The sequence below is a fragment of the Durio zibethinus genome, chromosome 12, assembly GCF_047325235.1.
Source record: "Durio zibethinus cultivar Kanyao isolate XHJ-2024 chromosome 12, ASM4732523v1, whole genome shotgun sequence".
NCBI classification, from domain to species: Eukaryota; Viridiplantae; Streptophyta; class Magnoliopsida; order Malvales; family Malvaceae; genus Durio; species Durio zibethinus.
Genome location: NC_143173.1, coordinates 10,755,270 through 10,827,358, shown reverse-complemented (window position 1 = coordinate 10,827,358; position 72,089 = coordinate 10,755,270). Strand labels below are relative to the sequence as shown.

At 31.8% G+C, this 72,089-nt stretch overlaps 1 protein-coding gene across 3 annotated transcripts; it reads right to left on the bottom strand.

Moving 5' to 3' along the window:
* Positions 1-31,078: 31,078 nt before the first annotated feature.
* On the bottom strand, positions 31,079-58,312 carry LCAT3 (lecithin:cholesterol acyltransferase 3). 3 transcript variants are annotated; one of them, XM_022891089.2, is made up of 11 exons: positions 57,885-58,312; positions 56,389-56,480; positions 54,395-54,522; positions 54,081-54,216; positions 53,860-53,911; positions 48,077-48,177; positions 46,375-46,554; positions 34,457-34,614; positions 32,753-32,807; positions 32,418-32,471; positions 31,079-31,467 (listed from the first exon to the last, which is right to left on the bottom strand). In XM_022891089.2, the coding sequence occupies exons 1-11, from the start codon at positions 58,102-58,104 to the stop codon at positions 31,309-31,311; spliced, it is 1,335 nt and encodes a 444-aa protein (XP_022746824.1). In that variant the 5' UTR covers positions 58,105-58,312; the 3' UTR covers positions 31,079-31,308. The 3 variants fall into 3 exon arrangements, with proteins under 3 accessions (XP_022746824.1, XP_089596660.1, XP_022746825.1); XM_022891090.2 differs by lacking the exon at positions 31,079-31,467 and adding an exon at positions 32,134-32,299; XM_089740534.1 differs by lacking the exons at positions 32,418-32,471; positions 32,753-32,807 and having other exon boundaries at positions 31,301-31,467.
* Positions 58,313-72,089: the final 13,777 nt, after the last annotated feature.

The window sequence follows — 72,089 nt, the reverse complement described above, 5'->3', positions numbered from 1 at the left end:
CAATGAACCAAAGCTGACAGTAAATGAATCAACTCCTCACTTTGCATCAATTATAACTGTATATGTACCTAATGCTTTTCCTTACAAAAGTGATAGAGTAATGCCTTGAAAGTATGAGTGTGACATGAACGTCCAAAGATCAAATAGTTCCAAAATCATTGATGCAATCAACATATCTAGGGTTAGAGGAATGACCCAGTGTGGCCAATGTTATACCCTTAAAGCATTAGAACAAGTAAGAAGAGAGAAAACAAAAAAAGTAGGGGTGAACAAAAATGAGGAAAGAAATCTTGTTGTAATGAATTTAACAATGCAATATAAGAAGCTAGTAATAAAAAAAGAGGCATGTGAATTTTTAAAGATTATTAGGCATAGTGAATATAATGTAGTGGATCAGTTTAACAAGATACCAGTAAGAATTTCATTATTGTCTCTGTCATTGAACAAACCCTACAAAAATACACTGCTGACAATATTAAACTAGGTATATGTAGATCATGATATTTTTGTTAAGAAGGTAGATCATCTGGTGAAAAGTGTAGTCACCCCAAACTATGTTACATTCAATGATGATGAGATCATGTTAGAAGGGCAAAGTAATGTGAAGGCCTTGCAAATCACAATAAAATGCAAAAGCCATACAATAGTGAAGGTGCTAATTGATAATGGATCCTCTATTAATGTTATGCCAATAGCTATTTTGGCAAAGTTATAAATGGATCCTTCCTACATTAAATATAGTCACATGATAGTTAGAACCTTTAATGGATCAAGGAAGGAGGTGATTTGAGACATAGAAATTCCACTACAAATGGGGCCTTACACTTTTAATGTTGAATTCCAAGTCATGGATATTTCACCATCATACAACTAACTATTTATTGGGGAAACCTTTGATTCACACCATTAGGGCTATACCATTATCCTTAAATCAAAAGGTGAAATTTGTGGTGGATGAAAAACAAGTTTATGTCAATGAAAAAAAGGCCTATTGATAAACAAGACCTTAACAACCCTTTATGTGGAAGCCACAAAAGAAGCACTTGAATGCTCTTTTTGTGCCTTTGAGGTTGTTAATACCATGTATGTGGGAGAACTCAGTCATGCCCCTCTTTTACTTATTAAAGACTACTAAGATGATGGTGAAACAAATGTTGGGAAAAGGTTGGTATCTTAGTTTAGGTTTGGGGTAACATTGCAAGGAATGAAAAAAATGCTAAAGTTTGTGGAAAACAAAGAAAGGTATGGTTTAGGGTACAAATGAATTGTTATAGACAAGAAAAAATTCATACAAGAAAAAAAAAAGATGGCTCACCTCAATTGAGAAAAGATGAATGGGGGAAAAATGGTGTTTTCATACCTTTATGACACTTTTCATTCTCGAATGTATGTCTACCCGAAAGTGTCAAAAGCAAGAGTACTAGTAGATGAGATTTAGGTGGCCTTTTTAAAGCTAAATATGAAGCCCAAAGAAGTGGATAAAGCAATAACGATAAAGGAAAAGATCTTTTTGTTTCCTTTCAATGGTAGAATGTAGAGACTAGTTTGTTTATTTTTGTTCTCCTTGAACCAAAATCCAATTGCCTCTGCCTAATGGCATGTGAATAGTTTGTATGGGCTTATTTTTCAGCATCATCAATAAAATGTCAAATGCAATGCATTTTTCATGATATGATTTTTTCCATTCTATCCAATTCTTTTTATATTCATTTATTCATGCCCATATATTTTTCATTTTTGGCTAAATATCTACATATATCTCTATAATCTTAATAATTTTTAGGTTTTCAAATACTGAACATCATGGATGATCATGACAATTATTCTTGATTTAATTTTTAAAATTTTATCCAAGTTAACAAGCTTGATGATGAGAATTCATAAGACTATGTCTTTCTTTTCGATCTAATAAGACTAGTAGAGCAAGAGAAGAATTTAATAAAACCCTATCAGGAACTTGTTGATGTGATCAATATGGGAATGATGAAAATATAAATGAGGTAAAAGTGGGTACATCCTTTTCGACAAAATTTAAAAGAATTGCTTAGGGAATATATAAATGCATTTGTCTGGTCATATCAGGACATGCAAAGGCTTGAAACGGATATTATAAAGCATAAGTTGCCATTAGTCTCGAGTTATAGACCAATATAGTAGAAGTTAAGGCATATGAAACTGGATATGATATTGAAAATCAAAGAGGAAGTCAAGAAGCAATTTAACGCTAGCTTTCTAGCAGTGGCCAAATATCTCAAGTGGGTTGCTAATATAGTCTTAATGCCAAAAAAGGATGGAAAGTGAGAATGTATGTGGACTATAGGGATCTAAATATGGCCAACCCTAAAGATAATTTCCCACTACCTCATATTGATATGTTTGTTGACAACACAACAAAGCATTCAATATTTTCCTTCATGGATGGGTTTTTAGGTTATAATCAACCTAAAATGGCATAGAAGGACATGGAAAAATTCACATTCATGACAATGTAGAGAACATCTGCTATAAGGTCATGCCATTCGAATTGAAAAATGCTAGTCCTACATATTAAAAGGCTATGGTCACCTTATTTTATGATGTGATGCAAAAAAAGATAGAGGTCTATGTAAATGATATTATTGCAAAGTCTTGAAAAAGTGAAGATCATGTGGAAAACCTTGAGAAGCTTTTTCAAAGATTGCGCAATTATCAGCTCAAGTTGAATTCTACAAAATGCATAGTTGAGGTAGAGTCAAAAAAATTGTTAGGATTTATGGTTAGTGAAAGAGGAATTGAGGTAGATCCTAACAAAATTTAGGCGATTGCAAAGTTACTCTTCCATAAACACCAAAAAGGTAAGGAGTTTCTTGGGGAGGTTGAATTATATTACTCGATTCACATTTCAACTTACAACAAAATGTGACCTTATTTTCAAGTTATTGAAAAGCATGCCCCAAGTGAATGGAATGAAAAATGCTAGGATACCTTTGACAAAATCAAAGAACAACTAATGAATCCATTGGTGCTGGTGCCCCCAATAGTAGAAAAGCATTTGATGTTGTACTTGACTGTGAACGAAGCCTTTATGGGATGTATATTAGGATAGAATGACGAAAGTGGTAAGAAAAAGTAGGCTACTTATTATCTGAGTAAAAAATTTATAGATTATGAGATAACTATTAATAGCTTGAGAAGATGTGTTGTACTCTTATATGGATTGTCCGCTAGCTCAGGCAATATATGCTTTATGATACAACTTAGCTAATATCTTAATTAGATCCCTTCAAGTATATATTTGAAAAGCCATCTTTATTGGGAAGAATAACATGGTGGCAAGTCATGATTTTTGAATATGACATTTATATATGGTTCAGAAGGCTATTAAGGGGATCATTATAATTGATTTTCTTGCTAACTGGGCTATTGATGATTATGAGCCAATAAAGTTTGAGTTCCCAAATAAATATCTTATTACTATTTTATCAACAGAAAAATAAGAATGTATGGTGGCTATAAGGAAATGTTCTTTGATGGACATTAAATGCTTTAGGACATGGCATCAAAGACATTGATATCCTCGAAGAAAGAATATTACCTAGTACTACAAAGTTATGTTTTTACTACACCAACAATATTGTAGAATATGAGGCATGCATCTTGGGTTTACGATGGTTATGATAGAAAAATTAAGACTCTAAAAGTTTTTAGGGATTCAGCATTGGTAATTTATCAATTAAAGGATGATGGGAGGTGAATGACCTAAAGTTGGTTTTATACCAAAGATTTATTGGTGGGTTGATAGAGAAATTTGAAGATATTTAGTTCCAGCATGTTCCCCAAGAAAAAAATTAGATAGTTGATACTCTGGCCACATTGTCAATAATGTTCAAACTAAATGCAAATGCTAAAATCTTTCCTATCTTGATACAGACTCTAGAATGCCCAGCATATTCTACAAGTATGGCAAAAGAAGCCGATGGTCAGCTTTGGTATCATAACATTATATAATACATCGAGCATAAAAAATATGCGGAGCATGCATTGCAAAATGATAAAATAATTTTGAGAAGATTGGCAATGGGATTTGTTCTTAATGTGATAGTCTTATATAAGAAAAGCTAAGATCAAGTATTATTGAGATGTGTAGATTCTACAGAAGCATTGAAAATAATTAAGGAAGTGCATAAGGGGATATGTGGCACACATGCTAATGGTTATATGATGGCCAGATAAGTAATGAGAGCTTGATACTATTGATTGACATTGGAAAGTGATTGAATTAATTATGCAAGGAGATGTCATAAATGCCAAATTTATGCAAATAAGATCGATGCTCTTCTTGTACCATTGCATGTCTTACACCTCCATAGCCTTTTTCTATGTAAAGGATGGATGTAACTGGACCTTATCATAACGTATAGATTTATGGACTTGTTGCTAGACATAGACTTAAGGGACTCACCATAAATCTTTTTTATTTAAGTGTGATTAATCATCGAACTAAATCTGTTTCCTTTTAAAGAGAAGTCCCAAGCTAACCTTAGGTATCTATAAATGATAGATTCTAGTCGATAAAATCATATTTTAGGTTCGAAAATGCGATCATGCATGAGAAAGGTTATAGCACCCTCAAAGCATCCAGCTAAAGGATGATACCAGCTTGATTTCAAGTTATCTAAGCCTTAAAACATATTATAATTTATCAAATAATTTAATATTGGAAATTTTCCTTAAATTACTCCAACATGTTGGTAATAATTTAAAAATATTTTCTCACCTCAAGTGCATTCAAAAAGACTATTTGTCACGCTTTAAAGAGGCTCCATCATTAGATTTAATTTTGCTTATGGTAATAAATTTCTACAAACATGATTTATTGTTAGAAATATCTTCCAATATGTTGGTAAGTTTTCTATCGAAGATTATCCTCTAATACGTTGGTAGGATTTTATGAAAAAAAAAGAAATTATTTTTTTCAAACTTAATTTTTATTAAAAATTATAAAGTTCTCCAATATGTTGGTCAAATCTTATTTTAGAAAATAAATAAAAATACTGGCCCTCTAATATGATGGTAAGGTTTTTCTATTTTTTATTTTTTTCCTTAAGATTTAATTTTAAAAAAACCATAAGGTTTTCCAACATATTCATAAAACCTTATTTTGAAAATTAAAATATGAGCCCTCCAATATCTTGGTAAGGCCTTTTTGTTCAAATATGTTTATAAAAGTATTTATAAATAGATAAATAAATAAATAGATAAATCAGTAAGTAAAATATATAAATAAAAAAATAAAGATATTTGAATTTGACTCAATTGGTGCCTTCGAGGCATTGCTTGGCTTCAAGCACAGAATGCAACTAGATCAACTTGGTTTAGATGGCTCAACTAAGGGTTTGGCTTGGCTCAAGCCAAAAATGGGATGCAGGTTGGAACTAGGAACCATAGCGAGTCCAATCAAAAAGTGGTAAAACGTGTGAATCCTAGGTCATTATGAAGCTTACAATGGCATCATTTTGCACAAGCATAAAAGCCTTAAATTTTAACTTTTCTTCTCAGAATCAAATGGATTTTCTATCTCTAGCACGTTTTTCCTCTGCCTCTCTCTCTAACCTTTAAACAACAATTTCTAGCAAATCCAAAAAGCAACAAAAAATCTAAAAACTAGCAATAATCCTAAATTTGAGCCATTGTGAATCTCAAGCCTCACTAAAATTTTTAAGTAATTTCCCAAGAAAACCTAGATACCTGAAAATAAAAAAAATTCTAAAAAATCTCCAATACTAGAAATTCCAAACAACTCCAACAATCAACCAAAAAAAAAAAAAAACATAAAACTTTAAAACCTAAAATCACTCACTAAAACCCAAATCCCTAAAATTAGAACCCAACACTTAACAAAAACCATTAATGCAAAAAAAAAAAAAAAGCCAAGATTTGCTTAAGAATTTTTGTTTCTTCTCACTATGCTTTTTTTTTTTTTTTGTGGGTTGAACACGATTTATATAGGGCTTTTTATCAGAAATTTTAAGGATTTCTCATTGATTGGTGCAGATCGAATTTGTTCATGGCTTGATTTTCTTGCCTTTTAAAAAATATTACTTTGATTCCAGTAAATACTTTATGGGATTTAATTTACTTTTTCGTTCAACATGATTTCTAGGATTGAATCCCTTAAAAAAATCAAAATATTAATGAATCCCTTTTATTATTTGGTTTTGTATTAAATTTTTATCAAAGCAAAAAAAAAAAAGAAAAGAAATGCAAAACAAGGTTATAAATTGGGCTCAAAGCCCATATATGAATGGGAAGAACCAAAAGAAATTTGTCTGTTAGGCTTAAGGCCCAAACACTGATTGGATAAGGTCTATTCAGTGCTCAAATCAATTTTGAAGGTCCAATAAAAATTTCAAAGGCCCAATCGTCCAAACAAAGTCCAAATAGAAAAAGGGCCATTTAAAGAAAAACATGGAGAGAATTGGGTGTCTACAGTTGGCCCTTTTTATACATTCCTATGAGACAGAAATGATATAAAGACATAGACAGCCATTGCGTCCGATTCACTCAAAAAAAATTTTTTAAAAGAACCCTATAAATATAGGTGTGCGACTTTCAAAAAATTTTAAAAAACTTATCTAAATAGAGGCATGCTTAAAAGCTTTAAATAACTCCTCTAAACAGAGGCTCAACAAAATGGACGCTTCTATATAGAGCTTAAAAAATCTTTAAATTAAGAAATGAGTTCCTTTATACAGAGGCTAAACAACTTTAAATTAAGAAATGGGCTCTTCTATACAGAGGCTAAACAACTCTAAAAAAATAGGCTCATCTATATAAAAGCTCAACAAATTTTAAATGAAAAAATGGGCTCCTCTATACAGAGGCTAAACAATTTGAAAATGGAATCCTTTAACCAGAGGTTCAAAGCTTTAAAATAGGAAATGGGTTTCTCTAACCAGAGGTTCAAAAACTTAAAAATAAAAAACTATTTCTTCGAAGATTAAAAATCTTATCAGAAGTTTCTTCTCCATTGAGAATTTGAAGTCTTTGCACTTGCATTCTCAATGTTGGATCTTACGACATAAATGCAATGGATATCCCTATATGCAATGTATGTAATGGAAATGATAATTAATGAATTTTCAATTGTGGTACACAGATTTTCAAGGTTCTTAGCAATGGGAACAAAATCAACTCTATTATTCATCATTCAAAATTGAAACTCGCCTTTTTCTTTAAAGGAATTTCTTTTTTTTATTTCAGAATCAATATCCCTACCATGCTTTGAAGGCTTCATTTTTTGCCTTTGTCTCTTTCAACTTCCCCATAATAATGTACAATATTTCATGGCATTATTCAATTATTAATCATTATCCCAATTTCAAGATATATAAAATGAAAAACATACATTTTTTTCTATTCATCATAAGGCATTTAAGAGGAAAAGAAAAGACAAGGATTGAAAATGAGGTATTGATAATGGAATGAAATGAATATCTTTTAAATGACAACTTTGGCCACTAGATAAGGTAAAAAGGAAAAATTACAAAACTATCAACTTAGGATAACAATACCCTAAAATAAATAATTAGATAATCATGACAAAATATCATGGGTTCTTTCTCAAAGACTCAACCATATGATACCCTAAGTACTTCAAAGGTTTTCAAAATATATTGGCCTTCATGTTGGTGAACTCCCAAATGATGTTGTACTCTCTTTATCTAAGTCACCTTTACAAGTTTTCAACTTGGATAAGCCTCATTTTGATTCAAACTACTTTTCGGGTTTTTTATTTAAACCTTTTTTTTGTTTTCTTTTTTTTAAGCAAAGCTCTTTTTCACAACATTAGAATTTATAAGATTGGGGAGATCATTTCCATCCATCTCCATTAAGATTAATGTTCCACCCAAAAAGGTCTTTTTTATGACATATGGCCTTTCCCAATTTGGGGTCCATTTTCTTTTATTATCATGTTGATTTGGGAGAATTCTTTTCAACACCAACTCTCTTTCTTGAAATTGATGAGGTCGTACTTTCTCATCATCCTTCTTTGATATAATTGACTATGGCATAATGTTGTTAACCTCTTCTCTTCAATGAAGTTTAATTACTCAAAGTGCTCTTAAATCCATTTAGCTTATTCCAATCCCACTTCCCTTAAGACTCTCAAAGATAGGATTTCTATTTTTATCGATAATACAACTTTCATCCCCAAAACCAAGGAAAACAGGGCCCCAAGAAAGGCCCGTATTGGCATCTAATAAGCATGTAAAGCAAAAGATAATTTCTTCTGCCAATCTCTATAAGTCTTGGTCATTTTCTCAAAAATCCTTTTCATACTCTTGTTTGCAGCTTCTACTGTCCCATCATCTTTAGGTAATATGGTACCAAGTTATGGTGCTTGATCTTAAATTAGACACATATTTCTTTCATCATTTTATTGTTTAAGTTCTTGGCCTTACCTGACATTATCCTCTCTGAGAGTCCATATCTATAGATTATTTCTCTCTTTATAAACTTGCAGACCACTAATCGTGTCACATTTGCATATGAGATTGCCTCAACCAATTTTGTGAAGTAATTAAACATCACAAAAATAAATCTATTCATATTTGATGACGTAGAAGTATTGGGACTAATAACATCCATACCCCACTTGGAGAAAGGCCAAGATGGTTCCAAAACATCTAAAAAAATGGGTGGAGCATGAATCTTGTCAGCATAAATTTGACGCTTGTGGTATTTTCGAGCCTAATCGATGCAATCACTCTTTATTATTAACGAATAGTACCTAACTTTCATGATCTGTTTTACCATCATATGTCTATTAGCATGTACCTCACATACCTCATCATGCACATCCTTAATAATCTTCTTTACGTCAGTTGAGTTTCCACATCGTAATAGCACCTAATCTCAGCTTCTCTTATAAATAACATCACCATCTAGGAAAAATCCCATAGCTAATCTCCTTAAGACTCTATTATCATTCTCTGTCATTTGATCTAAATATTGCTGATTCCTTAGTATTGTAGGATATTGTAATATCAAGGCTTTCTATCTTCCTTCTCTTCCATATTGGTGCAATGTATCGACATATCTTTGATATCTAACTTAATGGGCTAAATCTCAGTATTGTTATCAACCCAGATCATCGTCCCTACAATAGCTGGGGCATCTACAACCTAATTCTCTTCACTGGTAGATGTTCAAATTAGACTACTTTGAACTATTTGCATAACTCTGGGATATACTTATGATATAGGATAAACTTTGAATCTCTTATCTCCCATTCTCTTTTCAATTGATAAATGACCAAAGCTGAATCCCCAAATGCCTTAAGTATTTTAATCTTTTTATCCATCATAACTTGTAAGCCCATGACATAAACATTATATTCTACCATATTATTAGTGTAATTGAAGTTCAACCTTGCCCTAATAGGATAACAATGTCCTTCGAGAGATATCAAAATTACCCAAATTCTATGCCTTAATGCATTAACATCATCATCAGAATACATTTTCCAAGACTTCTCATTGTTTTTCTCTTCTTTTAAGTCATAGACGGCCATTAAATCTTCATCCGAAAAATCAAGCCTTATTGGCTCATAGCTTTCAATAGTATGATTTATAAGAAATTTTGCTATAGCACTTTCTTTGATCACTTCCAGACTTACGTATACAATATCACACTCTGAAAGCATCACCTGCCACCTCGTAATTCTTTCAGGCAGTGAAAGCTTTTTAAAGATATACTTGATTAGATCTAATTTTGCTATAAGCCAAGCAAAAAGATAAAGCATATATCGCCTGAATCTTTTAGCTATTCAAGCCAAAACATAACACATTTTCTTCAATGTTGAATACTTGTACTCATATTCTATAAATTTCTTGCTCAGATAATAAATAGCTCTTTCTTTCTTTCTTGACTCATCTTGTTACCCTAGCACATATCCCATTGAATTCTCATGTACGATCAAATATAGAATTAACAATCTCCCATGAACAAGTGGTACTAGCATTAAAGGATTTGACAAATATAGTTTAACCTTATCAAAAGCTTTTTGACATTCTTCGTTCCACTCATCAGGATTATTCTTTCAAAAGAGCATAAAGATGGGGTTGCATTTAGAAGTAAGTTGGGAAATGAATCAAGAGATGTAATTCAATTAACCCAAAAATCCTTGGACTTTTTTTGACGTGCTTGGAATAGATAAATTTTAAATGGCATGTCTCTTGTCTTGATCAATTTCAATCCTTCTTTCACTAACCATAAAGCCTAGCAACTTTCTTGACTTAGCTCTAAATGTACATTTGGATGGATTTAGCTTGAGCTAAAACTTCTTTAACCTCTCAAACAACTTTCTTAGGTTAGCTACATTGTCTTCTCATTTACGAGATTTTGTAATCATATCATCCATATACTGTAAACATCAAATTTTGTTTGGAGCATTTTTCAACATGATTGATCCGAGACTTATTTACGAACCTGGGCCAAAACCATTTAGGAGGACCATTTACGACCCATAAAGGGCCCATCAATTTGCCTATTCAAAAATCAAAAGTCAACTCATGTCAAACCTAATCAAATAAAGTCAAAATAAATAAGAGCCCAAATCAATTTTGAAAATTCAAAACCCTAATTGAAATCAATATGGTTTAAAATTAAATTTTGAACTTTTCAAAACACTAAAATTTCCATTATGCCTCGGAAAGGACAAAACTATCGAAATACCCTTATAAGTGGTATTTTCATAAATTGACCTTCCTGAGCTTGAAATTTTGTGAAACTTTTCAAATCTTAATATTATAATATTTCATGATTTTTGGTGCACTTAAAATCATTGTAGTATCCTGAGAAGTATAAAATTACTAAAATACCTTTATAGGGGTAATTTCATAATTTAGTCTTCCCAAGCTTTGAATTTCACAAAAATTTTTAAATCTCAATTTGATAATATTTTATGATTTTTGATGTTTTAAAATCCTAAAAATGATCATAGGAACATTGACTTCTAAGAAAATGACCATAAATACCAAAATATTACATTATGGGTAAAATCATCTTTTTCATAAGTTTGAGAGGCATAAAAATTCAACCTTTGTGGTGTTTATTATGGGCCATTGGATCCTTTACTGACTTCTAATCAAAGGGCCAAATGTCGTTCCTTGGAATTAAGAAAAGAAAGAACTATGCTATAGCCCTTGGATGAGATTTCATCCAAGGGCCCTCATCGAGCAAGATTAGGATCTTGCTTATTAAATGGGATGTCTGTTGAATAAAAAATAGACTAGAAGGGCTAGCTAGATAAAAAAGAAAAGAGGAAGGAAGCTTCTAGTAAAAAAAAAAGAGTAAGCCACTCAAAAAAAAAAAAAAAGAGAAAGAGTTTGTCGAATAAAAAAGATGAGAAAAGACCAAAAAAAAAAAAGAAAGAAAGAAAAAGGAAGAAGCCACTATTCTCAAGGAGGGTTATAGGCAAGTTATCTCCTTCATAAACTACTAAGTCTGCTGATTCTTCATGTGTGCACAGTTTCTCTAAAAGAGAAAAAAACTAATGAAAGTCTTTGATCCCTAGTTTTTACTAGTAAGAACTATACATATATATATGCTACTTTCATTACAGATGTCTAAGTTTTTATTTTTCTTCTGTGGTTAGTTGTCAAGGTCATTGCTTCTGTGAGAGGTTTGCACCAGAATATAAGAGTCCATTCTATCGATTATTAGCTCATTTTCTTACTTGAACTATATAAGCTACTATTCTTATATGCCATGGCCTGATGCATTGAGTGTTCTTTGAAGCTTCAGATATAGATGGTTGTTGGTTTTTATTCTGTGCACATTCCAGCTTGCTCAAACATACAAGGTCGAGCTTCAAGCTCCTTCTTTTTGTGTGTGTTGTTCATTTTTTTCCTTTTGCTATTCAGTTTGCTCCAAAAAGTTTAAAGTTTCAGCTTTTTTTGATTATCCATTTCCAATTGTTCTTAAAGGAGCCTTTGTTGAAGCCTCAAAACAATAGTTTAACCACTTCTATATATATATATATATATATATCCTGTGTAGTGACTATATATATATCTTGTGTAGTGACTTAAAGCTATGATTTTTTTTCTTCTCTTCTTGCTTTTCTTCTAAAATAATTAACGAAACAAAAAAGAAATAATCTGTCTTACAAAGAAAGACCTAGAAATAATGAGAATCAAGAGAAGAGAAAAAATTTTTAAGGTTCTTGTGTTTTTGTTCTTGTTGCTTTACTTGTTTAAAAAAACTTATAACTTCATCTTCATTTCTCCTTTGATGGTCTTCTATAGCATATAATACAATGGTGAGAGTTTAAATTTGCAACTATTAAATGGTTTGAGCCTCTTCTGTATGCATGTTGTTATAAAGAAGTTAAACGTTTAATTATCTTTCCTATCTATTGGTACACTAGTTAAAAAAAAAAGAAAAAAAAAGAAGGTGGCTTTTTTTTTTATGAGAACAAAGGCATGATGAAAACACCATTTAGGCAGCAAAAGGCCATGGCATGAGGACCATTTTGGCTTTCTTGGTATATTTCTTCTTTGCATATTTGTGGACCAGTTTAAAATGGGATGCTAATATCATTTAGGCAGTAAAAGGCCATGCCGTGGGACCATGGTGGTGGCATGCTAGGATCTCATATATTTCTTTTAACTTAGACATGAATATAATAATAAAAATAGATTAGTAATTTTCTTCACTTAGAATTTGTAAAGCTTAAGGTTTGTTTCCACAAAGTATATTTTCATGTTTACTAAGTTCAATCAAACTCGTATCTTATTTTAGGTTATTTAAATTCAATTGTAAATTTAATTTTAGGCATTATAAAATTTTTTATTGTTTGGATTCTCATGCTTGTTTTAGTTCAATATTCATACTTAAATCCATGATTGGTGTATTTTTATTTTTCTACACTTTAAATTAATGCCTGATAATAATAATAATAATAACAATAATAATAATAATAATAATAATAATAATAATAATAATAATTTTAAGGAAAACAAGAAATATATACAAAAATATAAGTATATAAAAACCCATTTTTAAAAAAATTATAAAAATGAGCTTGCTCCGAAAGTTTTATTAGATGTTAGAGAATTTTAGAGAGATTCGTAAACTCTTAAAATTTAAACCTAAACTTATCTAAAACCTCATACTCTTTTAAATTTATAAGGATTTGGATGAAAACCTTTTGTAAAGTAATTTGTTCCCAAATGCCACCTAAACATTGGGGCATTTAGGATATTTTGTTTCACTAAGAATTTTCATACATTTCCATGGCTTAAAAATAAATTTGTTTTATTAAAATCTCAATTATAAAAATACAATACTATTAATAATTGGACAAGATTTTTAAATATAAAAATTTACACCCAAACTCTACCTAGATGTTGGAGAGTCCAAGTGGTTTCTTTATATTTAAAATCTCGATTATTAAATTCTCACTTAATCATCATTTTTACATATATTTCATTTTAAGTTAATGTTATCATTCATAATGCATATGTATATATTTGTTTAGTTATGATTATTTAATATTAATTACATTATTGTATCTTCATTTTTCTATCACATAAAAGTTTTCTTAAAATTTTAAATTCTTAAGGATTTGCATGAAAACCTTTTATGAAATAATCTATTCTCAAATGCCATCTAGATGTGGAGGTATTCAGGAAATTTTATTTCATTGAGAATTTTCATAAATTTTTTCTACATGAAATAAATTTGTTAAATTAATAATAATAATGGGACGAGATTTTCAAATATAAAAATTCACACCCAAACTTTAACTAGATATTAGAGAGTTCAAGTGGTTTCTTTATAGTTGAAAACTCGATTCCAAAATTTACTTAATCATCATATGTTTTGTTTTTAAATTAACGTTTTCATTTATAATGCATATATATATATGTGTGTGTGTGTGTGTGTGTGTGTGTGTGTGTGTTTTTGCTTTCGTAATGAATGTTTAACATTAATTTAGTTTTTTTACCACTTCAAAATTTTTCTTAAAATTTTTAGTTTTGAATAAATAAAATTAAAACAATATTCTATGAAATATAATTGATTGATACTCTACCTAGATGTTTGAGAGTCGTCAATAATTATCATTTACAATGAATATTATTTTATTTTTAAAATGAATGTTATGATGAATCTTAAATGGAAATACAATCTTCAAATTCTACCTTCATATTCGAGACTTCGAAAGGGTTTCTTTAATTTGAAGATTCTTTTAATATTTCTCAATAAAAGATTTTTTGTAAATAGACAAAAGGGAATTATAATTAAATTTCATATAGAAAACCATTTTTATTCAAAATTACAAATAGGGCATAATTAATTGGTGCTAATTTTATGGGCGTTGTGGGGGTGCTAATCCTTCCCCACACGTAACCAACTCACAAATTCAATATGTTTTTGTAGACCAAAATTATCTTTTTAATAAAGCTTTAAACTGGTTTCATGATTTTATTAAAAAGATAAAATTTTTGGGTGGCCAATCACACCCTAAAAAAGATTGGTGGCAACTCGTGTTTTTCACGACCTTAAAAATATTTACATATACCGACTGAGTCTTTGGACTTGTACGTTATGACACATGCACCTCAATCTCCTTGTACATTATGTCATGGAAAAGTGTCACCATAGCCCTTTGATAAGCTACCCTAGCATTTTTTTAATCCAAAGGGCATAACTTTGTAACAAAAGGTACCCTATATAGTTATGAAAGTGGTTTTCTCCATATTATCCTGGGCCATCTTTATCTAATTATATCCTGAGAATCCATCCATAAAAGTAAACAAAAAATGCTTGGTTGTATCATCCACCAATGTGTTGATGTAAGGTAGAGGGAAATTATCTTTCAGGCTAGTTCTATTCAAATCATGGTAATAAATGCACATTTATACCTTCCTATCTGTCTTAAGGATAGCTACTATGTTAGCTACCCATTTTGGATATTTAACCACTTGTAGACCTTTACCTCTTTTTTAATCTTCAATAGCTTTTTAGGCTTCATTTGTCTTAACTTATGTTGGACTAACCTACATTCTGGCTTCAAGTAAACACATCCATAAACTTTTGAAATAGATCCTCTAACCTTTGTCTATCAGCCAATGAGAATGATATGCCAACCTTAACTTCCTTCTTGCTCTCATCATCCCATAAATTTATCACCTCAATGATTTCTTGATGAGGCTTAATAGATTTATTTTCCCATTCAATCAATCTCATTAGGTTTAGAGGCAAAGTATATTCTTTAGAGTTATCTTCAATGTCAAGTTCATCGACATTAATTGAATTTTCAAAATTAAATCCTTGATTGTTATCTTGATTATCTTCATATTCATTTAGGGACCTAAAATTGAATGAAATGGGAAGTATTGGTGAAATACTTTGGCTGAAAGGAAAACTAAAATTGAAAATAATAGAAAAAATGAATGAAAATGCATATTCCTACTCTTTTATTGAAATAATAAATGATAAGTGACCCATAAATGAAATACCATCCCAATACTTTTAGGCGTAAGCAATTAGGAGTTATAATTACATTGGTTGGGTATCAAAGATAGCAAGCATCTCAATGACACTACAATTCTTTAACCTAAAGCCTGGCAGACGTGGATGGATCAACATCTTTTCATTCTAGACTTTTTTTATCTTCATCGCCTATCATTTAGATGGGCAATTTGATGAAAGCTTCATCCAGGATCAATTCCTCCTCAATAACTTCATTTGATCTTCGATACATATATCCTACTAGCCTAAAGGTTTTATACAAGTGTGGAATGGCCATCAGCATATTTCTTACCATCATTTTTCCTCTTTGGTTGTTGTGCATCCTTTTCATTTCCCATTCATCAACCTCATATCCTAAGCCTAGTCTTTCACTATTGTCTATTATCATTGGTGGCTTTTTTATTCCTCACAGATTCTTACCCAACCAAACTCTAGGATACCAAACCTTTTTGATAATATGACTGATCATGATCTTAGTGAAATCTGGTTAGCATAATTTATACCCCTTGCCTATAGTATTAACAAGCTCGAAGGATCGATAAGAACACTCCAATGATTCCTTTGCTACTTCCACATAAGGAGCATTCATAAGATCAGTCACCAGCAAATAATCTTTTCCAACCACAATCACAAGTAGACCCTCCACATTGAACTTGACTTTTTGGTCTAAGGAAGAGGGAAAAGCACCTACCATGTGAATCCATGGCCTACTTAGCAAATGGCCATAAAACGGAGAGATATTTATAACATGAAATTTTACATTGAATGTACAAGCTTAATCTGTAAAGGCATCTCAATATCTCCTAATACCTCTCCTCTAATCTCATTAAAAGCTCAAATGATTATATGGTTGCTTTTTATATGGGATATATCAATGGGCAACCTTGATAAGGTAGACATAGGCATAACATTAATAACTGAACCATTGGTAATAAAAACCTTGGCTATAGTGTGACTATTGTATTTAATAGTAATATGCATAGCCTTTGTATTTCTTTTTCCTTCATATGGGATCTCATCATCACCAAAAGCTATTGAATGTGGCACTACAAGATTTTTCACTAAATGGTTTATATTTTACTGATACATTATGCGCTAGATAAACTTGATTTATCACATTTAACAAGGCGTTACGATGTGATTCCAAATTCAATAGCAATGGTAGCAAAAATATCCTAGTTGGCATCTTGTTTAGCTATTCAGCCATAGAATACTCACTGTGCTTTACCAACTTCAAGAACTCGCTTGCTTTTCTTCTCAAACATAAGCTTTGAACTTTTTTTTTTTGGAAGTACTCTGGCTCAACTTGTTTTTCCACCATTGTTGCTTTCTTTTTTCTTGCCCTTTCCAACATTTCCAGAGTATAGTACCTTTCACTTCAAGATATGCCACCTACACTAATTATATTGGTAGCATTTGGCTTAAGTATAGTCTCTAATTGCCCTTAAACTGTCATTTTACAACCATACCTCTATTGCATAGGCTTTTCATCTTTATAAAGGCACGAGTTCAGGACTTTCAAGGTCACTGGTTTGGGGATAAGCTTATATATGGTCGATTTTGGCTTTTTGCCATAATAACTGGTTATTGGCTTTGGCACCCACTTTAACTTATCAGTCATACACATCTTAGCACTTTTTGAAGCTTTCCCCTTCTTATAAAGCTTAATCTAATAAGAATCCATCAACTTCTATTCCTTTTCATGAAATTGTTTGCAAGTATCAATAGAATGGCTTAGAGCCCCAATATGGTACTTACCCCTTCCCATGATAAGTACATGGGTCTATCCAGTGTAGCATCCCAGCCTCATATAAGGCATCATACAATTGACTAAATGAAGTCTTAATCTCATCTGCTCTCTTCTTCATATATTGTTCTCTATCCTCATTTATAGCAATTACTATATGATTGGGCAATGGATTGCCATTGACGTTAGGTGTTTTTTTTTTCAATAGTATTAAAATTAATTAACCTATTTTTTATTAGATTTTGTACCTTATGTTTCAAAGTGGTGTAGTTTTCAATGGAATGGCCAGCAATTTTGAAATGGTAATCACAATGAGCAATAGGATCGTATCACTTAGGATAAGGGGGTTCAAGTGACTTTATATGGAGAGAAGCAATTAAATTATTGTTGTAGAGTTCTTGGTATAGTTCTATATAAGTCATGGGATTGGGATCGAAAATGGGTTTCTCTCGATTATGTCATGGTTCCCCTGGACCACTTGTTGAGTTAGCTAGGCATATAAAGGGTCTTATAGTAAAAGAGGTGTTAAGGTTCTATGTATTGGTAAGTGGTCTGAATGTCAATAAATAGGTGGGTGGATAAAAAGGTTATAGAATTAATTCGTATGAGAAAGCTGCAATATTATTTTTTATGGGGTAATATGTGGGGTAAATAAGTTCTGGATGAGGGGTATAATTTTTGAATTATTGCCCTTCAAAACTCATAGCTTGAGTTTCACTCTTTTTTTTCTTGAGCATTTTTTTGGCAATAGAAGACTCTCTTCATTCCAACTTGCCATTCTTAATGGCATTTTCAATGATGCCATCTGAGATCACCATATTAGCAAAGTTCTTAGTTACATTCCCTATCATCTTTTCATAATAGGGTGACTTCAGAGTGTTCACAAACAAAATAGTTTTCTCTTTTTCAATCAAGGGTTGTTGCACTTGACCAGCTACATCCCTCAACCTTTAGGCATACTCCTTAAATGATTTTTTCACATTCTTCTCTATTCTCTACAAAGAAAGGCGATCATGAGCCAGATCTATAATATGGCAATATTGACTAACAAAAAAGTAGGCCAACTATTTCTATGATTGGTTGCGGGTTTTATCCAATGAATGTACCACCTTACAGTAAAACTAAACAAACTATCTTGAAATACATGAATGAATAGTTTCTTATTACTAGCATAAGCTACCATCTTATGATAGTACATTGTAAAATACATGATGGGACATTTTATATCATTTTATTTTTTAAACTTAGCACTTTAATTTTAGAAGTATAACCACATCTGAAACTAAACAAAACCCAGTGGCATCTATGGAATCGTAAAAATCAATACCTTTCATAGTTTTTTATCTTACTTCAAACATCTTCATCTTGTTATTAACTTTTGAGTTTTCTAAAGCCTCAACCACTTTTTATTTTAGCTTCTCTTTTGGGTTGTCCAAATTAGAAACTTGGATTGGCCTAGTTGCCTTTTTAGTGAAGGTAGGATTGATGTAGCTTTGGACATTTCCTTGGCTAGGTGTAGGTGGCATTCTTAAATAAGTATAGCTTGCAAGAAATGCAAACTGGTAGTAGATTGGGCCTGATATGGGCCATAACTTGAAAATTATAGATAGTCAATAACATCTTATGAAGTATCTTCTTCCACTACCTTTCCTTTATTCAACTTGCCTAATGCTTTAAGGATTTTATTTAGCTCTCCATTGATTTCCTCTTAAGCCTTTTCCAATTTCTCAACACAACTTGCATTATCTTGCTCCATTCTTCTAGCTTTAGTTTGAGTATTATACTATGTTGAGCTATATTTGAACTTTGTGTACCATAATTTTAAATTAATGGTCTTATTATAAACTAACATGATTAAAAAATTAACCATGCATGAATGAATGTAATGTACAAAAGTTTTTACCCCTTAAAAATTTTCAACAAAAATGAACTTTCATTTATTCCACAAAAGTCTATTTTACAATAAGTCTATTATTCTCCACTTGTAAAAATGTTTAATCTGCTCATATTGATTTTTGGACTCCTCAATGAAGTTCAACAAACACTGTTCATGTTCTCTTATTGGTGCGACCAATGTTCTCAATGCCTCAGCCTATTTAACCATTTCTCCTACCTTGATCACTACTTTGTTTATCTGAGTCACAAGGTGCTCTATGTACTTTTGCCTTCCTAGATTTTATTTTTTGCCAAACCATGCTGGTAGGATAGCTCCCTATGCCCTTTAGTGAGTGCCATGATGTGATCCATTTATTCATTCAATGTTTGCTTAAATGTCTATGTATACCCTCTAAGCATCTTGTTCTCCTTTTGGGCTTTAACACATTTATCCTCTATCTAGGAATATTCTTTTCGCAACTTTACATTCTCATAAGTAAAATCAATAATATTTACTTCTTTGGCTTTCACTTGGATATGTAATATCTTATGCTCTTAACGTAGCTCCATCAATTCTTTAAGGGCATTGTCATGTTCCCTAACAACCTTTTGGTTTTTACTCTCAGCTTCCAACTTCTTATGTTATTGATGAAGTTAAGCCAAATCATTAATCACTATATCATGCTCATTGGAGATCTTGTGAATTTTGACTTCTAGCTTTTCTACTTTGTTTTTCCACTATTCTCTCTTCTTTTGAAGCCTTTGAGTCTCTTGCTCTATCTCATCTTTCGTGACTTTAAATTCCTTCTTTCCAAATTCTAACTTTAAGGGTATCTCATCCAACTCTTGCTTCATTGGCAAGCAATGATTTTTAAGAGTAAACACAACCTCTTTACCCTTTTTGCCTTTCCACACCAAATATCCATGAGTAACTTTGTCAATAATGACCTAGGACTCATTCTTTTAGGCTTTTTCCATGCCTTGATCACATTATCCACCTTTTACACCATTTTTAACTCACTATACAGAAAATCTGATTGAGTGAGTTTATGTGCCATAGGAATGAACTGCTCAGCCTTATATTGCCTTCGCACCATAAGTAGTGCATAACTTGTTGTTCCCCATAAACCTAAAAGTGGGATCCAGTCTTATCTCCACATTGATATAATATCGATTCACTATTCATCCATGGAACTAACCATTTTACCTATGTTTAAGTATAACCTTGTAGCAGGACAATCCATTCCTCCTTAAATTTGGGCTTCAACCATTCACTCTCACAAAACCCCTTAATTAGGGCTTGATTACAGAGGTAAAGTTTAGAAAAAGGATTCTTCTTATACTTGAAGTGACTTTTCATCCATAAATATAATAATGGCACATATCTAACAAAGCACCATTTACCCTTCTGACAATAATAATTTAGGGATCTAATTGTTTCAACTAAGATTGCATAAGAGGGATTGTAACTTTTTTCCACATACGAGAAAAAATCGATCACTTCTATCTTAATATGACCCAAAATTTTAGGAAAGACTACCATGGCATATATGGCCATAGCAAATATATCCAACCGTTGATCATCATTCAAATGCTTTGTGATGAAATCGTGAAAAAACTCCCAAGGCACACAAATATAGTCATTTCTTTCTTAAACCTGTACATTCACATATTCCTTTTTAACTCCTATGAGATCTGTTAGTTTCTTACGAAAATGTTGGTTTCTACCTTCTGACATATATCTTATCTAGCGATTGGAGATGCAAACCTATCAATGTAGAATACTCCTTTATAGTCATTTTCATGTCAACTTCATTAAAGATAAAGCATCTATATGAAGGACACCATTATTCTAATGAGAATATTTTCAACTACAACTAAAAGGAATTGCATAATATGGCCATACTTTTCATAGAAGTTTGACTTTCTAGACTGATTTATACTTTTTCATATGTCTAAAAGTCTTTCAAATCATTTTGTTTGAGGAGCAAATGAACTTTTTTAGGCAGGGTAAAAGCATAGCCACATGGTAAAACAATCCCTTTCTTTTTATTACCTTTTTTCTCATTCTACCTGCAAATCATTAGGTGACGCACACTCAAAAAAACATAGATGAGGCACAAACTAGATGTCCAATGGATTCCATGAAAGCTCTTATTGAAAATATCTTTGGGGTAAGTATGCTATGCAATCTATATGAATGTTTTATGAATATGCAAGATAAGAAAAAAATAAACAAAGAAATTGGTTAATTATTTCAATATAAAAAAATAAACATATTAGCAAAACAAATATAATAACATGATACTAACTCAAGGTCAATTCTAAAGGTCAAGGGAACATGGCTTTACTTATGGGTTAAGCTCATAAGGTTAACTATATTTGGTTTGAATTTATTCTAAAGGTTCCCAAATTGTTCCTTATACCATTGTCCATCATAGACTAGTAAGGCATTCTAATCTTCTCCCATTATAGGCCATAAGTAGGATGGGTTCAATTTGAGTAGAAGTTTTTTGTTAGCCCATGCGAAGATATGAAATCTCACAAAAGGGTAAGTGTTTTACTCCCTCATAAGGGACAAAACTCAAGTATAGAGTTCATGTTATGCATATGCAAGTGAATGATAGATATTATAAATAAATAGATAAATAAAATATAGACAAAAAGAAAAATGAAAAATAATTTTTTTAAATTTATTAAGTTAAGCTTGGATAACAAGAAATAATTTACTAGTTTGACTCTTGGTATCCCTAGTGGAGTCGCCAAATTGTCATAGTGTATAAGTTTATAGATTTATCGCTAGACATAGACTTAAGGGAGTTGCCATCAATATTTTTTATTTAAGAGTAATTGACCACCTAATTGAATCGTTCCATTTTAAAAAGAACTCCCAAGCTTGACTTAAGTATTTTTAAATAGTATATTCTAGTCCACAAAACCAGATTTTAGGTTTGAGAGAGCAATTATGCATAAAGAATGTTATAGTACCCTTACAACGTCCATCTAAAGGATGGTACTAGTTTAATTACAAGTTATCCATGCCTTAAAACATATTTATAATTTATCAAATAATTTAATATTAAAAATTTTCTTTAAATTACTCCAATATATTGATAATAATTTGAGAATATTTTCTCACTCAAAGAGTATTCAAGGAGACTATTTGTCACACTTTAAAGAGGCTTCATCATCTTATTCATTTAATTTGCTTATGGTAATAAATTTCTATAAACATGGTTTCTTGTCAGAAATATCTTTCAGTATGTTTGTAAGATTTTCTATCGAAGATTATCATCCAATATGTTGGTAAGATTTTATGAAAAAAAGAAACTTTTTTTTTTGTTTTTCAAACTTGATTTTTATTAAAAATTGTAAGGTTCTCCAATACATTGCTAAAACCTTATTTTAAAAAATTAAAAAAAATATTGGCCCCACAATATGTTGGCAAGGCTTTTTTACTTTTTGTTTTTTTCTTAAGATTTAATGTAAAAAACAAAATCATAAGGTTTTCAATATGTTGGTAAAACCTTATTTTGAAAATTAAAAAACGAGCCATCTAATATGTTGGCAAGGCCTTTATATTCAAATATGTTTTAATAAACATATTTACAAATAGATAAATAAGTAAACAAATAGACAAATAAAAATAAAAAAAATATAAATATACCTAAATTCGGCTTGACTTGATGGCTTAGAGGCATAGTTGGATCAGCTCATCTTGGATGGCTTAGCTAAGGGTGCAACTTGTCTCAGAGCCAAAAGTTGGATGCAGGTTAGAACCAGGTTAAGCAGTAGGTCGAGTCAAAAAGTGATAAAATGCACAGATCCTAACTTTTTTTTAAGCCTAAAATGGTGTTGTTTTGCATAAGAATAAAAGCCCCAAATCTTTTGTTTTCTTCTTAGAATAACTTGGATCTTTTCTCTCTAGCACGTTTTTTTGTCAACCTCTCTCTCTAACCTTCAAACAACAATTTTTAACAAACCTAGAAAATGACAAAGAAAATCTAGAAACCAATGATAATCCCAAATTCTGGCCATCGCAAATATGAAACCTCACTAGAAAATTTAAGCAATTTCCTAGGAAAACCTAGATACCTAGAAATTTAAAATATATATAAAAGATTCCCCAATTCTAGAAATTCCAAACAACTCCAACAATCGACCCAAAAAAACAAACAAAACCTCAAAACCCAAAATCGCTCACTAAACCTAAATCCCTAAAATCAAAACCCAACGCCCAAGAAAGCCTTTAACGTAAAAAAATTGCTATGATTTGCTTCAAAAATTTTCTCTTTTCTCACTACGCTTTTTTTTTTTTGTGGGTCTGAACACGATTTATATATGGCTTTTTATCAAAAATTTTAGGGATTCCTCATTGATTGGCATAGATCAAATATATTCTTGGCTTAATTTTCTTGCCCTTTAAAAAATACCACTTTGATTCTGATCAATAATATTTGGGATTTAATTTCCCCTTTTGTTCAAAATGATTTCTAGGATTGAATCCCTTGACAAAATCAAAATTTTTGTAAATCCCTTGTATTATTTGGTTTTTTTATTAAAATTTTATCAAAGCAAAAAAGAAAAGAAAAGCAAATGAAGGTTATACGTTGGGCTTAAAGCCTAGATACGAATGGGGAGAACCAAAAGAAATTTATTCGCTAGGTTCAAGTCCCAAACACTAATTGGATAAGGTCTATTCAATGCCCAAATCAATTTTAAAGGCCTAATAGTCTAGACAAAGTCCAAACCAAAAATGACCATTCAAATAAAAGCCCTGAACGAAATGGGGTGTCTATAGACCCGTTACCCTAAAAGCTTTAAATGGACACTGATTCATTTTTATGGTAATCAACTATTTCACAAAGTAGGTAGAGGCAGCATCGTAACCAGCATAATCCAATCAGTCGTATGCAGAGTCATAAAGAAAGAAATGATTTATTGATATGGGTTACCTGAGAGGATCATTACTGATAATGCAATAACTTGAACAATAAAATGATGAAGAAGGTGTGTACTTAATTCAAGATAAGCCATAATAATTTAGCACCTTACTATCTTAAGATGAATAGGGCAATACAGGTTGCTAACAAGAACATCAAAATGATACTAAAAAAAATGACTAAAACTTATAAGGATTGGCATAAGAAGTTACCATTTGCTTTGCTTGCATATAGGTCATTGGTCTGCACTTTTACTAAGGTAACTCCTTTTACTTTCATGTATAGAATGGAAGCAGCCTTGTCAATTGAAATAAAGATTCTTTTTTTAAGGGTATTGATGGAAGTACAACTAGAAGAGGTAGAATGAGTCTGTAACCATTATGAATAGTTGAATTTGATTGAAGAAACAAAGCTTTCAACACTTAGTCATAATTAGATGAATCAGAAAAGAATGAAGAGGGCACATGATAAAAAGATGAAGCTTAGATGCTTTCATGAAAGAGAATTAGTGTTGAAAAGGACATTGCCCAATCAGCATAACAATATAGGAAAATTGACACCAATTGGAAAGGTCGGTATATGTTAAAAAAAGGCATTCTTCAGCAGAGCCTTGACCTCGTCACAAATGGATAGAGAAGAATTACCAAATCTTATCAATTTAGATGTAGTCAAGAAATACTTTACGTAAAAAAAAATGATGATCTAGGTTGAATGCCTTAGAAAAAGGCAATTTGGGTCACAAGAAAAATACCTAAGTTGAAAACTCAAAAAAAATGGCTTAGGTATAAAAAGATATTGGAGAAATGATTGGGCCATACATTTGAAATACAAGGAAAGTATAGAAATTTGAAATGCAAGGAAAGCATAGGGTAACAACATGTCTAATGGGAAGAAATGGGAGACAGATCATCGATTGACTGGTCAAAGAGCATAATAATGGTTTGATAAGCCAGTATTGATTAAGCTGTTAATGAGACAAGGCTTTTAAAAAAAGATTAGAAGTACACGATCTGGATCCATCCTAATGTTTAGTGTTTGAAATTTTGAAAAATAGGTCTTTGATACCATTTCATTTATCCACATTTCTTGTTACATCGAATTGTACATTTGTTTCTTTCTTATCCAAAATTTGTGAAAGTAAATTATCCATGATCATAATGAATACCTTTTTTTATTTTCCTTGTTTATTGATTGATTGAATAAAAGGTTGCATTAGACATGATATTATCATAATGAATGATAATTCTTAGAACTAAACCTGAAGCATGAACAAAAAAGGTTTTGGCATAACAAAGATAAACAAACAGGTCTTTCCCAAAAAAAAAAATTAATAAAAGAGAGAGAAAAATGAATGAAATGAGAATGATTAAATGAAATCAGATGAACATAATGAAATGATAAAAAAAACTAAGGTTGAAAAATCAAACAATGAGGATAAAAATGGATGAATGATGGATGATTGCATAAGAGAAGATAACCATGATGATAAATATAAATGATGGCTGATGTAAGGAAAGTGATGGGAAAGTGAATACGAAGTAGAAAATAATGAATGAATGATAATGGAAAGATAGAAATGGAAAATATTGAATGATCATGATGCAGGAAAAAAGGAAAAAGATACCTTTGGTAGCATTTCACAACTCAACCACTACAGATCAAAGTAAAAAGATTTGATAAAAAGATAAATAAAGGATAAATGTTATAGAAAAGACATCATTAGATGGACTTTTGGTGTGACTACTGACATCCTATCTAGAATTGCAAATTTACGAATAGTTGTAATCATGAACACTTTGTTTCCATATGTACAAGCATATGATGTGAACAAAATTATTTTTTTATGCATTGTGTTTTTTGCATTCGTCACAAACATTGCATGAAGAATGAACATGATTTTTGAGAGAAAATAAACACATTTAAAGAATGAATACTTCTTAAAAAGAAACAAAAAAAATCGAAGAAAAGAAATAAAATCCTTTAAAGAAGAAAAAAATCCTTTTGAAGACCTTAGACACAACCAAACCTTTTCAAATTGAGATTTTTAAAGTTTGTTGCCTATTTTCATAGGTGCCTTTTTCAAATTGAGTTTTTTTTTAAGTTCGTTGCCTATTTTTGTAAGAGTCTTTTTCAAATTGAAAATTTTTTTTCTTTTAAAGTTCGTTGCCTATCTTCATTAGAACTCTTTCAAGTTGAGATTTTTTAAAAAGTTTATTGCGTATCTTCATAGGAGACCTTTTCAAAAAAAGATTGTTAAAATTTGTTACCTATCTTCATGGAAGTTCTTTTAAAAAAAAAAAGATTTTTAAAGTTTGTTACCTATCTTCATAGGCAACTTTTCCAAAATGAGATTTTTTGTAAAAGAAAAAAACTTCCAACGTAAAAATAAATAAATAGCACCTAATCAATACCCCCTTAGTCTTTGGTGCTAGACAAAATTAGTGTCTTTGGTCTTTGCATTATTTTTTATCCTAAAAAATATGCAAAGAGAGGCAGCTCTAGACACAATTTTATTTGAGCAAAATTTGACCATTTATGAAACTCTTAAAATCCAACCCAGTTAAAATCCAATATTTCTTTAATTTTGACAAGCTTTTAAGATTAAAAGTGGGACCAATTTTACCTAAATATCTTAAAGTCAAACTTACTCAAATAAAGTCAAACTTGGTCAAAATTGATAAAAAAAAATAGTCCAAACGATTGGAACTCGGGTCAACCTTCAAAAATCACAATCAAATTGGAACCAATGTTGTTTTAAATTGAATTTGTGAATTTTTTTAAAGTATTGAAAAGTTTGATTGCACTTCAAAAAGTGTAAAATTACTAAAATACCCTTAGAGATATTTTTGTACTTTAACTTTCTTGAAATCGAATTTTTGTAAAAACTTACAGGTCATCATTCTATAATATTTGATGATTTTTTATGCATTAAAACCTACATCACACCTTCGGTACTATGAAATTACTAAAATACCCTTAAGGTATTTTCATAAATTGACATTTTCGAGGTTGAAATTTAGCAAAAAACTCTAGATCAATATTTAATATTATTTGATAATTTTTTGAATATTGAAAAACTTGATCGTATCTTAAAAAGTGTAAAATCACTAAAATAGCTTTAGGATATTTTTGTAATTTGATCTTCTTAATGTTGATTTTTTGTGAAATGTTTCAAACCATGTTTTTAAATTATGTGATGATTTTTGGTGCATTAAAAATCTAGATAGTACTTCAAGAGGTATGAAATTATCAAAATATCCCTTAAAGGTAATTTTGTAATTTGATCTTCCTAAGATCATATTTTCATGAAAACTTTCATATCATAATTTCATATTATTTTAAGATTTTTTATGCTTTAAAATCACAAAAATGAAGAATGGAACATTGTTTTCAAAGAAAATGACCTAGAAACTGAAAACTTTTTAATTGGGGTAAAATGGTCTATTTACTTGGTTTCAGCAGCATTAAAAATCCAATCTTTCGTAGTAAGCATTCTCAACCATAGGATGATATTAAGGGGTTGGATCCAAGGGTGAAAGGTGGCACCTCGTAAAAAAAACAAGAGAGAATTTTTAACTATTAGATGAACTTTTAATCTAAAGGCTTGCATATATTTAAAGGGAAATGTTTTATCTTTTCATGGGAGTTGGAATACAGTTTTGAAAAGAAAGAAATTGGCTAGGATACGAGGAAATGAGGAAAAAAAAAAAGAAAAAAAAATATCTTAGTGAAAAGCTTGGAGTAGGTATAATTTTTCTACCTTTTTTCTTTGCATTTTCATAAACATCTATAACATTTATCATATTTGTCATACCATTTAGGTTTTGATTTTTTTTTTTTTTTTTTGAGAAATTTATAGTTCTTCATTTGATTTCAAGTTTAAATTAAAACTTCATTCAACTAAAGTATAGTTAGATCGAATCAAAGTTCAAGTAACATAAAAACAAGACTCTATCATTTGAAGTCATTGAAAGTTCGGCCAAACCTCATTCCATCATGACCAAACCTCATTTTGGTTCTCCTTAAATGTTTTCCTTGCTTCTCATGTTGTTTATGGATGAAATAGTTATTTGCATGAATTTGGTGTTTTGCTATGTATGTTTTGTTCAATGGTTTCTTTACTATTCAGTTAATTACATGCTTGATAAAATTTCTCTCATGGTATAAAGGTCTTCATGTGATGATTTTATAAATGATTGATGCATGTTTGGATCAAATGAATGGTGGTGAAATTGTGAGGAGGCCATGATGAGGTTCGGCCAAGCTATTCCCATGCTTGGTTGAAACCTCCTAGCTTGATGGGAGGCCAAATGTTAGTTCGTTCATATGTATTTGCTTATGTTCTTGCATTGTTCTTCAAGATTTCAGTGTATTTGATTAAATTTTTCAAGAATAAAATGTTAGTTTAGTAGGTTGTTTGGTTATTTTATTGTTTATTTGCATGAAGTTTAAAAGAATAAAATGGTGGAACATGTCTTAGAAATCCAAGAAAAAAATTAGTATTTGATCCATTTACATCACATTTTTACATACACATTTAGTTTGTAATATAGTTTTTAAAATATCTAGATTTGGAATTAGTTTATTCCCTAGTCATGCATTTTTCATGCATCAATATTTACATTTTTATTGATAGCATTTCTGTTAATTATTTTCATCAAATGCATTTCTCATGAAACCCTCAACCCCATGAAACCCCAAATCACCCATGAAACCCTAAGCCACCCTCAAAACTTTAAACCCTAAACCTTAAATCTTAAACCTTAAAACTTAAACCCTAAACCTTAAACTCAAAACCCTAGCCCTAAACTCTAACCTAGACCCAAAACCAACCCAAACCCTATACCGACCCCAAACCTTGAAGACCCAATCCAACTCCCAAACCCTAAAACCAACCCTTAACCCTCATTCATTCATTTGTATTTCATTTTACTTTGTTACATGTATCCATAAATTATCTTGCATTCATACCATGTCATTCATATCATGCATTCATTATACATTATGTTCATGCATATTATACATTTGTTTTCAAAAATGAGTTTTCAAAGTAAAATGTTTTTAGATAAGATAATATCTCAAGTAAATATAATCATCAAAATTTGGCCTAAATATACAGAGACTCTTAGTGATTATTATTTATGCAAGGTATTATTTCAAATTTGAGGGATAATTTGAAAACCCTAAAGTTAAGAATATTTTTTAAGCTCTACCTAAATATAAGATAGTGAAAAAGATGTCTCGATACTTACATTGTTTTCATTTTGATCCAAAAATAAAATGTTTTGTTTTCAAATTTTTATTTGTTTTAAGAAAAATCAAGTTCTTTTTTATGAATTAAAAAAAAAGAGTTAATTTCTAAACACCAAAATAGGACAATTTTTAACCAAAGTTTAAAGATAACATGGAGTTAATTGGTACTATCTTTAACAGGCGTTGTGGGAGTGCTAGTCCTTTCTCATGCATAACCAACTCCCAAACCCTAAATATAATTTCGTAGAGCTAAATTTTTTTTATAAGACTGTTAAAACATATTAAATGTTTTATTAAAAGGATGAAATATTGTGTCATGCCACATAGCATTTATCATTAAGTTAGATAGTCCAGCATATAAAAAGACTTCATTGACATATGTTTGGGCAATCGAAGACTCAATTAGAACATTTCAAAGTTTAGGAACCAATATAAAATTTGGCCTAAAGTTTAAGGATCATGCATGTTATTAACTCATTTTCTATTTTTCAACAAACGACGAGTCTACTATCAATTAAATCATGATATGATTTGCATTATTTGTTTGATTCAAATGCCTTTTTGTTTTATTTGTTTAGCTTTCATTTAAATCTTGATTGAAAAGTTTTTGATCTATTAGGGTTTCTATTAGGGATTTTAATTAAAGCTCAATTATTGTGTTTCTTCGAAGCTAAATGCAATAATTGTTCATTATCAATTTTTAAAAAATGAGTAATCAAATATTGCTTTTTGAGGCTTTGAAACGAAGTAATCTTCATATTTACTGCATTTCTATTCCGAGAAACATAGTAATTGATTTTGAAATTTTTTTTATATTCCATCGAATACTATGTTTGTACGCATTGAAATATAGTAATTGTGGATTATTTCCTACGTTTCTTGGATGAACTTGACACAATAATTGATTACTAATTTTTTTTTTATAATTGACCACTCAAATACTGCATTTCTAGGATTTGAAACGCATTAATTGTGGATTATTTATTTGAACAAATTGTTGTGTTTGTTATACAGTGAAAGATATTATAGCAAAAATACATGATTAAGTAATCTGACTTTCTTCTTAACCAAACGTAAGAATTTAACAATTCATGCCATGAAAAAGTACCCTTTGTAAAAAATCCACACTTTCTTGAAGATCATTTTCCTTTCCAGAATTTTAAATTTCACGAATCAAATGACCCGTTAAGAAAAGTGTCCACAAAAATTTAGTTTGCTTCTCTTTTCTTTTTCTCCAAATATCGGCTTTCATGAACTATATTGCTCATGGCTTCATGTCTCATGGATCATATGACACATAGACCTGAAACAACAACTACCAATCCTTTCGGATGAAAAAAAAGTGTAATCAACTCATACTTTCAAAGTCTATTTTTCTAGCTCATGTTTGAATTAAGATAAAAACTGCACGATACAAATTTAATTACATTTGTAATCTACTAAAATTCTACAAAATTATTATGTTTGAATTTTAAGCTCAATTATTTATATTAATCTCAATTATTTATATCTCCAGCTTAAGTTCGATCGAATTGAGAGTTTTTTTTCTTATACTTCATCCATATAAAACGATGGTTAATATGATGAAGTTGTTAATAGGTAAATAAAAATCATTTTTATGCAATATTAATATATTATTTAAAATATTAAAATAAAAAATTTTAATAATTTTGTAAACTACTTAAACCGGACACTTGAACACGGATCTAATTAGTTAGAGCTCGACGCAACAATGTTTAAATCGAATTTGAATAATTATTTAGCCAAATAGCTCACTAGTATATATGCTCCTTTACACCCTTAAGATGAATGTCCCAAATCTTTGTTTTGGGATGAAACATTTTGACACTGCTATATTGGGTCTCTATTTTTTATTTGCATGATCACATGTCCGAGCAATTAAAAAGGTAATAAAATGTTTAATACATAAAATAAAAAAAAAAAAGGAAAAAAAACCCCCCAATTTTAAGAAGCATTTGCCACTTTCGAAGTCTTTGAGTGCTTCTTGACCTTCGGCTCAACACCTAACCATTTTTTAATAAGTTTAAATACTGTTTGATCACGTAAAAGTCCACGATGAGACGCAGCCACTCCTACTCTCTCAACTGCTGCAAATCCATCCGCCTGTAAGATAGAAACATTTGTTTGGTTGGAGGAGAAAATAATTCTCCTTCACTGTAACATAACACTGGTTCATGAATAATGAAGAAAAACACCTACATATACCCGATGGAACAGTAACAATTATACGATAAGAATCATGACTTTGAACTCTATTGCCCTGAATGTGATTACTAGCTATTGTGGCAACCAAGGACACCATGATCCTTGGTACAAGATTACCTTCCCAAACAACTTCATAGATCACTAATGATAATTTGGCAAGATTAGCATAAATTTCGTATCAGTTCATATAAGGCAAATGAAAGAGAACTTTAAGCAAGAGAATAAGAGGAGAGTGGCAACCATCTCCTATCATTGCCAAAGGGCTCTCTTGAATTCAAGCAAGAAATTATTCCTTCAAATTTTAGAAGGATTCTGAAATTACTTTACGTATAAGACTATATGTTTTCTTAGCTTATGCAAAATTTTGAAAAACACATCATACATCCTAGACAACCTAAGAATATTGAGCACTTCCACCTAGTTGTGCTGACACGGTTAACTATAGTATATATTTTGCTGCATTTGTTATCCTGGTTCCCATGTCATGATGTATATGCTAGATTGTTATATTAAAGGTCAGGCGAATGATTTGTAAGATATTCCCTTTTTTGGTAAATTAAGACAAGTATAGCAGCTGTCTAATTGTAAGATACCCTTCATCTTGTCCACTGCCCTTTATAATTGTGCAATGAACCAAGAAATGTTTACAATTTAATAAGCTAATTGGTCTTTTAATTCCTTTCGTCTTCTCATTCTATTAAGTGCCGCATCAATAAAATCGTCTATTTTTCTGCAAGTACATAACAAATCAAATCTTTTGTCTAAGAAGTGATTCCAAGGACCATCACAAATTTTATCTAGTTGACTTCAGGTAAACATAAGAATCTAACGAGTAGTTAAAAGAGTACCATTGCTGATTCTGAAGGAACAGTTCCATCTCCATCCACGTAAGTATATTGAGGCTGGAACAAACAAGTAAAGAAACAGTAGGATAAAAAGGATGGTGGTACCTTAATTTTGATGAATAGTGAGCAAAACTGGGAGGAAATTCTTGGGTTCAAAAGAGTAAAGAAGCATGTAAAGCTTGGGATAAAAATTAGTACATAAAACTTATAAGACAAACTAACATTTAAGCAGCAATACTACTAAAGTCAAATCATGGCCTAAGGATCAAGATTATTTGATCCTAGAGATTATCCTCTAACATGAAATTTGACACCATAAACGCAAACACATAACTCACCATTGTATGACATATTTCTGACAGGTCCGCAATTGGTGAAGTTTCTGTACCATAACTACATATAAAAAATGTCAAACATGTTAACAAACCGACTTTGACACTGATATAAAATGAATTCAATTTCTTCTCCCAAATGAATGCGGAAAAGATTTTGGTAGCAACCCTAGTCTGTTTTTTCTAAGTGCAGATGGAAGAGGGAGACGTCAAATTAAGTTAACATTTGTACATTTGTGAACTGCAATTCTAGGATATTGTTACAAACAATGGTAATAGGAATTATTAAGCGAAAAATTCTTCAATATAGACACATTGGTTCCCAGTTAAAACTGTACCACTATCAAATTGAGTAATGCTTTTCCTCCAACACTTTTGTCTAAACTTTTTACCACTTTTTACCCCACTTAGGTGGCAAAAATTTACTTGACAAATTCAAGGATGAAACATACCAATTCATAGGTAGGTCAACCATTCATAGATGCATGTTTAAAGTTGAACCCATAGACTTTTGCAACATCAGGTGGGACAAATAGTTAGGACAAAAGTGTTGGAACAAATAATATTTTCCTATCAAATCATATGAATCAAATGAAAAATTTTCAACAGTTAAATGGTGTTGCATACCACATCTGCTATAATTGATATTATACTGGCCCCATATTCATGCAAGGTCTCTTTACCTACTGCTAATTTATTCTAAATAAGAAGCTTTAAAATAATATAATAACTAGGTTCTGACTCTTCAAGCAATAGCTCCCTAAATCATATGAATCAAATGAAGATTTGTCAACAGTTAAATGGTGTTGCGTACCACATCTGCTCTATTTGATATTATACTGGCCTCATATGCATGCGAGGTCTCTTTACCTACAGCTAATTTATTCTAAATAAGGTGCTTTAAAATAGTATAGTAATTAGATTCTGACTCTTCAAGCAATAGCTCCCTAATTTCTTTGATATGGGGGCACATGTATCGTCGTTTTCCTGTTGTTAGGAGGTTGTTAATTGTTTTCTTCTGGTGGTAGGTGTTAAAAGGATCCCCCATCATTGCTATTCTAAGTTGGAGTTGGGCTTATATACATACAGATAGGGTAACTGTCCCAGCAATTGGTTCATCAACAGTAGCTGAGAAGGTCCAACCTAGATATAAAACCACTATAAACCTCAAAGGTAACTGATGTGTGCTATAACACCAATTGTTTCTTTGCCTTATATGTAGACTTGGAAAACAACCGACACTTTCGATCTCATCACTTAGACCATAAATACTGGGCAACAAACTACAAATAACCTAGTTTCTAATAACATGTCAAGGCATCCAACCTAAAACCAAATGGAAAAGATAGGGAAGCTAAACCTAGAATGACGCCACAAGAAGCTTCAAGCAAAGCCAATGAAGAATATAACACAACTAAACAACTTGGAATCTCACTAAATTTCAATTAAGTTAAAACACATGCACAAGTTCCCAATTGAAGTTAAAATATCTCAAAACTGGACCTCTTGAATACTTGTTTTAGTTAAATTGCTATCATTGTTACATTTTTCTTGCTCTTAATCTTGTCATCATTCATTATGTATACTGTAGCCAAAAAAGAATTTAAGATTCTATGAAGAGACTTCTTTTGGAACCAAAGGAAATGTTCCTCTCAAATGCTCTTTATACAAAACAAGAATCATAACTAACAAAGCGATTCATTCACATACCAAACATCAAATGGTGTGTCAAACGATGTCCCATAAATGTTATAGAAAAAGATTCCACTTGGTAGTTTAGCACTGTTGATAAGTTTGCGTGTCCCAGCAGCCCAATTGAGAATACAAAAGTTGAAAGGTAGAGCTATTGCATTCCCATTATAATTTAACTGCAACAACACCAGCAAAAAAGTGCCAGCAATAGGCAAAATAAGAATTACAAATTAGTTTATAGAAGGTGCATAGAAGAATATGAAAGAATAACCACAAAATCCACAAAACTTTGGCAGCAACAAGACTAAAATTTAGAGCAAAGCACTTTGAACAGACAATGAGTAGCTTAACAGATCCAATAAGGAATTAACAATCATAACTAGAGTTGCAATCAAGAATTTTATTACTAAAGAAATTCATGAGAATTCTATTCATGAATTCTTAAGAAACTTTCTAGAGTACAAGAGGATATATATATATATAGCTAAAACATCAAATATGACAAATCCCATGACATCCTAGAGATAATAACAAATCACCTAAACATCCTCTAACAATAAATGGTAACTACCAAGTATTCTTAAGATATTTTCTAGAGTACAAAAGGATATATATAGCTACAACATCGAATCTGGCAAATCCTATGATATCTTAGAGATAATAACAAATTACCAAAAAATCCTCTAACAATAAATGAAAACTACCAAGTAAGAATTTGGTCAATGAACCAAATCCCTTTTATTTAGGAAACAACCAAAATACTAAATGAATGACAGCTAATCAAATCTGGTTAGGAATCGATTTTCCACACTCCCCCTGAAGTTGGGTGGTAGATATCAATCATACCCAACATAGACTTCAAATTCTCAAAATTGCTACAATGAAAAGCCTTGGTAAGGATGTCGGCTGTCTGATGTTCTATTGAAGTGTAGACCAATTTGATTGCAACTTCTTCAATCTTCTCTTTGATGAAGTGGCAATCAATCTCTATGAGCTTAAAATCTGTTCACACTTCCGTCTGTATTGTGTTTGATAATAAAAATCTACTTACATCCCATTAGGCTTTTTCCTCTAGGAAGATTAGTAACTTTCCATGTGCCATTCTTTGCTAGTGCTTGCATTTCCTCCATTACCACAGCCTTCCACTTTGGATGTTCGAGCGCTTCTTGGGTGATATTCGGTATATGAACATCAATTAATGATGTAACCAGTGCTTGGTAAATAGGAAACAACCCTTCATAGGAAACAAAGTTACTAATAGGGGGTTGACTACATGCTCTCACACCTTTTCTTATAGTAATGGGCTAATCAAGACCACTAGGAAAATCATCAAAGATAGGTTCAGTAATTATGTTACTTGTATGAATTTCAAAAGTCCCTGGATTTGGTTCAGAATCTTGGTTCTATGTTGGAGATGTACAGGTCCCTATCTCCTTTTGAAATTTTGGTTTCCTTGAGTATACAATCATTTCCTTAGCTTTTGTCTCTTGCACAGTTTCAGGAGATTTTCAAGACTCAAAATGACTAGTTGACTCAGAAAAAGAAGAAGAATTATTTGAAATGGGAATTTGAATTGGCAGAGAAGTAGAGGAAGGATCAGATGATGGCTCAATCTCCCAAAGTTGATATTCCCTAAAACTCTCCCCTTTGAATATGGGCTTTGGGATAGAATCATTGATTCTCAAAGAAGGTGACATCCATAAAAATGAAACTTTCCGGTAGATGGTGAATAACATCTGTAGCCTTTTTGGTTAGGGGAGTTGCCAAAAAATATACACTTGAGTGATCTAGGATCTAGTTTACTACGTTGTCGGTGTATATAAACAGAAGTAGTACATCCGAACACTTTGACTGGTATGGGGGAAATGATTTGGACATGAAGGAAGGTTTTGAGAAGTGTTTGACAAGGGGTTTGGAATTTTAGTATCATATAAGGCATCCTATTGATAAGAAAAGGGTTCTGTTAGGATTGCCTCTCCCCAGAAATGTTTCGAGACATGAGAGGCTAGCATGATAGATCTTGCAACTTCCATCAAATGTCTGTTATTCCGCTCGACAACTCCATTTTGTTGAGGAGTTTCAATACATGAGCTCTGATGAATAATTCTTTGATCTAACAAATAAGATCCAAGAACTAAGTAATAGTATTCTCGCCCATTATCTATTCTGAGCATCTAAATTTTTGCTTGAAATTGAGTTTGCACCATCTTGTTGAAATTTTGAAATTTTGAAATATTGAACTAACGTATAACTTTTCTTTCATTAGGACTAGCCATGTAACTCTAATGTGATCATCGATGAAGATAACTGAAGAAATCTTTAGAATAAAACTATTTTATTCTTCTATATTTTTCTTCTTACAATACTAAAATTACATGAAAATATATAGACTAAAAACTAAATATTCTCAGCCTTAACCCCAAGATTTTCATGCATTAAAATAGCTAATCAAAGGATAAATTTACACTCTACACATAATAGGAAAATATCTAATAGATTTGGTGTAATTACACAAAATACTCCTTATTCTAAAAATAAAAGACTTAAATAAAATAGATAAAGTCAGCTAATCAAATAATAATGAAGATTAGATTTCCACACTCCCCCTCAAGCTGGGTGGTAGAGGTAAATCATGCCCAGCATGGACTTTAAATTCTCGAAGTTGTTTCGAGAGATAGCTTTAGTGAGTATGTTTGCAGTTTGGACGCATGTGGGAGCATAAACTAATCTAACAATTCCTTCCTCTATCTTTTCTTTGATGAAGTAACAATCAATCGCCACATGTTTAGTCCTATCATGATGAACAGGATTCTTTGCTATACTTATGGTAGCTTTGTTGTCGCAAAATATCTTTATGGATTCTTCGACGGAGAACTTTAACTCCCCTAGCAACCTGTTAGCTCAAAGATTTGGAATAAACCAATAGAAGGGTGAATTGGTTTTAATAAATTTTTGAGCTAACAATTAAACACAATAATTGAAAGTAAATGAGAGATAAGGATAGAGAATATAACACCGAGATTTATAGAGGTTCGGTTCTCTCTTAGGCACCTACGTCCTCTCCTTAGCCTCCTCTATTGCCAAGAAGTTCAATCCACTATAAGTGTTGAAGATTACAACCAAGCTTCTCTAAGCTTTACAAACTCAACACAATATACTCGTAAGGGTTATCCTGCCCTTTAAGCTCACAAATTCACAATGCAGAGATATGAAGTGTTTTGCAAACTCTAAGAACCTCTCAAAGGTTGGGTGTTTGCTAATTTGAAGTACATAGTGGTATAGACAACAAAATAGAGAAAAACTTATATGAATTCTGCACTTTTCTAACTTGGAACAACTTTGAATGCTTAAGTAAATTGGTAGGTGAATGGCAATAAGTTTCCTTGGCTCTTGTTACACTTGGTCTACAGTGGAATGCTTGATTTATAGTGAAAAAGCAATTGAGAGCCGTTGGATTGCATTTAATGCTACAAACCTGCAAAAATTCAAACAAAAAAATAGCCTTTGGGAGTTTTTAGCCTTCAGGGGATTGATCCTTTGTCATAAGGGATCGATTGGTTCATATTGGAGAAGGCTCGATTTTGTGCCTGATTTGCCTTACCTGATCGATACCTTTAAGAGGGGATCAATCCCTTTTCTGGGGTTTTGAACTGGGGAACATTCTGTCTGAGCAACCGATCGATCCTTTTTAAAAGGGGATCGATCCCTTTTCTGGGTTTTTGAACTTGGGAAACATTTTGTCTGAGCAACCGATCGATCCCTTTAAGAGGGGATTGATCCCTTGCCTTAGGTGATTGATCCTCTATGTGATGGGATCAATCTGTTTTCTAAAAAATTGCACGATACAAACGTTCTGTATGAAAAAGTGATCGATCCCTTGAATGAGGGGATCGATCCGTTCAGCTTGAAACCCATACCAATCAATCCCTACAGGGAGGAGATCGATCGGTTTTTGCCAAAATCTTGAGAAGTTTCGATTCTGGTTGAAAACAAGATCGATCCCTTTTGTTAGGGGATCGATCCCTTCTATCAAAACTTGCATAAATCATGTTTTGTTCTGAGAATTTGAGTTGTTTTGGTTCTCAAATGAGTTTTAGCAAGATAGAAGGGTGAAAAAATGTTCAATTTAAGCTTAGACAAGATTGAAACAAGTTTGGCAAATTTTTATTTTGTCAAATCAAAACTCTTAATCCATTCAAGGCCAAAACAACCTTTTTGGCCAAATTCCCTCACATATGCCATGAGACATAGCTCTAAACTCAGCTTCCACGCTACTTCTAACCACCACAGATTGCTTCTTACTTTGCCAAGTAACCAAATTTCCTCGCACATAGGTACAATAACCAGTTGTTGATCTTCGATCAGTAACAGATCCAGCCCAATCAGCATCAGTGTAAATTTCAACATTTTGGCGTGATGTCTTCTTAAAAAATAACCCTTTGCCAGCACTCTTCTTTAGGTACTGTAAGATTCGATACACAACCCTCAAGGGTTCCTCAGTTGGGTTGTTCATGAATCTACTTACCATGCTAACCGAAAAATCAATATTTGATCTTGTATGAGAGAGGTAGATGAGTTTTCGAACAAGTCTTTGATATCTACCCTTGTCTGTTGGTGGACTTCCTTCTTCCATTCCTACCTTGTTCATTGTGTCCATAGGGGTGTTAGCAAATTTGCATCCAAGCATTCCAATTTCCTTTAGTAAATCTAGGACATATACTGTGAAACAGAGATGCCATTCTTTGAGCGAGCTACCTCCATGCCAAGAAAATATTTAAGTTGTCCCGTATCTTTGATTTCAAATTCTTTGGCTAAAAAGTTCTTTAGATTGCTAATTTCTTCCACATAATCTCTAGTAAGAATAATATTATCCACATAAACAATAAGAATGGCTATTTTTATTTTAGGTGAATATTTGACAAATATGGGGTGATTGGTCTAGCATTGTGAAAAACCATACTTCTTTACCACTTTTGTTAGTCTTCTCATAGTCAACACCATATGATTGAGTAAATTCTTTTGCAACAAGGCGAGCTTTAAATCTATTAATACTTCTATCTGCATTGTGCTTGACAATAAAGATCCATTTGCACCTAACTAGATTTTTCCCTTTGCGTAATTATGAAATCTCCCATGTTTTGTTCTTTCCTAAGGCCTTGATTTCTTCCAAATCAGCCCTCTTCCATTTTGGTTGCATGAGTGCTTCATGAATATTATTAGGAATCTACATATTGTTTCATGTGATAACAAAAGCCCGACAAATTGGGTGATCAACTTTCCTAAGAAACCACATTATGAATTAGGTGTTGAGTATATGACTTCACACCTATCCTTAGGGCAATCGGTTGATCAAGATCATCAAAAGATTCAATTGAATCAGATTCAGTAAGAGTATTACTTGTGTTGGTTTCAAGTTTTTTTGGAATCAGTTTAGATTCTTGACTTTGCTTTGAAGGTGTACATTCTCCTAGATCCTTCCGATTGAGTAAATTCTTTTGCAACAAGGCGAGCTTTAAATCTATTAATACTCCCATCTGCATTGTGCTTGACAATAAAGATCCATTTGCACCCAACTAGATTTTTCCCTTTGGGTAATTATGAAATCTCTCATGTTTTGTTCTTTCCTAAGGCCTTGATTTCTTCCAAATCAGCCATCTTCCATTTTGGTTGCATGAGTGCTTCATGAATATTATTAGGAATCTACATATTGTTTCATGTGGTAACAAAAGCCCGACAAACTGGGTGATAAACTTTCCTAAGAAACCACATTACGAATTGGGTGTTGAGTATATGACTTCACACCTATCCTTAGAGCAATCGGTTGATCAAGAGCATCAAAAGATTGAGTAAATTGAATCAGATTCAGTAAGAGTATTACTTGTGTTGGTTTCAAGTTTTTCTGGAATCAGTTTAGATTCTTGACTTTGCTTTGAAGGTGTACATTCTCCTAGATCCTTCCGATTGAGTAAATTCTTTTGCAACAAGGCGAGCTTTAAATCTATTAATACTCCCATCTGCATTGTGCTTGACAATAAAGATCCATTTGCACCCAACTAGATTTTTCCCTTTAGGTAATTATGAAATCTCCCATGTTTTGCTCTTTCCTAAGGCCTTGATTTCTTCCAAATCAACCATCTTCCATTTTGGTTGCATGAGTGCTTCATGAATATTATTAGGAATCTACATATTGTTTCATGTTGTAACAAAAGCCCGTCAAACTGGGTGATAAACTTTCCTAAGAAACCACATTACGAATTGGGTGTTGAGTATATGACTTCACACCTACCCTTAGAGCAATCGGTTGATCAAGATCATCAAAAGATTGAGTAAATTGAATCAGATTCAGTAAGAGTATTACTTGTGTTGGTTTCAAGTTTTTCTGGAATCAGTTTAGATTCTTGACTTGCTTTGAAGGTGTACATTCTCCTAGATCCTTCCGATTGAGTAAATTCTTTTGCAACAAGGCGAGCTTTAAATCTATTAATACTTCCATCTGCATTGTGCTTGACAATAAAGATCCATTTGCACCCAACTAGATTTTTCCCTATGGGTAATTATGAAATCTCCCATGTTTTGTTCTTTCCTAATGCCTTGATTTCTTCCAAATCAACCATCTTCCATCTTGGTTGCATAAGTGCTTCATGAATATTATTAGGAATCTACATATTGTTTCATGTGGTAACAAAAGCCCGACAAACTGGGTGATCAACTTTCCTAAGAAACCAAATTATGAATTAGGTGTTGAGTATATGACTTCACACCTATCCTTAGGGCAATCGGTTGATCAAGATCATCAAAAGATTCAATTGAATCAGATTCAGTAAGAGTATTACTTATGTTGGTTTCAAGTTTTTTTGGAATCAATTTAGATTCTTGACTTTGCTTTGAAGGTGTACATTCTCATAGATCCTTCCGAGTTTTATGTCTTCTTAAATAGACAATCAATTCTTTGTTTGTTTTCCCTTGGGTGTACTTTGGGTTTGGAAGATCTAGTTGGATGTTTTGGACTTGAAAGGGAGTTGGAGAAGTGTTTGGTGGTTCGATAATAGGATTTTCCCAAAGCTGATATTCCCGTGTGATTGAATTCTCCCCCTTAATGGTAGTTTTGAAAAAGTAAGGTTGATTTTCGAAAAAAGTAACATTCATGGAACGATAGAATTTCTTTGTTACTGATGAGTAACACTTATATCCTTTTCGATTTGTAGGGTCTCGAGAAATATGCATTTGATGGATTTGGGATCTAATTTGCTTTGATTTTGTTGGCCGGTAAGAACAAATGCAATGCATCCAAACACTTTAATGGGAATAGACAAGTCGAAAGTGAAGATTGAAACCAAGAAGGGATTAGCAAGGGCTTTAAAATTTCAGGGCTCAAGAAGGCATTCTGTTTGTAAGTATTTAGTGATAAGAACAGTCTCACCCCAAAATTGCTTAGGTACATGGGCAGCCATCATAAGGGATCTTGCAACTTCTAACAAATGTCAATTTTTTCTTTTAGCAATGCCATTCTACTGAGTATTGATATATGAGCTTTGATGAATTATACCATGCTTCATTAGATATGATCCAAGGATTGAATTGTAGTATTCTCTCCCATTGTCAGTTCTTAACACTTGGATTTTGGTTTTGAATTGAGTTTGGATCATATTGTTGAAGTTTTGAAATAGTTGACCCATTTCTGATTTTTCCTTCGTAAAGAATACCCAAGTAACCTTGGTGTGATCATCAATAAATGTGACAAACCACCTAAAACCAATAATGTTATTTACCCTAGAGGGAACTCAAATGTCACTATGTATCATTGAAAAATGATGGGATGATTTGTAAGATTGAATAGGATATATGGTACAGGTATGTTTGGATAGTTGGCAAACTTCACACTGAAAGTTGTTAGGAGTTTTATTGAATAACGAGGGAAACAACCTTTTGCAGTGCAGAAAGTTTGGATGACCTAACCGATAGTGCCATAACATGATAGTACAATCTTTATTATTACTAGAGCATGAAGCCACACAAGAGTTTTTCCGATATTGTCTTTCAGAATTATTAGCTCTTAGGATATAAAATCCTGCACACATCTTAGCATTACCGATCTTCCCCGAGTCTAAATCTTGAAATTCACACATATTTGAAAAAAATTTAGTAACACACTTAAGGTCTCTTGTACAGAATCAAGTGTTATCTCTTTGGAAATAATAACAAAACCTGTACCAGCCACTTTTAAAAGTGACCCATTAACAATTCAAACTATGAAGTTTTCATAACATGGGTTGTATTTACTAAATACAGATGCATCCCTAATCATATGGTCTAAAGCTCTTGAATCCACAATCCATAAATTTGATTTCTCTAGTTTTACACTCAAGGCACTTAGAAAATTACCTTTTTGCGTTAAAGAACTTATTCCAATAACACTAGCTCTAGAGTTAGAGATAACCTCCGACGTCGGGCTCTCCCTTCTGCTAGCTATACTAGACTCTAAATGAAAATTTTCAAAAGTTCAAATCGTGCTTTAATACCACGAAAAAATCTCTAGAATAAAACTATTTTATTCTTCTATATTTTTCTTCTTACAATACTAAAATTGCATGAAAATATATAAGTTAAAGGCTGAATATTCTCAGCCTTGAAACCCAAGATTTTCATGCATTAAAACATCTAATTAAAGGAGAAATTTACATTTTACACATAATAGGAAAATATCTAATGGATTTCGTGTAATTACCCAAATCACTCCTTATTCTAAAAATAAAAGACTTAAATAAAATAAATAAAGTCAACTAATCAAGTAATAATGAAGATTAGATTTCCACAGTAACAAACCATCTAAAGCCTGTATTATTGTTAATCCTCGATGGTCCTCAAACATCACTATGGATCATAAAGGATGAGTTGATTTGTATGGTTGACTTGGATATGAATTGTGAGTGTGTTTGAAAAACTGACAAATTTCACATTGATAAGACTTGAAACCTTTATTGAATAAATCAAGGAACAATTTTTTTAGGTACAAGAAATTTGGATGTCCTAAACAATAGAGCCATAATATGATTGTATTTTCTTTACTCTTACTAAAAGATGAAACCGAACAAGCACTTTTCCATGATCATCTCTTAGATTCCTCATCTTTAAAGAGATAGAGTCCAACACACATCCTAGCATTACCAATCTTCTTCCCTGAATCTAAGCCCTAAAATTCACACATTTTAGAAAGCAATTTAGTAACACAATTAAGATCTCTCATAATTTTACTAATAGACAAAAGGTTGCAATCTAAATTAGGGATATGAAAAACAAAGTCAAGTGTTTTAAATAATGACTGAATCTATCCTGGTTACCCGGGAGAGTGACCCATCTGCTATTCGAACTGTGAGGTTTTCAGAACACGAGCTGTATTCATCGAACCTCGATGCATCACCAATCGTGTGGTCTGATGAGCTTGAATCAACAATTCAAGATCTTGATTTTCCATTTTGCACAAGTAAAACACTGTGAGAGTTACCTTTTTTGCAACAAACATTGTGCTTACAATTGACCCAGTATTCTAAAGAGATTGCTAAACAATTTTCTGAAGGAGTTCCAACTGCTCTTTACTTAACGGGCTTGATTCCGAGGATGTTGGAGTTGTCTCAATGGTGGCAAAATTTCCACAATTCCCTAGATTTCAAGTAGAACATGGTTCGTAGTCAACAAGTTTCCCATGGATTTGCCAACAATTTTTCCATGTGTATCCTGCCTTTTGACAGTGGTCACACCAAGTTCTGTTACCTTTCTTATGTTGATTTTCACCACCTTAGTAAGATTTTGGTCCTTGTGTAGCAAAGGCTAAATTTTCTATCTCCTGTGGATTGTATGATGTCCCTAGCATCACTTTCTTTCTACTCTCTTTTCGACGATCAGAGAAAACTTCTCAGATGTTAGGTAATGGCTTGATGCTAAGAATTATCCCACAAAAATCATCAAAGCTCTTGTTTAGACCAAGTATAAACTTATAAACTTGGTCCTTCTCTATTTTCCTGTATTGTTGGCTATCGTCAAGGCAATTCCTTGCTCTTTCTTCAAAGATATATAATTGTTGCCAATAACGAGTTAAGGAATTAAAATATTCCATAATAGAAGAGTCTCTTTGCCACAAGTCATCTAGAGTGTTTTTGATCTCGAATATTGCAAACGTATTGTTTACATTGGAGTACTTTTTTTTACAGCATCCCAAATCTCTTTGGTAGTTTTGTAGTACATGAAATTCTCACCAATCTCATTGATCATAGAATTGATCAACCACAACATTATCATGCTATTCTCCAACTTCCAAGTTCAATACTTCGGGTCATCCTTATGGGGTGAAACAGCCATTCCCGTAAGATAATCTTCCTTACCATTTCCATAGACAAGTAGAATCACTAATTAAGACCCTTGGATGAAGTTTTGTTCATTGAGTTTGTGACTAGTGATAGGCAAAATAAGGGGCTCAGACACAATTGTTCTGCTGGCCATGGCATAGATAGAAAGATATAAAGAAAAAAATATATATAGGTTTTGATGATTCAAGATGAACTCTCTAATACCATAAAAAAAATTCATAAGAATTTTATTTATGAATTCTTAAAAAACTTTCTAGAGTACAAAAGGATATATATAGCTAAAACATCAAATCTGGCAAATCTCATGAAATCCTAGAGATAATAACAAATCACCTGAAAATCCTCTAACGATAAATGGAAACTACCAAAAATTTGGTCAATGAACCAAATCCCTTTTATTTAGGAAACAATCAAAATACTAAATGAATGACAGCTAATCAAATTTGGTTAGGAATCAATTTTTCACAATTACAAAAGACAAAAGGAAACTTCTTGGAGAGAATTTAGGCAGCAAGAAGAAAAACTTAAGAGTAACATGTAACTTGATGAAAAGAGTGACTTGACAGATCTGCTACAAAAGGAGCAACCACAATCTCAAATTTCAATGAAAAACTTTGATTTATCAGTTTGGCCAAGGATGTATACTAAAGTAACAGAAAATACTAAATTATCTTCCAGGATTGTTGCTACTTCAAACTGGCTTATCATTCCATGATATGAAGACAAAAACAAGTTTTTTGGGTCCCTTGCACATGTAACAGTTTTCTTCCTTCAGTACTACTCCATTAATCAAGTTCTCATTTCTTGTAATTAAGGTGTATGCAGGATATTACTTTGTGTTTGGATTGAGAGAATATGGAGGGGCAAAGGATTAATGATTTTGAACGGTAGAAGGTTAAAATGCTTGCTGTTTAATTTTTTTTTCTTGCTTATCGTGCTCTACTTTAGTCCAGTAAATCTTTCTATAGAATTTTGAAGCTAGTAAATTTCCCTCCTCCCTCTTGTCCCCTTAACTATTATTCTTAATCATGATTTGCTATAATCTTAATTTAATTCCTATAGGCATCCTAAATAAAAAAGATTTGAACTTGGTTAAACAAACATTTAAATGATATCCAGTCATAGACATTGAAGCATAGATAAGAATATGACAAGAGATCAAGACCTAGTACACACTTAAATTTTCCAACATTGAAGTACAGTTTTCCTTTCATTCTAGTAGGTACACCCTAAAAGTAAAATATATACATATATATATATATATATATATACTTACAAGAGACTGAGCAAATCTCTCCATATCTTTAAGACAAAATTAAATTATTCACAGTTGTGATAAAGAAATTCCTACTGAAATCAGAGTGCGATCAAACATCTCCTGCCAAGGACCAATCACTTGCCAGCTTTTTAGAACAGAAGAGAAGAATCACTTACCAAGTTAAGTATCATAATTTTTGTAAACAAAAATAAACAGGCACAAAGAGAGGAGGGAGTAATGCAATAAAAAAGGTTTCATCACCTTCATTTCAAGAATTTACATCATTCTCAAGCTATATTGAAAGCAAAGTTAATCACCTCATTATGCCTCAATGCTTCTTTGAAGAGACTGATGCTTTCAGTTGGGCTATAGGACTCCAGTTTAACAGAAGTATCCCCATCTTCAGAAGCCCCTCTCCAAACATTAATTTGTGGTTGCATTTTCCAATTAAAATATGGATTTGGCAACATCTCATAGACTGATGGGCACTCAACCAACTACACAAAACAATAAACATAAATATATAAAGCCAAATGAAAGTGCTAAACCAAACATTGGTGTCATATTTCATGATTTGGCTATGTGATACTAACAATTAATGTTATTTTCTAGATGCACTTTATGATATGAACAAGATGCTAAACCAGACTGTCACTTTGCTCAGAGCATGAAAAGTTGTCAACCAAAAGCCCAAAGAATATTGAAGCAGCAAGCAGATGATTTAGCAACCACAACTTAAAGAACTTCAGACAATGAAGTCAGAATCTGCAAAAGTCAGTTTGAACTACAATGTAAAAGGAAACACCCCAAGACTGCGTGCCAGGGTGCAAAAGGAACACGTGCTCATCTCAACAACAACATTTCAAGCATTATGAAGTAAAAATTTTCAACCCTATTCAAACATCCTATTTACTTTTATTTATTCCCTTAATTGTTGTTAAGATATTAAAATAATTTAGAGAAAATGCAAAAATCACACTTACAATGAAAAAGCATAGACTGCCATGAAATTGAAAAATATCTGCATTAGAAAAAATACATGCAGTTTTCAAAGACTTCTGGGCCTAATTAGAATTTTAAATATTATCCATGCTTTTCAACCTAGTCGCATTTTTAAAACATAAAAAAAAGCTCATTTATGTTTTATAAATCAATATTTAAATGCCCACTTATAATTTTAGAGAAAAACAGAAAGTCAATTACATGTTTTTGAAGAAAATCACTTCAATACTTTTTCAACATCCTTATTTAGTTATAAAATCAGTACCGACAATCACTTATAATCAAGCAAATCAGACAATAGGTGACTCGATAACTTTTTTATAGCGTACCACGAGCCAAAATAGGTACCAACTAAACCAATCCCCTCATACTATAAATTAGCTAAACGGAGTACCCAGTTCCCTTTCCCATACCATGAACCAGGATGTACCATGTTCCCAGTAACTTTGGTTGAGACCACTGCATAATCAGAAGCGAAAACATGGTAACAACATAGTATTTTGAATGGTGTTTGTGGTGCTTGTATCAGTATTTTGAATGCCACTTTTGCCTTTCTTCTCCCAACAATTCAAATTATTTATTTATTTAACCAGCAAACACCATCTTTAGCTTACCCCAAAGATTTGGCTTGCCAAAGAGCATGCTTTAGTCAAACTTTATATTGCTCTTCATATAAACAAGACTTCGGGATGGAACCACATATCTAACCCAATTTTGCCCAAAACAGCCAACATAGGACATGATTTTCTAACTTTAGCTTCTAGACAGCCATTGAACTTCTTGGAAATAGTACCTTTACTAATATACACATCCTCAACTTAATTTATTAATGCAACCAAATCACTAAGCATGCATGACAGCTAATTACCATAAATAAACAAAAGTATGCAGTTGGTTAAATTCATTGATTATCATAAATTGGTATCCACCTCCAACGTTTTTTAGATAACTTCTTTCTTGAAAATCAAATACCCATTAGTCATATTCAGGGCCAACTACTCTAAATATAACAATTACCAGTTGGTGCATCGTCCACCTTGATACAAAGAAGTAGGCTTCAAAACCTTCAACAAACTGCAATCCAGTTAAGAGAGCATCATTGACACACCCTGGGGCACCTGTTAAGCATTTTTCAGAATTCATAATGACCCATTGGATATTAAAGGTTGGATGGAAATAGAAAGGGAAAAGTTTTGAAACCGTAAAAATTGTCTTTTAAGTCATTCAAGTTGTCCAAGGATATTCCTGGATCACTGGCCCTTTTTACTAAAGATGTTTAGATACAGGTCCCTTCATATACCATCACATGAGACCAAGCAAATGAGGAAAAGGATTATCCAGCTAAACCAAACTAGTTTTTGATCAGCACTTAGTTAAGCCAAGCAAATGAACAAATTCCAACTTATAATCTTGATATAAGGGAACCCTGAATAATATTAGGCCGAACAAAAAACCACATAAAAGGATGTATGACAGAAGCTGTAGATAACAAAAATGTAATGAAGACAGGACGAAATGGAAAAAATATCAGCAGGACCTCAACTACCAATTCATGCAAGAACATTACTATGTTACACAGCCAACTTACTTCATAGATGTAAATAAAGTTTGGAAAGTTAAGCAACATGTGACAGATTTCGGAGCTCAAGTTACAGCATATCCATAGGAAAATGGCAGCATGAATTATTCATGTAGTGAAAAGTAAAAGTCTAGGAAAGAAAGATAGGTGACAACTTCTAAGAAAAGATAAAGGAAAGCTATTTAAGATTATTCAGTCAATTAAGGCACCATTAATGTAGAAAACTTAAAGAAAAATTGTCCTTATCTCTTCTTATTCTCTCTAGAATGAAGGAGTACATCTAAGTAAATAGGAACAATAAAGTTCCTTATTAGGAAACAACTTACATGAAACAGAAAACAAAAAATAATAAAAGGAAGGAGAATTATTCTATTCCGAAATAGAAACAAAGCCCTAAAAACTTGAAAATTAGGAGACTAAATCAGAAGAATAAATGATAAAAATTTTCAAAATAAATTAGGAAATCAAGCTGCACTAATGTAAGATAATCAAATATGCACTAATGTAGGAGAATCAAATTTCTACACTCCCTCTCAAGCTGGGTTATGAATATTAATCATACTCAGCTTGGATTTCAATCTGTTAAAAATGCTTCTAGGAAGAGCTTTAGTAAGAATATCTGCAATTTGTGAACTTGTAGGGATATAGGTCAGTTTGTATCTTTTCCTTTATGAAATGTCGGTCGAGCTCTATGTGCTTGGACCTACCATGATAAACAGAATTTTTGGCAATATTTATAATAGCCTTATTGTCCCAAAACAGTGTCATAGATGTCACAATCTGAACTTTTAATTCTCCAAGTCAACTCATCAGCCAAATTCCTTCACAAATACCATGGGACATTACTCCAAACTCAGCCTCAGCACTGCTCCTAGGTACAACAGCTTGCTTTTTACTTCTCCAAGTGACCAAATTGCCCCACACATAAGTGCAATATCTAGCAGTGGACCTTCTATCTGTTACTAATCCAGCACAGTCAACATTTGTGTACACCTTGACTACCCTGTCCATTGACTTCTTAAAATATAGACCTTCACTAGGACTTTTCTTTAAGTACTGTAGGATGCGATGAACAGCCTTAAGATGCTCCTTGATTGGATTATTCATGTATCTACTCACCATCCCTACTGCAAACCCGATATCAAGTCATGTCTAGGAGAGGTAAACAAGTTTCCCAACTAGTCTTTGGTATCACCTTTTGTCCGTGAGAGAGCTTTCATTTTCACTTCCAAATTTATTAGTTGAGTCCATAGGTGTATCGGCAAGTTTGCATCCAATGATGCCGGTTTCTTTAAGTAGATCAAGTACATACTTACACTAAGACACTGATATTCCATTCTTAGACCGAGCCACTTCCATCCCAAGGAAATATTTAAGGAACCCTAAGTCCTTTATTTCAAACTCTTTTGCAAGGAGTTTCTTCAAATCATCTATTCCTTCCTTGTGGTCTCCGGTGATTATGATATCATCCATGTAAACAATAAGAATAACTCTCTTACATTAGTGAACTTAACAAACATAGTATGGTCAGATTGACATTGAAGGAATCCATACCTCTTCATTGCCTTGGTCAACCGTTCAAACCAAGCTCAATGAGATTGTTTAAGTCCATACAAAGATTTTCGAAGTTTGCACACTTTGCCCATGTTGTCTTGCCCTTCGAAACCAGGAAGAATTTCCATGTAGACATGCTCTTCCAAGTCACATTTAAGAAAGCATTCTTAATGTCAAGTTGGTGGAGAGGCCAATCCAAGTTGGCTGCTAGTGACAATAGAACTCTAATTGAATTGAGTTTGGCTACTGGAGCAAATGTCTCCTCATAGTCTATCCCATAGGATTAAGTGAACCCCTTTGCAACAAGTCTAGCTTTGAACCTCTTTATACTTCCATCTACATTATGCTTTATTGTGAAGATCCACTTACATCTAACCAAGTTTTTCCCATTGGGCAAATCTGAAATTTCCCATGTCCCATTCTTCTCTAGTGCCTTGATTTTCATTAAGAACTGCTGCCTTCCAATCTGTTCATTGAGGGCTTCCTGAATAGTTTTTGGAATTTTCACATTGTCAAGGTTAGTAGTCAAGGCTCGAAAGTTTGGATTTAACCTGTCATATGAGATGTACTTGCAGATAGGGTACCAAATGCATGATCTCACACCTTTTCTTAATGCAATAGGAATGTCAAGGTCACCAACTGACTCACAAGTTACAGTTTCAAATTCAATAGACATTATCTGTGTTAGTTTCAGGTTCTTAGAGACTCAAATCAGGTTAATTTTTAGTGCTGAGCAGTGTACAGTTGTCCACTTCTTCTTGTAGTTTCTGCTTCCTTGAGTAGACTATCAGCTCTTTTGTTTTCTCTTGCATAACCTTAGAGTTTGAAGAGTCAAGAGTTGTCTAAACTAGTTGGGTTTCGAAATCTGTATTGCTGATAGGTTAGGTAGGTTAAGAATCTGATTTTGAAGGGGCTGGTTGGGAAATTGGCAAGTCAATAGCTAAGAATTGATACTCCTGAGTAGTATTCTCCCCCTGAATATCATTCGCACTGCAGTATGAAAGATTCTCAAAAATGGTGACATCCATAAAGCTATAGAATTTTTTTGAAAGGGGTGAGTAACACCTATAGCCCTTTTGGTTTGGGGAATAACCAAGGAAGATGCATTTTAAGGCGTTGGGATCAAGCTTGTTGCGGTTTTGTTGGCTAATATAAACAAAGACAATGCAACCAAAGAGTTTGATGGGAATGGAAGAGATTAACCGAGGTTGTGGTTAGGAAGCATGGAGAGTTTGACAAGGCGTTTTAAAGCCAAGAACTCAAGAAGGCTTTCGGTTAACCAAATAAGTTGCAGTGAGGACAGCTTCTCCCCAAAAATATTTTAGGCACATTGGACGTCAACCAGAGGGATCTGATCACTTATATCAAATGTCTGTTTTTGCATTCGGCAATCCCATTTTGCTGTGGAGTGTCAACGCAAGAGTTTTGATAGATAATGTCATGATTTGTGAGGTAAGGGCCGAGAATAGAGTTGAAGTATTCCCTTCCATTGTCAGTTTTTAGGAGTTGGATTTTAGCTTGGAATTGAGTTTGTACCATGCTGTTAAAATTTTGAAAGATTTGGCTAACCTTAGATTTTTCTTTCATAAGGAGTACCTAAGTGAGTCGAGTATGATAATCAATGAATGTAACAAACCACCTAGAACCTATGATATTGTTAACTCTTGACGGTCCCCAAATGTCATTGTGAATCATTGAAAAAGGCTGAGATGATTTATAAAAAAAGCTAGAATAGGTATTTCAAGTGTGCTTGGAAAGTTAACAAATTTCACATTGAAAATCTTTAGAGATGTTATTGAATAAGGAGGGAAATAGCCTTTTTAGGAATGAATCATACTCTATAATGCCATAACATGATAAGGTCATCCTTACTGGTAACAGAGGCTAAGGCTATACAAGAATTTTATGATCTCTCAAGTGCATCATCTTGAAAAAGGTAGAACCCTACACACATCCTAACACTGCCAATAATCCTCCCTGAGCCCAATTCTTGAAATTCACACAAGTTGGGAAAAAATTTAGTGACACAACATTTATCCTTCGCAAGCTTAGATGAAAAGTAGGTTAGAGCTTAAATTAGGGACATGAAGGACAAAGTCAGGTGTTATGCCTTTTAAAACTATAATAAAACCTGTTCCCGCCACCTTTAAGAGAGAGCTATCAGCAATTTTTACAACAAAACTATCATGGCAAGGTCTATATGAGTTGAATAAGGATGCATCTCCAGTCATGTGATCTGATGCTCCTGAATCAACAATCCAAGATTGTGTATTTCCCCATTGAGCACTTAAGGCATTTAGGAAATTACCTTTTTATGCTAGTAAACTAGTTCCAAAGGTTGTAGACTTGTTTTGAAAGGTTTGTTGGAGCATCACCTCTCTGTAACTTTCCTCATGCTATACCTCTGCAGATGAAAAGTTCTCACTCCTACTAGCCATAATGGAAACTCGTGTGGCTGCAATCTAATGATTCAAGCCAACTTGCTCTGATACCATGTAGAAAACTTAAAGAACAATTGTCATTTTTTCTTCTTATTCTCTCTAGAATGAAGGAGTACATCTAAATAAATAGGAATAGTGAAGTTCCTTATTAGGAAACAACTTAATTGAAACAGAAAACAAAAAATAATAAAATGAAAGAGAATTATTCTATTCTAAAATAAAAACAAATCCCTAAAAACTTGACAATCAGAACAATTGACTAAATCAGAAGAATAAATGAGAAATATTCTTAAAATAAATTAGGAAATCAAGCTGCACTAATTTAAGAGAATCAGATCTGCACTAATGTAGGAGAATTAGATTTCTACAATCAAAAAGAAGTTATTTGATGGTGCCAGAATGAGAGAACCGTTTGAAAGGACAAAAATGAATTTAAAAAGAGTGATATTACAAGATTTCTTTAGTAAACTCAAAAAATTGGAAAATAAATAGTCTAATTAAGTATGACTTGACAAATATATGGATATTTTGAGTTCAATTCAATTACTTAAATTATATGCTGAAAATGAATTATCCAAGGGAAGCTGGCATATGCACCTACATGTTTATGTGCCCGGCACTACTTAGCATGATTGTCAATTAGAATTCATCCAAAGTTGCTAAAAAGCAGTTGAGAAAGAGAATATTAAAACATTTGTCTCTAATATGTTTAATGAAATTATGATAAAATAATTTTCCATCATTTAGAAGGCTTTATATTTCAACTCATTCATGGGATATATTCTAACAGCTTTTTTCTGCAATAGATAGTAAATTATGTAAGCTACTAAGCAAGTATAGAAAATTAACATATAAAAATTAAAACTGCATGAGCTTCCAATATTATTGCACAACATTCTACACCCTTTTTTTTAAACTCATGAGCGCTCAGAAAGGAAATTTTATATCTTAGATTTGTACTTAACCTTAACAATTGCAAACCTCTCTTAAGTAAATTTGCCACTATCTATAATCATTAAAAACCAAAACAACCACTAAATAATGGCTGACATGGAAAAGTTGTGGTTTCCACATCTCCAAGAAAGCCAACATTTTCTGAAGAATCTAAAGTAGACATGTGCAAATTCATTTGTCAACTCATGTCTGTAATATGTGCCTATATTTGCAATAAAAAAGCGGCAAAGTGCATGTTTCTAAACTTGAATATTTCATGTGAACAAAATTACCTTGAAAAGGGCATGCAATGGTAATCCACTTATTTACATATTTGGAAAATACCTGCCAATGAACACTTAATTTATCACTTCTATCAATGAAACACTACGCAAGCAGTCCTCCCATTGAAGAAGATCAACTTCAATGGGAGTTCTTTTTTTTTTCTGCAAAGATAACATGTATATTATAATGATTGTCAAATTTCAACTAGTCACCAAGACAAACTGCGCACATCATTATGAAGTGACATGAAGCACAGCACCAACAGCCCTCCCATTGAATGTGAGATAATATTAACTTTTCTGCCTCCAGAAGCCTTGTATGCAGTTTCCAACTTAACTTTAAGACCCTCTAATAACTTGTCAATCCTGCCAACGTTTAAACATGCACCCATGAAACTGAAATCTATACAAAGCATGATCAAGGAATTTCAAGTAATTTCCAGGCATGATCACATTCTAAACACAACTAGATATAGAATCAATAATAATAACTAAAAGTGTCAACCTCAACCACCTAAGACTATGGCAGTTGAAAGTGAGTTACCTATTGCTTTGCCGGAAATCATAGCCATATCCAAACAATGTGATTCCTTTCTTATGCCCACACCCAACTAGCATATCAATCATATCATGAAAATGATACACCTCTGTCAAATGAAAAAGTTTTACCACCTGAAGGGTCAAGAGATGTGATACCAAAAATAAATAAGAGATAGAGATAGTTTGATATGAAGACAGTTACTTGAAAAGGACTAAAAAACCCAAACTAGAATGAAGACAAAACCTTTTTCATGTTATCTAACCAACAATCAAGTCTCATATGGAGATTAAACTTAAAAATTCCTACCAATCCAGCTCTGTTAGTTTCCAATGTGAACAGAAATGTGATACTTACACACAAACAGTGATCACAGCATATAAAGAAGCCAGACAAAATTATATTTATGGTTTGTCAGATGCATAAAAATAGGATCTTGCCTTAGTGCTCTCCATTGCACCAAAAAAAAGTTGCAACAAATAACCATTATATAAGATGTAACCAACTTACGAGGCCAGATCTGAAATGGGCCAAATGGCCACCAACCACCTGAAAGTTTGGAAAAAGTGCTCCTTTTTTTTTTTATTTTTTCATATCTGACAGCTTACTCACATGTAAGAAGAAATTTAAACTTGGAACCTCCTAGGACAGTAAGCCTGTTCTATGGATAAAGGTTTATGGGAAGAATAAGTCTCACACAATGATAGTGAGCAGCTATCATGTGGAAATAAGGAAGGGCATTGTCATTGATCAGATCTAGAAAATAATGGAATGGATCTACACAACTATAGACATCCTTACAACAACCAATTCATTCCATCAGTCCAGCAAGGATTCATAATGCCTCAACACCAAAACAAAATGGCAACCTGGTGATGCATCAAAAGCTGCAGAAGTTAAGCAAAGATCAACAATGTTTTGCAAATTCAGGGCATGAAGCAAGCCTAACACTGGGATTGCTAATTTTGGTGATGATATGTTAATAACGAAGAAATAGAAAGGTGAATCCCTGTTCTAAGCAGGATGTGTTACATCAAGTTTGAAAAAGACAATCAAAATGGAAAAAAGAATGTTTTATGTGCTTGCATTTCGCAGAAATGACAAGACTGAGAGAAGTATAAGTTGCCTCACAAAAGGGATCTGTGAAACAAAATGTCAATCAACAAAATCTGTATATGATCAATGCACAGATTTTGTAGACATTCAAAATTGGCCAAGAACAGAGAACAAATAGCAGGAGGGAAGAGAATACTCTTTAAAATGAACCTACACCATATCAAATTAAGTCAGGCCAACAAGGGTTACATCTTTTCTCTGTCAGAGGCTCAAACACTTCTCAATTGCCATTACTTCAGTCAATCTGGCTGGTGGAGAAAAGAATAACAACATATATGCAGGTAATCTAATGATCACTCTCTAACACAGCTTGCTAGCCTGATTATCAAGAGTATACATTACACATGCATTTAGTAACAAGGACATACTCTTTTATAGAAACACATCTTACAGATTTAAACATAAAGGAGTATGAAAATAGATGACCAAGCGACTTCAAAATACAGATGGACTCAAACAACTTTCAATTAGGTGGCTAAAGATGGATTTCCAATACTAGCTGGAAAAAGCTCATGAATTTGATTCAAAAATTTGAAGATTATAAGTTGCCAGAAATTGTAGGATATACTGATGACTTTAAAGAAGCTTTTTCATTCATGTGGATCAAAAATGAATTTAGGAAGCTAGCTCTCAGCAAACTAGTGCTTTTGCAAAGCTTCATAGGATCTCAAATGTTCAGCCTCCACCCTGTTTAAAAATTCTGTGAAAGATGTTTTATAGTTTTGACCAATTAATAATCTCTAGACTGATTTTTTTTATTGTTTTAATAAAACGCAAACAAAACACTTCATTGTGCTTAAAGGATTACATTATTTAATCAAATTTCTGAGAAAGGAAATATACTGCAGAATAGCAGAATCTCTGAAGAGAAGAACTGATTTTACCAAAGAGGGATCCAAGATATCAATTGCATATAGTCCATAATCATCATCAGGGACCAAAATCTCAATGTCATCATTCAATGATTCAGTATAACCTGAAAATAACAAATGCATCAACTTTAACGCAAGTGCTTTTATGCAAAAGAAAGCTTTATGTAGACAAAACCAAATCAAAAAGAATAATAACGATAACAACAATGGTTACATTGATGCAATATTGAAAGGAGAATTTATGTCAAACGGTAAGCATACTCATAATTTCAAGCTTCCAAAAATTTCAAATTGGAATCAAGAAATTAACCATTGATATTGTACAAAAACTGCCACACCCTTACAAAAACTGCCATATCCTTAACATTATGAGAAGTGAGGGAGCAAGGAAAGATCACAAATATAGACTTTCCATTTTGAACAATCATGTCAATAAGGGCTAATAATTTATCATTAGAAATATGAACAGGTTTGTAGGTTGTCTTTAGTTGCTGGAGTTGCAGGAAGCACTCTATGAAAGAGTCATTTGAGTAGGGACATCAGCTGCTGGAGATTCTGGGGTCTTGGTCTCAATGAAAGGTCCCATTGCTTATAGAGATATAAATTCCGATTAAAAAAAAAATCCCTACAAATTTGAGAAATTATTGATATGCCCTCATGATTTCATCGATGAATCAGGTTTTGTTTTCATTAATTACTTCAATAATTACAAATTTTCCCTTGCCTTTATTAAGATTTCATAACTTTAAACTGCACTGTATAGCATAAATTCAGGATTATTTTGTTGGTAAAACATCAAGTTCAGGCAATATACAAGATATAGGGAATGTAACCTAGCCTCCTAGACGTGCTTATAATAACAAGCTCAGCATTTAGATCTTCAGTTGCAAAGCTACAGAAAGCAGACTTTCAGAAATAATAACAATTTTACTATTATTATCTCTAATTGCCCGATGCAAGAAGCCAAGAAGTATTCTGATAAATATGTTCCCCATTTGTCCGCTTTCTTTCTTCCACAGACAACAATGAAAGATCTCTGTGTTGGTTAAAAAAAGCATTGCCAAAGGTTTCATGTCTAAACACTCTTATATCTCTTACACAAACTCAAATTGTCATACGACGAATAAAGATCGTTAGAAAAGGGGGGAAAACGGAGAAAAATGTCCAGACAGAATCAATTATTAAAAAAAAAATCTAGTTCAGCTAAGATTCTTATTATTTTTGCTCACTTCCTCAGTCAAACAAAAGTCAGCACAAAAATGTCATACTTAACTTTGCCCCTACAGTTTTCCGTTACAAACAACAAACTTCAAAGTTTAATTCATATCTATGCATAATCCCTTTATTATACTTCCCTCGTTTTTCCTCTCTATTCTCCCTTTCCTCCACTTTCCCAAGAACCAAACAAAACCCAAAAAGAAAGTATATTAATATCCAAAACCCACAAAGATCAGATATATCTCTAGGTAAATGACATGCATGCAAGCTCAAAATAAAACAAAGAGTACCTGTGTCAGGATTATATAGAGACCAGAGCTTCTTTTTGAACTCCAAATCAGAAAAGAGAATCCGAACCCAAACCCGGGTCTCGAATCCAAACTTCTTCCTCTTTGAATGAAGAATGGACCCTCCCATTCCGGAGACAAGCAGAACCGGATCTAGGTCCGCTCCTGTTTCATTGGAGCTCCTGGACCCGAAACATGGGCACAAACAGAGGTCTCTTAGCATCACCGCTTTTAGTTTGTTAGTTCCAAACGCGGGTTCGGGTTGTCGAGTTTGACTGAGAAGCAGTGTGAGTCGGTTGGCAGTTGGAACTTAGAATTGTGGAGTGAGAGAGTCTTTGAGAGGTTTCTACATTTTTGAAAGGAGTGCAGCGACAGTCATGATAAGACAAAAGTGGATTAGATTTTTGCATTTTTGCATTGCTTTACCCTCCGACTAAAAACCAAAGCATTGATTGATCCTTATATTTGTACTTAATTCCTATTTTTTCCCCACTAATATTTTTTTCATTTGAAACCAATAATATTTTGTGCTTTTAAATTTAATAATTGGTATTTAATGGTTACCTTGTATACTAATTTATCTTTATATAATTTTGTTAATAGTTTTGTGAATTTTAAAAATATTATCTAATTATTAAAAAAAATAGTACTATGTTTATATATATATAAATATATTTCATTAAATATATTTTCATTTATAAGACAAGTTAATAAGTAGATTTAATAATTTATATATTTATATTATTTTTGTTTCATATCAAATAAATTTAAATACAAAAATTATTATATTAAATTTATATTAACTCTTCAAATACAAAATAAATTTTTTAGTTTTTTTAAACTTATATATAATTTTTATTAAAATTTTAAATTATTTTACTTTTGTATTTTTTTATTATATTATTTTTATGTTGTTTTACTATGTTATCATTAATATTACTAGATTTATTGATAAGTTGGCAACGATGTGAAATGCAAAGGATTTTGATGGATGAAAAATTACAAAAGGCCAAAAGACTATATATATATATATATATGTGTATAAAAAAAAGATAAAGATAAAGATAAATTAGCAAAAAAGGTAAGAGAAGGGAGAGACTTGCTTTTATTAATAAAACAAGAGATGAAGGGTAAAAGGGAAAAATTATCAAAAGAGAGATCCTACTCTGACTGCTAGTAGTAATTAAGAGAAAGTGACAGACGTTAACAGGTGCCACGTCTTTGACTCTCGTTTACAACTAACCGTCATAACTACAAGAATGTATCTCTGGAACAAATGAATCCCAATTTTATCCTTTTCTTTTTCGTTGGCAAGGGCGGAGAGCGGACAGTGAAAGGATTTAAGAGAAGTCAATAGGAAATGCTTGGACAATTTTGCTCTCGCCGTCTAGAACACAACAAAATGATGCCAGATTTGACTGATATATATATATATATATAAAATAATTGACCCACCAAGTGATTTAATCATACAAGTAAAGGATATGCCAATATATCCCATATTTATGCTTCCACAAACTACCTATATATTCTGTTTCTTTTTCAAGTAATTAAATTACGTGCATACTCCCCAAAGTTTAAGTCACACCATACTGTTAGCTTAGCTGATACACTCCAATGAATCACTTGTTTGATTTTGCTAAAATCATTTTCAAAATAATTAAATTGATAAACAAATCTTAATAAAATTAACATTTGTTAAAGCTATAAATAGCTTAACAGAAATTTCTTGATCAGAAATTTATTCTTAAATATAAAAGAATCAAAATGTGAAGAGTTTATATTGGAGCAGTGCAACCCCCGTACAAAGGAGTTGACTGATCATGTCTTCACGAAAAAAAAGAAGCTTCTGTCAAGAAAATAGTCTTAGGCAGTTGGATACCCAATAGAAGGTACTCAATGCCCTGCTTGGAAAAGATTTATGCTTAAGAAATGCATTAGGGCAATCGAATGGCCTTGATAAATATTTTTATTGTAAAACAGCAACAAGACAACCGAATGTTCAAATATGATAGTTGACTATCCCAATTTTTTTTTTTTAAATGTATTTTGTTTGAAGGATATTTTTATCTCACATCAAAGGTATTTAGTGGTTTACATCTCATGTCTAAGTGCATGAAAAATAAACATAATATATTGAAAGGTAAAATATATATTGTAACAATGTTGAGATAATTGAAATTGCAAAATGATTATGGTTTTTAGAACCCTTTCTATGTTATTCTAACTTTTATTTATATGTTGCTACTTATCAAGAGTATTGTAAGTATACGGATCGTAAAAATAATAAAGACTGAAAATATTTCGTATTATTATCTTTTTAGAAATTAGAAGTTCTAAATTTATGGGTAAGTACCGATTTCGACACTTCAAATATATTTAATATAACAAAAAAAAATTTAGTGAACTAATTAACCTAAATTAATCTAAATAAAATTTTCAACTATATTAAACCTAAATTACAACAAATTATAAAGAGAGTAAATACTTAAAGATTAAACCTACTAAAAATAAAACATGCTAAAAATACAAATTTTCTAAAAATAAAAAATTTAAACAACTTCATAAAATTAACAAGACATGAAAAATAATTTAAACACACTTAAACAAGACATTTAAACATGAAAGCCTAATAATTTAAATGCAGAAAATTAAACTTACAAGTAAACTAATCTAAATTCCTACATGACCTATGTGACTAATTACCACCTAAACATGCATTAAATGTAAATAAAAATGAGAACTGTTTTACATGGTTAATCTAGATCTAAAATGGAACGAAAAAACTATTGGAACCTTGTGCAAAAACCAAACAAAAATAGAAATAAAAATTTATGCAAATCAAAATACTAGAATGCATGGAAACTAAGACCCATGAACTAAGATGATAGGATAATGCAACCTTACCTAAGGAATTTGTAAAAACTATTTTACTCGCTTAAAATAGACATGAAAACAAGCCAAAAAGGTATGGGAAAGCTTTGCCTAAAACTAACCAGAAATGCTTTAAAAAAAAATACACAAGTTGGAACATAAAACATAACCTAAACTATAGATCTAGTGAGCTAAATGCAATCAAACTAATCCTAGCTACATGTAACATGACAAACTATTTTATAATCTCAAAATAGACTAAAAAATGAACAAAAAAAAAGATAGGACACTCAGACAAAAAAATTGAACACAAAGTGAAGAAAAACTACTTGAAAAAATGCATGAAGAATGAGGGAAAAATGCATGAAACAACAAACCTATGTCTAAGGCATTTAATCAACCATGCAATAAACACTTAAACATAATTTAATAACATAATAGAAGCACAAAAACAATATGTAAATAGCAACAAAAATTAAAAGACAAAATATAAAAACTGGGCAGAAAAACTAAACTGCAAGAAATATAAAATGCAAGTAAATAAGCACACAAAGATCAAGCTTGTGGAGCCTTATGATGTTTCCATCAAATTAGCATCCAAAGCCATCTTTTTCAAGCTCCAAAGAGCCCAAATATCATGTAAAACTTGATAGAAAAATAAAGGAAATTAAATCTGGTCACTGGCAAAAACTAGAAATGAAAACTTGCTTAAACAAAATAAAAGAGAGCTTGGAATGTGTTTGCAACTTGAAAGAAAACTCAAACAAGCTAAAAGTTAACTAAAATCAACAATTAAAAGAGTTTGAAAATGAACTAAAAAGGAAAGAAAATGAAGTCTTAAGGGAAGGGCTAGTCAACCAGTAATTTTGCTGCCATCAGACCCCAAAGTTATCCTAAACTAAGCAAAGGAAAAAAATGAAAAGAAAAAAACTCATAAGGCTATTCCTCTTTCCTTTTTTTATAGCCAAAAGCTACAATATTTTACAACATATCCACATTCCAAAATAAGCCATCCTAGCCATTCATTCAATCATCACAGCCAAGGTAATTTTTGGATTGTTTTGAAGGCTATCTGACGTAACTACATGAGGTGAAATTTTCAGCTCAGCTCCATCCCATGTGATGCTTGCTTGGTTGATGGTTCTTCATGCCTCCACCTAGGCCTGATGTTGGCAACTTGGTCCTCTTTCAAAATGTCAAAGAAAATAGCTAAAATAGAACCATAAAAATCAAGGTTAAGATCAGCAAGTCTATTACCTTACCAGTGACATAAAAAAAGAAAAATGAAAGAAGAAAATTCTTATAAGAAATTAGAGGTTTGGTTCACCCTTTTTGTCCCCCTAAAATTTTCTATTTTCTAACTTTATTCTAGGTCTTTTCTTAGCCCACAAATGGTTTTTTGAATCATGCAAACCAACAGTCATGCTTGACTTTTATTTTTCATTGTGTTTCAATTTGTTGCTTGACTTATAATTTGTTCCATTTGCTCTCACCTTCTTTATCGATTCTTTTTGGTCAAATTTGCTTTTTTTTTCTTGCTTTTTATCCTCATCTCATCTCTAAACTCAACTTAAAGCTCCTTCAAATTAGCTTTTATAGTAGCTCTTCTCAAGTATCTTATACAAGAAAGAAAAGCTCCACATGACTTTGTTGATGGCTCATAGCTTGGGACTTCATGATCATGGCTTGGCATTTTTTTCTTCTTATTTATGGCTCCATTTTCTTAGGGAAATCAACTTGCCTCATCTCCTAAAGGCCCTTCAATTACCTTGGTAAATTTTTTACTAGATTCGGTCAATGCTTCCATGATGACACCAGATATGGGCATGGGGTTTCAATTTTTTCCACACATAAAATTTAGAGAATTTAGGTGGATAATCAAAGAAAATTAAATCAAGTTAAAATTTAACCAATTAATTACATGATAATTCTAAAAAAAATAGAATTATCACACCCTCAAACTTGACTTTTTGCTTATCTTCAAGTAAAATCAACTTATGTTATGAGTCAATTTCACTTCCTATGATCAATTAAAAATTATTTTCTTAAAAATAGTATAATGATTATAGCTTAAGATAAATCCTAAACAAAGGCTAGTTTCATTTTGTGCAACATTCATCACATATCATTACATGCCTTCTAGCTGTGAATATGCAACCATGAAATTAACATAACATAATTAAAATGCACATACATTCTATAAGTTTACCTTTTGCACCTCTTTCTACTAATGTTGGATAACACTAAACTTAAGATCATTATGTCTTTGCTTGTTCGTAATGTTAGGCTAGGGTAGTGGTAGGATAGAAAGAAATTTTTAAGTTCAAGTACCCTAATCATGCACTACAAGTTTGGGATCAATTAGAAAGCTTTTCAAGACTAGTATTACCCCTAAACTTGATCTTTTTTTCTTTTTCTTTATTTTGAATACTTTTATTTCTTTATTTCTTTCTCTTTTTTTCCTTTTTCTTTCTTTTTGATTTTTTTGATTTTGTTTTTGATTTTTTTTTTCAAATTCCAAATGTGACATAGCTTTCTAATTATAACATATGTGATCTTTAGTCACATAGGGTAAGGACAATAAGGATGAAAATATAAAATAAGGTCTAAGTTTATTGATGTGGGTACTTAACAAAAAAAGAGTAATAAACAGCTCAAAAAGGATGACTATGGATATATGCTTTAAAGTCAACTCGAAAAGCTCAATCGATCTAAGGATGGCCTAAGTCATGTCTTTAATTTAGTGTAGCCTAGACTTTCACTTCAAAAAGTGATCAAGCAAATTCTAGAATATAAGCACAACTTTAAAAATGAAATGTAATTTCTATGATTAACATAACAATCATTAAATGACATGCAATTCAATGATAAAAAAATTTTAAAAATTCATCTCATACTTTATCCAAGTTTATTCTTTTTCTAAAGCTATAATCAAGGTTAATCATGGTTTCTATTATAGGATCAATAACAATCAACTAAAGTAAGCATACTAAACACTTAAAACAATAGTCAATTAAGCCTAAGTTCGAAAAACTTTTGAAATTTTTTTGAAAATTTAACTTAATTTTCTATTATAATCGATGACGTTGTAAATGTTTGTTTCACACTTTTTAAGAAACAACTCCTTTAACCAATACAAAAACATGATCAAATATCTAACTAAATCCAAAATATCATATCACTGATGTCTAAACACAAGATTGCTCAAGTGTCTTCGAAGTACACCTACAGCATACACAAAATCAAAATGTGTACAAACTTGAGCATACATTAGACTACTCATAATTAAGGTATATTACATATTCGACATTAGCTCTTTCACTATTACTATGAGGACTTATAGTTTAACAATATGTCACTTTTATAATAAGTGCCATACTAAGAAGATAACAGTGCATATCAAACCTACCAAACACATTGAATGTAAGTTTTGTAAGACTAACCAAATATGCCTTTATATCTATTATAAAGAATCTAAATATCTAGACTAGAATAGAACCTCACTTAGAGCCTTCACCTGTGAAGTGAGAACATCTTTATATCTCAAAAAATAGGTCAATGTCTATGGTTATTGATATGATATCATCAAATGCAAAGCATCGAAAATATATAGCTACTCCAATTGACCTTTAGACATATGCACTAATCGCCAATGTTTTCCTTAAATTGGCAATCTCATCAACTTCAAATATCACAGAATGGATGCATTTTAAGTCAACAAAAAGACATCTCGAGTTTATAAACCATATGTTCCATCATAAAAAACCACAAAACTTTTAGTTTACTCCATTTAGACATTTTAACATCTAACTAATGTAGCCTCAAATCAAATTAGCCACCAATGTTGTATAAATTATAAAAGAATCATTAGTAGAAGTAATATAGAAGTATTCTTTACTACCAATTCCCTTTTTTTTTATAAAGCTTTTCCTCATAGAATTGGCTGTGAACCTTTTTACCTAGCTTATGGAGTCCCTTTTAATCTTGTATGTCCATTAATAATCAATTGGACTATAAATCATGTGGTCATTCATATAGATCCCACATATTATCATGCAACATAGATGCAATCTCATCGCACTTGATAAACATCCAACTTAAAAAGTTAAGATTATCAGTAGCCTTTTAAGAAATAATAAAATCAGAAGACATATAGACACCATAAATATGTTTTTTTATATGTTTAAGTATAGGTTCATAAATGAGATTACTACGATCAATTATTGGTTCATTCATTTATGGCATTTTCCATCAATAGCTAAATCACATAAATAACTAGCACAACAACTTGTTCTTCAATGAGAATGACTTTACAAAATTCAAAACCCAATACTTTCATCATCTAATTGATCCTCTAAATATATTACATTATCAGACTCAATGATTCTAGTATAATACAATAGATGATAGAATTTAAAATCTCTTAAACTGATGTAATAGCCAACAGAATATAGCTAATAATTTTCTAATCAAGTTTCTTTGATTATGGGTTGCAGGCCTTAAATCTTATTACAAAACCAAATGTAGAAAGCGACTGAAAAATTGGCTTAGTCTAAGCATAATTTAGAATGACTTTTAAGAAGCATAATTTGTAATGACTTTTAAAAACTAATCTTGTCTACAGCTTGATTTAGACTGAATGTTGTAGTTTCTAAGGCTTTATTCCACCAAAAATCCAAAAATGTGAAATGACCTAGCATATACCATGCCATATATAGAAATGTACTATTACCTCTTACTATAACCTTTTTTGGTACTCCAAGCACATCATATTAAACACTAACACCACAATCTTATAAAAGACTTAGCAGAATAGTCTAGGATTACGTATAATTTCATCATATCGACCATAGTATTCATTTTCTATGTCTAATCTCACTACCTTAATTTGGAGTTCTAAAAAATTTAATGGTAGATTTAAAAAACTTAAGGCTTTCATAATGTCAATCTTTTCACTCTATATTATCAAAACCTAAATAGTCTTTAATGGGAGTGATGAATTCCCTACATCACTTAAAAGCAATACATGAAAATAATTAAAAAATGTTAATATAAGCCAATTCTTAAATTTCTCTATATCTGTTAATCATGATTATCTATTAGCTACAATAATTCTCATAATATAATCTACATGTGCCAAATTCATAATGTCCCTAATCCCATGCCACAGCATGATAGACTTTTCATCTATTCTACTTAGATTAAAACCAATAACCACATCATTTACTGTATACATAATTGAAAAATATTGCCTATATTCATAACTATTTTCATTTATTTGGTTTTCGGTTACTTACCAATTCAAAATTTAACTTATCAACAGTAGTATCAGTATCCAACCACGAAAAGTAAAAGGCATAATATCTCACTTAAATTCAAACAAAAAAGGCTAACAAAATGCCTTACTTAATATTTCAATCTAGAAAACTTTTACCATTTTCCCTCTTATGCTAATTTATAAAAGAAATGGCACACTAATCGTTACTTTTTATAACCTGCAAATGCATAGGTCTATCAAAACAATAAAGAGTGAGTAGAGTTATCATTCCCTAAAAGATTATATGTTGGGTGTAAGACCAAGTACCAAAATTGATTTTTCGAACTTTATTTTTAGAAAATCAAAAAGGTTGGTTAAAATGAAAATAATAGAACTTTAAAATGTAAAAGTCGAATGTAAAGTTAAGACAAGATAAAAATTTACAAGCAATGATGAGGGCTAAATAAATGTAATCTAAGCAAAAAAGTATGCAAGATATGCCATCACATTTAATTTAAAGTTAGAGCATATTTCACATGTTTACTTTCTTCATTTTCTCTCCATTAATGTAGACTTACATACTAAATTTAAGAGCAATAGATCTTTATAAGCTTATAACGTAAGGCTTGGGTTAAAGTAAGAAAAAAGATATTTTTAGGCTTAAAGCCCTTTGCTTACTTTTGAAACTTAGACTTGAGCACTTTTGAGACTTATCAAGATTGAAGCATTTTTCTTTAGCTATTTTTTACTTTTTTTTATTTTTTTCTTTGTTCATATACAGCCATTTTGGCTTTTGCTCTTACTTTTTTTCTTTTTTTTCTCAAAGCCATTTTTGGCTTTTGTACATTTTTTTTTTCTTCCTTGCACCTTCCTACCTCTCAAATATAACTTGTTCTCTTATTTTGTCCCTAATTTGCATAAGCATAATGGGTTATGTGAGAAAAAGAAAGATAATTCATAAAAAAAGGCTTGAGCTTATTTTATTTGGGTAAATACACAAGAGAAAAGATTATTAGGCTCAAAGTAAGGTACAAAGGATGATTTATTCATAAATGGACTTAAAAAGGCTCAAATGGTTTAAGGACGACCTAAATCACTTTTTAAGTCAAGTATAGTATAAAATCTTACCTCGATAGTTGACTAGGCAAATTCTAAAGTTACACTCATACCTTAAATCTTTATGTAATTTTATATTCACATAACTTTTCACAAAAATTGATGCATGTGAAAAATTAAGATTAAAATACAAATGACATAAAAATTAATAGTCTAAAGAATAACATACTTAAGATATCATTTCATGGTTTCACTACTTTCATACTTGTCTAAAAATTATACTTAAGTCATTCATGATCAACTTATGAAAATTAACTAAGACATCATAATGATTGTAAACATATTAACTTGGTTTGAAAACAAAGATTTTAAGCATACTTTTGAAAAGTTTTGAAAAAGCATTTTGCATAAAAAATCTTCCCTCACCCCCACCTAAATTACAAATTAATTCAATTGAAATAATTAAAGAGTTAGAAAAAAAGAATACTCCTTTATCTTTGTTTCTTGAGGCTAGATCTTGTACTTTTCTTAAGGCATCATTAATTCATCCTTATTCTTAAAAAAATAAAAAAATAAAAAAATGTACTTATCCTAGTAAAATTGAACAAATAACAAAGAAAATGTAAAAATTTAGGTTACCTCTCAAGTAGCACTAATTTTGGTTAAGCTTTAACATACCTAAAATGTAAAGACTACCACTTCTCCTTTTGTGGTATTTTTTTAGTTTTTGTCTGGCTGGGATAACATAAACAAAATGGACTTTAGGAGTTAGGCTTGCTCTCTTAGTAGGTATCACATAAGCAAAATGGATTTTTGGAGCTTTGGGAGTTGGGCTTGCAGAATGAATTTTTGGAGTTTTTAGGTTTTTTGGAGTTGGGCATGTAAGCTTATCTTTTCCTCTTTAGTTTTGGTAGGGATCCCTATGGATTAGTTTTTCTTGCTTTTTTTTTTTTAAGTGAGACACTCTTTTCACATCTTTATCCTTAAGAATACCTTACCTATTAGTTTTATAGGTTATTCTTTTATCTCTAAATCTTAGGGTTACCTCAAAGTTATAAACATCTATTAAGGCTTTTGAGGTCATTAAGAAAGGTTTACCTAAAAGAATAAGGCTTTTTTATTTACCATATCTAAGATAACAAAATCAACAGGGAAAACATATTTACCCACTTTAACTAGGACATTTTTTAAGATTTCTTGGCCATTTAGTGGATCTATCCATAAATTTAATATTAAACATTGAAGGTCTTAATACAACAACTCCAAGCCTTAAAAATGGTTCATGGGTAAAATCACATAAAGTTTTATTAAAATTTAAAAGACTAATGGAATAGGGAATGTAAAAAACTCCATGGCTCATCTAGCATGATTAGAAAGATCTATTAAAGTGTTAGGCTACACTCATTAATAAATGTAACTTTCTTTAACTCTTTAATAGCTCTCTTCATTTAGGCTTTAGTGTTAATTATGCCATTTCAAATGTTCTCTTGATGGTCAACATCTTTAAAGTTTTTGATCCTTTTTACTTCTTGATCGTCCTATTAAATTTTTAAATTTGGATCCAAACTTCTTAAAATTTCTTTCCTAACTTATAGCAAATTCTCATCTTTTATGTAAGCTTTTTTTTCATTTATTTTCTTTCGAGGCTTTTCTTGGGAATTTTCCTCTTAGGGGTCTTCTTCAGAATCTTTTTTAATCTCATTCTCTTTCTTCACTTATTTAAAATTATCTTATTTTAAATCTTTTTTAACTTTATCTTCTTTTTATTGAACTTTTTTTTCAAATATTCTCATAAAATTAGGTATGTTCACCACCATGTGATCATCCATCACGTCTTATCATCATTGAAAAATAGATTTTTTCTTCCTAATAAGTAAATATGACGTTGCATACCTCTTTGCCCTATTTTTTAAAGTTTGACTTGATATTACTTAGCAAAAATCCTATTGGGTGGTTTGCTAAGACATTGGCTAACTAGCCCATTTGGATTTCTAAATTTGTTAAAGATACGGCTTAGCTTTGGATGGTGTTATTTTAAGTTTGAAGGATTTGTGAGAACATCTCTTCAAGGTTGGGGTTTTTTTTTTCTTGGGGTAGATTTTGTGTTTGTTAGTCTTAGAGAAAATTGGATGGTTAAGTGCTGTTTTGGTTTTGGTTTCAAGAAAAATTAGGATGATTTTTTCAGTCAAGATTGTAAGTGTTACTATAGGGATTGCAAAATTACTTTGGATGGACTTAATCCTAAATTGGCATATATTAGAAGAATATGGTCCTTTACAAATTTCACATGTTAGAAATGGGCTTTAGATGGCTTGAACAAGAGCAATGGGCATTTGTTTTCCTAGAGCTTCTATATTTTTGGTTAGAGTAGCTAGTTGAGATGCAATTGAGGTAAAGGTGTTAAGTTGATATACCCTATAAGCTTTTTTATGGACCTTCCTCTTAGCATTCCATTGATAGTTGTTTGCTGCCATCTCTTCAATCAGGTCATATATCTCTTCAATTAGGTGGCTTATTATAGCTCTTCCTGTGATTGAATTTATTATGGTCATTATTGGTAGTGTCAATCTATTGTAGAATATTTAAACTTAGAGCCACTTTGGTAGACCATTGCACAGGCACTTTCTTAGCATCATATAGTGTTTCCTTTTCATATTGTTAAAAGGTGGTGATCTTGTTCCTCATCATTGTCGTTTTGGCTAGTGGAAAGAATATGGCAAAGCATTTTTGCATTAAATCATTTCAAGTTATGATTGAACCAAAAATGAGTTAAGATGCTAGCTTTTCATCTTATTCGTGAGAGAAAAAAGAAACAACCTTAGATGAATTGAATCATCAAAAACTCTATTATATCTAAATGTATCAAATAATTCAATAAAAGTTAGAGAGATGAAGGTTGGGATCATCATTGGGTAAGCCATCAAATTGCATAGATGTTTGGACCATTTATATTATTAAAGGCTTGATCTCAAAGTTGTTGGCTTAGATTGCTAGCCTTCTTATGGATGGTTGAAAACCTTTCGAATTGGGGACAGTAAAGTCCCTAATAGTTTTTTGACCTTCAGCAGCATTTGCCATCGGTGTCGGATTTGTTGTTTGTTCTCTTTTTAATCACCTAAAAGTTTTTTCTATATCTTTGTCAATGGAGCTAAATCAACACTTCTTAATGTACGCATGCAAATAAAGAAAGATCAAAATAAATAAAAGAAAATAAAAGTATAAAGAATCTAAATTACAAAATTGAAAGAAGTAGAATCAATATTGCTCTTCTAGCATCGATATAATCCTCGACAACGAAATCAAAAACTTGATTACTCTTTTTTATAGCCTGTAAATGCACAAGTAGCATCCAAGTAATAAAAGAGTGAGCAAAGTTATCTTTTTGTCAGTGAAGCTAAATCAACACTTCTCAATCTATGCATGCAAACAAAAAAAAAATCAAAACAGATAAAAGTAAATAAAAGTATAAAGAGTCTAAATTACAAAATTGAAAGAAGTAAAATCAATATTGCTTTTTGAGCATTGATATAATCCTCGACAATAGAACCAAAAACTTGATTACTACTTTTTATACCCTATAAATGCACAAGTAGCATCCAAGTAATAGAGAGTGAGCAAAGTTATCATTCCCTCGAGGATTATGTGTTGGGTGTGAGACCAAGTATCAAAATGGATCTTTCGAGCTTTATATTTAGAAAATCGAAAGGGTTGGTTAGAATGAAAACAAAAGAACTTTAAAATGTAAAGGCTGAATGCAAAGCTAAGATAAGATTACTTGCTAGTAATTATGGGGGTCAAATAGACAAGAAAAGTAAAGAGCAATGTTGAAAGTAAATGTAAATGGAAAAAAAGTAAAATCGAATGCTTTGTGAAAGAAAATAAAGTTTGGTCAAATGTAAATAGCAAAGTAAAGAGTAAACCAATAGCTTAAAAAACTTTGAAAGTAATTGAGAGTGCTTGAAAAGTAAATAAAAGTGCTCAAAAGTAAATAGAGAAAAAGCTTAAAAAAAATGTAAATGGAACTTTGTATTGAAATAGAACTTTAAGAAGACAAAAAAAAAAAAAAAAGGCTAGCATGTCACCCTAGCCTAATGAAAATGAAAGATTACAAAAGCTTAGAAAAACTGAAACTAGAAAGAAAGAAAAGTAATGAATGATGGAATTGATAAATGCTAATGCTCTACAAGTGAGCTCTATATATAGTGCATGGCTAAGACTAAAGGGATAAACCTAGACACTTTCATTATGGCTCAAACTTTTTTAAATTCAAATTACAATCTTCTTGGATTTGAATGAAGCCTTGCCAAATGTGCAAAGTTTTTTAGATGATATGGTGCTTGTGTGGCTGAATGAGACTTTTGGATTGGTCCACATGTATCGTCCATGCCTATATGTCTTTGTGAAGACAACCATCATTTGAATTTTGAAAAAAGATTATGGGAGATCCATTTGGATTTAAATTGAAATACATGATCTTCTTAATTCTTTCACTTGGCTTAAGACTCTTTTGAATTGAAAAGAGTTCTCATGCATAAAACTTCTTCTTTGGTTGAACATGTTGACTTATACCATTGGGCTTCTTGGTTCAGTTAAACATGGATTGCCAAAGTTGTAACCTTTTGCATGAGTTGAGACTTCTTGCATGCATGATCGAATGGGCTTGTGTATAAACTTCTCATGCCTTAGTTGAATATTCATCCATCAACTTTGTATGGAGTGCATGGTTCATGCATGGCTTCATTCTTGTCACCTTTGCATGGTTTGCATGGTTTTTGCCCTTTTTGTCCAAGTTTACTAAAACCTTCATACAAACCAAAAAATCAAGAATTAAACATATTAAGGCATAAAATGTACTAAATTTATAAAAATTTTCAAAATTTAGAGGCTAAGATGGCCTAAAAAAAAGCTATAAATTTCACAGCCATCACACACATTTCAAATTTTCTTTGATTTCAGAATTTAAAGACATTCATTGAATTGATATAAGAAGTGAGCTTCACAAACTTTTTCTTAAACGACAT

What these genes read in the sequence shown, in the direction of transcription:
- LCAT3 (XM_022891089.2), bottom strand. Translation starts at nt 58,104, where the DNA reads ATGCTAAGAGACCTCTGTTTGTGCCCATGTTTCGGGTCCAGGAGCTCC. An exon ending in TCTATATAATCCTGACACAG is followed by an intron (nt 56,481 to 57,884) that starts GTACTCTTTGTT and finishes TGTTATTTTCAG; the next exon opens with GTTATACTGAATCATTGAAT. An exon ending in CATTGCATGCCCTTTTCAAG is followed by an intron (nt 48,178 to 53,859) that starts GTAATTTTGTTC and finishes AATGCTTAACAG; the next exon opens with GTGCCCCAGGGTGTGTCAAT.